Genomic DNA, 72,089 nt, shown 5'->3' on the forward strand with positions numbered 1-72,089 from the left:
CCCCAGCAGCAAAACGGCCTGCTTTGATAGACACCCCAATTCAGCCAGGCCAGGGCCGTCTGACTCACTCCACATCTCCGCTGGGGGGTTGATTCCAACACGGGGTCAGCATTTCTGGGGCTGCCAAAAAATTTTACAAGTCCCAACCCCAAACAAGCCTTCGGGAGAGTTGCCAGCCCAAGGCAGATTTCACCCGGGTTCCCCAATTTTCCCCCGGGCACAGTGATCCTGGCCTCAGCTATTTTACCTGACCTCCTCCCCCATTTTTTCCATGTCCGCTTTGATTCTACATGACCCTCTGCCCATTTTTTACATGACCCCATGTCCGCATTGATTCTACATGACCCTCTGCCTATTTTTTACAAGACCCAGCTTTGTTTCTATTTGACCCTCTGCCCGTTTTTTACACGACCACTTGTCTGCTTTGGTTTTACACGACCCTCATCCCAATTTGGTATTACATGACTCCCATGCTGGTTTTTTACTTGACCCTCACCCCAGTTTGGTCTTACATGACCAGATGCTCATTTTTACATGATCCTCACCCTGGTTTTTGTCTTCCATGACCCCATGCTCATTTTTTACATGACCTTCACCTGGGTTTAGTCTTACATGACCCCATACTCATATTTTAGATGACCCTCACCCCGGTTTGGTTTTACATGACCCTATGCTTCAGAGAGATTCATTGGAGTTGGGCATTTCCCGTAGATCTTTGAGTCATCTAATGAGACGTTTATGTTTGAAAATGTATCGGCCAAGATTTATTCATGGGTTATTACAGGTTGATCTGGATCACCGTTTACAATTCTGCAAAGTGGTTATAAATTAAGAAAGACAAGGCAATGGCATCATTGATAAAATTACATGGTCTGATGAAGTTCAATTTAAACTTTCAGGTGCTGTAAATCACCACAACTGTATCTACTATTGCACAAATCCCCATGTAACGATAGAAGAACAGTTGAATCAGTCGGTGGTTACAGTTTGGGCAGGTCTTTTGTGTAAAGGGATACTTGGACCTGTTTTTTTCCATACAACTATTACACATGACCTGCATCTTAACATGCTGAGGGACACTTTTTTACTACAATTACAGAGACAGCATGATAATGAAGACTTCTTCTTTCAACAAGATGGAGATCGTCCACACTATGCCGTGAAAGTGTATGAGTTTCTTGATGAACAATTACCCAACAGGTGGATAGGTCAACGAGGGCCAGTGAATGGGCAGCACGATCACCAGACTTCACTCCAATGGACTTCTTTTTTTGCTGTGTTGTCAAAGATAACATCTTTTCACAACAACCACGTACTGTGGATGAAATGATTGGCTACATAAGAGAAGCATGTCAAGAAACTGATGACAATAAAGAACTCTGTTCCAAAGTGTGCTTGAGTGTAGCAAATAGATTACAAGAATGTGTAAATAATGAAGGCCAACAACTTGAGTACTTACAAGATTGAACCTAATCGTGACATTCTTTTGAGTTAACAAAGTTGATAAATCTATGGCGTTAATAAAGCTAGTGGAATAATCATCACCTGCATGTCTTTTTCCATATGAACAACTGTAAACCTACTTTTGCCCATCCCTGTATATCAGATAAGATAAAGCCCACATCTGAGGAATAAATGGGACGAGGCGCACAGGAGAACTTTATCAAATACTTTTTCCTCCACTAAATTCACATGGCTTGCAGAAAGCAATGTACAGAGGGTAGCAGGTTTTACATGGCGTATGTACACTGTGCTCAGCTGTGTTGTAGGCTACTTTAACCTTATCTCAGAATGAGGCAGTTCGTTAGTATCTTGAACATTGATGATCCTTGAGCTATCCTAAAAATTTGTGTTCCTATACTCTGATTGCGCCCTGCACCCAAGAGGTGTACTTGTTCAGTTTCCAAGTGACTGTAGGTTATTTCTGCCCAAGTCAGGAGGTTAGGGTTTGGAGTGCCATTCAGTCCATTTTTGCCTTCGCATTGTCCTCACGTCTCGATAGGCAGACTCAGAAAATGAGTAAATGCTTAAGAACACAAAGCTTGAAAGATTTGCATCTTCACTCTTTGCAGGAAATGTTGCCGATTTAACTCTCTTACAGTGATCTAAACACTTGTGTTTTTATAATTAATGTGCTTCTAGAGATTTTGCATTCTCCTAAGATGATATCGTAATTCCAAAAATCTATATATGTGGGGCATTTGTTCAGTTATATTTTAGATATGTTTTTATCATTATTAAGCAGCATCATATAAGTAACTAGACCACGATTAATGTAGATCTTTGTTATGAACAGCTAATGTTTCAGATAGATTCTCCTACATAATTAAAAATATTATTGGTGGTGTGGAGGTTGACCCGGACACAGACAGGCAGACACATTCATGTCACCCAACACACGTTTATTTTCTATTACGTACAGTGCTTACAAACCCCACAGTCCCCAAAGTCCTGGCCACACAACACAATGCCTTTCTCTTCAGGCCACCTTCTTGTCCTCCTCCGATGTCATCCTACTTCCACCCGACTCTTGTCTTTGTCTGAAGGGAGGCGGCCCCTTTTATACACACCCGGATGTGCTCCAGGTGCTCCCCGGCAATCTTCCACCGGCACTCCCCAGTGTGGCGAAAGTGCCGGCTGCGTACCCCGGAAGCACTCCGGGTGTCCCCTCTTTTCTTCCCCCCAGCACTTCCGGGTGTGGCGGAAGCGCTGGGGTCCAGGGTCCCCAAGGCATTGGGGCGCCCCTTGGCGGTGACCACAGGCCCCTACAGGGTAGAGCTTCCAAACTCTGTACCCATGGCCCCCAAAACAATCAGGGTGGTAGCCCCCTCATGGTCTGGAGGAGGTACAAGCCCTCCTCCGGTCCTCCTGGGCATCCCGGCTGGGTACCACCCCCATCCGGGCATCACAGTGGATATGCAGTTTTCAACTGTCTGAAGTCATTGGTGATTTTTTTTCCCTTAAAATATTGATTCACGGTAATTGTTAAGTGTGAACAATTATTCTTTCTATTTTCCTTAATTCTTGCTTGCTGTAAGCAATACCTTAAACGAAGATAGTCCATTTGTGGTGGAATGTAAAAAAAGAAAAGAAAAAGAAACTTTAAACTCCATTTTTTCTGAATGTTAATTTGTAAGTCACCATGTATTGTGTTTGCTGAGATTTAACACTAGAATTTTAGAATAAAAACATACATTTGATTTCAGTCTGTAACAGCCGTGTAAACGTATGATACTTGTAAAGGTTAGCTTTGTTTTTTTTTTTTATTCAGTTTTATTCTCTCAGTTGCATTCATGATCCCACCCTACCCCCCCTCCCCATGGAAGTCTTGTCTGACATTCTTCTTCACAAATCTCAATATCCTTTATGCTGCAAGGACAGATGTTGTCTTCAGTACCATACACATGTGGAACATTATACACGATAAAAGGTTTACCATGGGGGGAATTGCTCTTTCACTGATGTCTAATGCAATGCATGTTCCATAAGGTAGATGCCCGATTTAGTCCCTCCTAAGATTAATGCTAAAAAAAAATTTCTATTTTAACTTTTACACCTGATCATTACTTAAACACTTCTTAAATAATTTTCATGTCAATATTTTAAGGTAAGTGCTTCATTCACACCTATAAGCAATTTAGTCATTTAGTTTTGTCATTCAAGTCAGCAACTATCTTCAGATTATATATAAATGACTATGATAAAAAGTACTATTTTTAATATTTACATAAGATAGATAAATAAATCAACCTGTAGCAGATTCATGAAGCAAAACTGAAGATGTGACTTGTCTAGAAAATCACTTGTACATTAGTCTTCTTTGAGTTTCTGGAAAAGATAAATCCAGAATTGGATACTCTCCTTTTTCACAAAAGCATTCTTTTCTTTAGCTGTGGTTACATGAAGAAAACAGGAAACTTTATTTGTCTCCAAAAGGATCACCATTTCTTCTATGAAACTGTCAGATAAATGTTATCCGTACCTTGATCTGCTCATACTCTTTTTGGACATTCAAGTTGTGTTTTTTCAACTTCAACAAAATATCCATCAATGACACCTGGATTACTGTTGGTGGAGATTACCTGAAGCCAGATAACATAAAAAGAGAAGCCATACACACACCCATTAATGCAAAGGCTATAAGGCTTAAGTTTATCATAAGAGTCAAGGTGCCAAATAAAATTAGGCCCTAGATTATAGTACCTTCATTGCATAAATTGTTACAAAGACTGCGTCGAAAATTATTAACAGTAGTCTAACAATTTCATGTTTAACTACAAACTCTTGAATACATTTTAAATGCATTAGCCTATACCCAAGAAGCTATCCAGAACAGACAATTTTATCTAATATACTACATCAATATAATCTGAATAATGTTTTCTTCTGTATAAATTATTAGTCTCCAAACATTTAAAAAATGATACTTAAAATTATGTCATGATGTGTTCCAAGAACTGCCAAAATTTCCTTTTGTTATCCTAAATGGAAATACAAGCTGGACTAATGCTTGTAAGGTGTACCATTTTCTTCTACTGTCAAACAGAAAATCCTATAATGAAATTAACAATAAAAATGTGAAGAAACTGCATGCATAATAATGCATTTATAATTATGCTATATATTTAATAGAAATCAGCTATCAAAACGTGAAACAAATCCAAATACTTACATGCAATATTTCAATTCTACATTGTTCTGATAGAATTTAAGAAAAATACATTGTCCCAATTTTAAATGAAGCAGTTGGTTAACTTTGATAAGACTTTTGATTTTTGTGCAGAATAACGCACCTGCAGAAATGTTTCAAATGAGATGCAATAGGTGTAATCATTTTAATAACAAACCAGTTTTTCTTGACCCATCTAATCTTCTAAACACACTTATCCAGAGTAAAGTAATAGGGAAGCTGGAGTCTATCCCAGCAAAAATCGGGTACACATTTTTACACTCCACCATAAATGGACTCTGTTCCTTTAAGGTATTGTTTTCAGCAGGCAGGAATTAGGGAAGAGAGACAGAATAATTATTCACATTTAACATTTGCCAAAAATCTATATTTTAAAAACAGCAACAACAGGGGATGCACAAACCAATTCGTTTCTTTGTGCCGGTCCCAAGCCCGGATAAATGGGGAGGGTTATGTCAGGAAGGGCTTTCGGTGTAAAATTTTGTCAAATCAACATGCGGACAACAATACAAATTTCCATACCGGATCGGTTGAGCCCCGGGTTAACAACGACCGCCACCAGTACTGTTGCCCAACAGGGTGCTGGCAGAAATTGGGCTACTGTTGGCCGAAGAAGAAGGAGAAGAAGAGGGGGGATGAATGAGGAGAGGAGGAAGGTAAAGAGAGTGGAACTGAAGGTAGTAACTTTGAATGTTGGCAGTATGACTGGTAAGGGGAGAGAGTTAGCAGATATGATGGAGAGAAGGAAGGTTGATATATTGTGTTTGCTGATGACATTATGACCTGTAGTTATAGTAGGAAGCAGGTTGAGGATACCCTGGAGAGGTGGAGATTTGTTCTAGAGAGGAGAGGAATGAAGGTCAGTAGGAACAAGACAGAATACATGTGTGTAAATGAGAGGGAGGTCAGTGGAATGGTGAGGATGCAGGGAGTAGAGTTGGCGAAGGTGGATGAGTTTAAATACTTGGGATCAACAGTACAGAGTAATGGGGATAGTGGAAGAGAGGTGAAAAAGAGAGAGCAGGCAGGGTGGAATGGGTGGAGAAGAGTGTCAGGAGTGATTTGTGACAGACGGATATCAGGGAGAGTGAAAGGGAAGATCTACAGGATGGTAGTGAGACCAGCTATGTTATATGGGTTGAAGACAGTGGCACTGACCAGTAAGCAGGAGACAAAGCTGGAGGTAGCAGAGTTAAAGATGCTAAGATTTACATTGGGTGTGCCGAGGATGGACAGGATGAGAAATGAGTACATTAGAGGGTCAGCTCAAGTTGGACGGTTGGGAGACAAAGTCAGAGAGGTGAGATTGCGTTGGTTTGGACATGTGCAGAGGAGAATTGTGGAGTATATTGGGAGAAGGATGCTAAGGATAGAGCTGCCAGGCAAGAGATAAAGAGGAAGGCATAAGATGCAGAGGACAGAAAGATATGGAAGAATATCCGGATGATCCGCTGTGGCAACCCCTAATGGGAGCAGCCGAAAGAAGAAGAACAACATTTATTTATATAGCACGTTTTCTTACAAATGATATAGCTCAAAGTGCTTTACAAGATGAAGAAAGAAAAGTTTATAAAAAAATAAAAATATAAAAATAAGATTAGACAATACTAAGTCACAAAGAATAAAGTAAGGTGAGAAAAAAACAAAAAAAAAAACTCCAGATGACTGGAGAAAAAAAAAAACAAAATCTGTAGGGGTTCAGAGGCTATATAAAGTAAAGTACACCATTTGCTGTTTGTCTGTCTTATTGCTATGTACTGTATATTTGTTTATATTTTCTAAATTTGTGGACATTTACTAATTGATACTAATTGATTTTTCTCTAAAGTAACTAAATTGTACTTAATTTTTCCAAGCCACCTTTTTCCATTTACTTAAGCAGTTTCCATGTCAGATACTTTTAGTTGAGAAAATTTTTGTCTGTGTAGTCATATTTCTGCTTGAATAATTTTTTTATTACTTTTCTACCTTTTAGTACTTTTGATACATAAGTTAACTTAATATCATATACCTTAAAACTGAGTAATTTTTTATTAGGCATATTTTACTTTACATTACTTTTACTTTACATCTTTACATTTCTTTACTTTTACTCAAGTATAGCTGTTGATTACTTTACACAGCACTATACCCAGGACACCTGACTAGGGAGGTATTTTTTGTACGTGGATTACTCGTTTAGCCGGATGTAATTGTTGACGATTTGGCATGATCCTGGATCTGTCGGTTTTTCGAAATTCTTGCTGGATGTGTTGTCATAGCAGCACACCCAAATCCTCAGACCTGCGTGGAGCAGGTTTGTTCTACGTAAACAAGGATTAGCTCACACACTTAATCAGTGTCCGTACATGGAATTCATTTAGTCATGGCTTCACCGTTCATGAATGAGCGACCAATTGATATCGGTGCGCAAATTATAAGCAAAGAATTTCATATAGAGAGGGTTTTGTGCGATCGGCAATATCCTTTTTTGCTCCCGGAGGAAATTCTTCTCGAAAGATACCAAGGGGGAATATTGTACCTCAAAGATTTATACCACCTTATATTCGAAGTCAAACTAGGTGAAGTCGGGCTCTCACAACCACACAGACAGTATGCATTGCTTTGAGATTTTTTGCAAGCGGCACTTTTTTATATACTGTAGGCGATGCGGAAAATTTATCTAAAAGTGCAGTTTGCCAGGCAATTCGTAAAGTCTGTTTGGCTCTGAAATATGTCCTTCGGATTTTCATAGTGTTTCCTGGACACCTGCAAGTGCAGACAATAAAAGAGGCGTTTCATGCCATTGCAGGTAGGTAATACACAGGCAAAAACACCCACAGTTCCATGAAGAATGTCACAATCAGCCTAACATTCTCATTACCCAGGATTTCCAAATGTGGATTGTACACAGATCCAAATAATCAGACACAGTGTCTTCATCAAATATTTGACCTTCATCAATATCTCATTGGTCAGACACAGGTTCTAGAGATATGACATTCCCTGTAACTGACCCAACAAAAAAAGAGGGCTATATGGAACATACCTATGGCACACAGAGGACAAATATATGCAATGACCATCCTTTACCTGAAATGAAGTGACCACTACATCCTGCCACTGGTTCTGAGGAGGAGCTTCCCCCTGGAATGCCCTCAGAAACAGAGCGATGGGCATTTTGCTGGAGAGCCAACTCTTCTGCAGGGGTTAGGTCTGGACCGCATGGACCTCCACCTGTTTTTTGCTTGTCTGCCTTCTTATTAGCTTGAGAATTAATGTTTTTTTTGTATATTATATATGATTCTTTATGTCAACAATTCTTTAAATAGTTATATACCAATATTTACCAGTTTGAAGTATACCCCACTTTAACCTGTTCCCATGTTCTCCTTGTGCTCATGTTTGATCTGGAATTATGACATATTAAATAATAATTAATCTGACACATTGGAAATGAAACGCTGCAATCAGTAAGTACAATGCACACTACTTAGCGTTTAATTTGTCAGCCACTTTTTGCCAGCCATCTTTTTTGGTTTGGGCTGCTTTTGCAGTGTTACCCCTTGTGCATATTAAATCTTGAAATTCTTCATGTCCTTCGAATAAAAGGTCTTGCTCCGCTTGTGTGAAAAAAAAATGTGCCCGTTCTTTTGTCATTTTGTTACAGCCTATCAAAAACTTGCTGATCATGTTTTCTAGACTCAATATATATGGGCGCAGGCGTGCGCATTCATCTCGGATGATTAGATCCAGCTAAACTAATCTACTACACGGCTGCGTTTGAAAAACGGACTTATCCCGGATGAGTTTCACTGGCATTAACTCATCCAAGATGATGCATCTGATCTCGGATGATTTAAGCGATGTACGGAAAATACCCCCCTGTTCTACCCAGGGCTATATTGTGAGTCTCCCACTATTTTCTCACAAGCACTGAAAACAAATTTTCAAAATTTTACTTCCCAGTGAGGGCAGCACGGTGGTGCAGTGGGTAGCGCTGCTGCCTCGTAGTAAGGAGACCCGGGTTTGCTTCCTGGGTCCTCCCTGCATGAATTTTGCATGTTCTCCCTGTGTCTGCGTGGATTTCCTCCGGGTGCTCCGGTTTCCTCCCACAGTCCAAAGACATGCAAGTTAGGTGTATTGGCGATCCTAAATTGTCCCTAGTGTGTGTGTGTGTGTGTGCCCTGCAGTGGGCTGGTGCCCTGCCCGGGGTTTGTTCCTGCCTTGTGCCCTGTGTTGGCTGGGATTGGCTCCAGCAGACCCCCGTGACCCTGTGTTAGGATATACCTGGTTGAATAATGACTGACTGACTTACTTCCCAGTGAGTCATTGCCATTCAGTACCAGAGGAAATCTGTTTTTGCCCTTTATTGGAATGGTTTAATGGACCTTTCAAAGATCTGCTCACAAACAATACTGTAGTAAAATGTCAAGGACCACATTCCTGAGTCCATGCTTCCTGTTTTGATCTGGCACCGTGCATGGGTACTGTAATAAGACTGAAATGTCTGACACTTGTTTTCTTCAATAGCTGTGCTCTTTGCCAACAATGGAATTCTCTGCCAAACTGTACATGCTTTTGCAAAGGGTCTCAACCCAAGCTTTTGACACCTGACATTTTCTCCTGCTTTTATAACTTAACTGCTATTGACTTTTAAAATTATTTTATCTCTTCCATCAAATGTCTCGAACCAAATGATACTCAGGCCTGTGACAGCAGATCAGGGCCCCCATGCATAACGCTGTGCGAAAAATTCACACTAAAGCATGGCATAAGGACAAAAGCGGAAATGTGTGTACTCTCAAAAAAATCCAGATGCATAAATATGTGCGAAAGCCAACTTCCACGTTCTTCCGCTCCATAAATCCTAATCAGTGTGAAAAGTAACGCACGTGCACACACCTGCTGCCCCACCCCAACTCCTCCCAGAATTACACCTCTTTGAATATGCAAATCAATATAAATAGACCTTAATCTCAGCATTCTGTGAAAAGGCAATGGCAAAAGCATGGGCGAAAACAGAAGAATTTCAGCGAATACTAAGTGGAGGCAAGGAAAACATACCATTTGTTGGTTTAAACAGTGATATAAACAACAAAAGGAAGTTGATTGAGTGACATAGAGTGTTGGAGAAACTCGAAAGCTCAAGTTCACAAAGTTGCACAGTGCCCCGAAATAAAAAAGAAGTTTTCAGATATCAGTCGCCATGAAAAGGCAAGTCATAGCCCACCGTCTGAGTGACATATGAAAGCTTATTAGGGTACAGAGAAAAGAAACAAAATAGGGCCACAGTGAGAAAAAAGCTCAAAATGTCAACTTTAATCTCAGAATTTACACTTTAATCACAAAGTTTATTTTCTCATTAAAGTAGAACATCATAAACTTCATCTTTAAATTGTTTAATTTACTAGTTTCTCAAATACCATCGTAACTAAAGTAGCACGTTAAATGCTTTGTTTTGTATGTGTTCTTCTATGTGCTCTATGTGTGTGAATCACTACGTGCTTCTTAAACGGGCTTTCTCTTCCTCCAACAGGACACAGAATCTATTATATTCATGATATTACAGCTCTCTGAATAATTAAAATACTGAGATGTATACTTGATAGAATTTTCATGATGATAGGAATTAAAGCATGTATTTAACATGGGAACACGGTGGTGCAGTGATAGTGACGAGCTGGTGCCCTGTCCAGAGATTGTTCCTGCCTCACGCAAGATGCTTGCTGTGCCATGCGCGACCTTCAATGAAATAATTTATTGCAGCAGTACTGCCTCTTTCAAACGTACTAACCTCCAATTCCTATCCTTCCTTTTCTTTTCTCCAAGTAACCAATCGCCCACAATCAGCTCTGTAATAGATGTTAAGCCATCTGTAAGCTTAGAACGCAGATTCTTTAAAACGTTTAAGGAACATTGAAATATCTTCGTAGTACATGTTTAATTATTCTATCCATCTATCCTTCCAGCCCCAGCAAGAATACAGCACGAGGCAGGAACAATCCCTGAACTAGCTAGCGCTGCAACACCGTGTCCTCACATGTTTAATTATTAACAATATAGATTATTTAAATGATGGTAGCATTTTATCTGTATAATGTAATAAACATATTTTGCTGCATTTCATCTTAAAAATGATATCGTCATCATATGTAAATATGCGCTTTATAAACTGGCTCAGGTTCTGCAATATTACACTGCACAACAAAGTTTTTGCTTTTTGAACACTGTTGGGTGCTTCTTATAGATTTTTGGGTGCTGATCGCGAATATCACATTAACTGTTTCAGAGAAATCTTCAGTTTTATTATGATTTTTTCTTATATTTGTATCCAAACATTTTTTGCTCCCGTAAGTGACTGATCAACAATGGTTTGTGCAGCCTGGGCATGTCCAGGCATGGAATCAGGCCAGGTTGGAAGATGTTCTGTGGAAGTTGACATCCTAGGCATGCCTGGGCAGGTCTGAATGAGCTTGACGCTGTCTCAGCATGCTATAAAGGTGGTTTGCATACACCGATCCTACTCATTTGGTTAATATAGATAGTCAGTGTCTATGTATAGTATCAGTATAGTGAAGTATAGTATTTGTAGCAATATAACAGTAAGTAAGCTTGATGCTATAGACCAGGGGTGCCCAATACGTCGACGATCGACCAGTAGATCGGATAGGTAGGGCAGGTAGATCGCGTTGCATTCAAAAAAAAAATTTTTAAACTTTAGTCTATCATATATCCTCCCTATGGCATTTGCCACTTGATTGACATACAGGGCGTCCAATCTGAGATCTCTTTTCTTCTAACACACTGGTCATCCCGCACACACAATCAAATGCGCGAGCTACTGCAAAACTCTGGCTGTGATCTAGTTAGCCTTCCAATTTATATCGACTAAATGGTATGGACTGGATGTGGAATTGGAAGAGGATTTTTTTCTCACAATGTCACAATCGAAGTACGTTTGTCTGATCTGTCAATCTATCATTGCTATTCCAAAGAAGAAAAATGTGGAAAGGCACTTTCGAACTGTTCATAAAAACTACGAAACTGACTTCCTTCCAAAAACCGATCTGAGAAAGAGAAAGGAGTGGGAACTAAAATTGCAGTCAATTGGACTGCTGTCATTTTTCACTCGGCTGAATTCAAAAGCAAAGGCAGACACACCGAAGGATCGTTCCGGGTGAGTCACTCGACCATTAAGCATAAGAAGTCCTCCCAAGATGGAGAGATGATAAAAGAGGCCTTTGTTGAGGCAGATGGCTAGGGAGAAATTCCTGCTGAGATTTCAAGTCCCCTGGCCAGAGAAAAAGGAGTTTCTCCTTGTCATTAAACATGCAGAATACAAGCAACTTAATAACGATCAATGGCCGCAAGACTTGGCATTTTTTTTCCGATCTGACCAACATGTTGAATGAGCTTAATTTACAGATGCAAGGAAAAAAGAACTCCATGGTCAATATGATTAACTCAGTTAATGCTTTCAAACGAAAAATGTAACATCTGTCCTCAAACCTGCAGGTCTTGATTTGGGGAACATCCAAAACCTCGCGTCAGAGCTGGAGACGCAATAGAAGGCATGTGCGCAACTTGACAGCATATGCTACACAGAGCATATTGAAAATTGCTTGTCAGACTTTGACAGACAGTTTCAAGACTCAACTTTACTTGAGCCAATCGCTACATTTAAGTCCTATCCATTTAGGGAAGATGTTGAGGGTGATTCACCCGCATCAAAAATTGCAACACTGTTTCACCTAAAACTCCTATACAGTGGAGGATGAGATTTTGACACTACAGGATGACATTCAGCTGAAGTCTGGGGCCCTTGGACAATTTTGGAACTTACTCACAGAGGAAAAGTACCCAAACATGAGGAAATGTGCTACCTCCTTGACTGCATTATTCGGCTCTACTTATTTATGCGAGTCAGCCTTTTCCCACATGAAGATTATTAAATCCAAATACTGTAGTGACCATAAATGTATTGAATTGTTATTGTGCCATAAAGGTTATTCAGTTATGCAAGGTACGACAACATATATTTTATCAATAATGTATACTTAGTATATATATATATCTCATTTTTAATGTAGGTAGATCATTTCGACCTGGTCATTTTAAAAGTAGCTCGCAAGCCGAAAAAGGGTGGGCACCCCTGCTATAGATGTTTTGGTGTTGGGCGATGTGTCTCATCAATGTCGTAACAGCCGCGATACATTCTGCTATAGCTGAGGCAAATATACACTTGTGACTCAGAGACGTTGGATGACTGCTGTTGTGAAGAAAGCTTATCATCTGTATTTCAGCTGCAAAATTGGTGATCAAGACAAGGAATGGGCACCTCACATTTGCTTTTCGACATGTGCTGTCAGTCTTAGAGCCTGGCTCAGAGGCACTTTCAAGACTATGCCATTTGCTGTTCCAATGATATGGCAAGAACAGAAAGACCATGTGATGGACTGTTACTTCTGTTTGACTAATGTGTCTGGTTTCTCTGCCAAAAACAAGAAGTCAATTGAATATCTGAATCTGCCTTCAGCAATGAGACCCATGCCACATGACGACAGTCTTCTAATTTCGAAACCACCAGAGGATTGGACCTTAGATGAACCAGATGAAGAAACTGCAATGCAGGGTACTGACAGTGACATTGACCCAGATTTTGAACTGTGCTCAACAGGCTATCCACATCTGATAACACAGTCCGAATTGAATGATTTGGTCAGAGATTTGGGTCTGTGAAAAGCAAAATCCAAGGTGTTGGGTTCGAGACTGCAGGAATAGTGTTTGTTATCACCAGGTACCAAAATTTCTGTGTTTCAAGGCCAACATCATGATATAACCAAATTTTTTGCAAAAGTCGAAAGTCTCTGTTTCTGTTGTGACATTGAAGGATTGTTCTTGGCCTTGGGTTGTGATCACAACCCGGAAGAGTGGCGTCTCTTCATTGATTCATCAATGTTAAGCCTGAAAGCTGTTCTGCTTACTCAATGACAACGTTTATCCTTCACTACCAGTTGGCTATGCAGCACACATGAAAGAAACGTATGAGAATATGGAACTGTTGCTGAAACACGTCCAGTACAGCAGGTACAACTGGAATATCTGTGGAGATCTTAAAGTCATTGCTCTGTTACTAGGACTGCAGCTCGGCTATAAAAAGTACTGTTGTTTCATCTGTGAATGGGACAGCCGTGCCAAAGAGTCACACTATTCTCGACAGAACTGGCCACTCTGTAAAAAGTTAATTCCAGGACAGAAAAATGTGGCACATGAATCGCTTGTCGACCCAGCAAAGATATTTTTGCCTCCTCTTCACATAAAACTGGGACTCATGAAGAATTTTGTGAAAGCACTGAACAAGGAAGGCGAAGGTTTTCGTTATTTAAGACAGATCTTCCCAAGAATAACTGACCAAGATCAAAGAGGGCATTTTTGTTGGCCCCCAGATCAGACATGTTATGAGTGACAAGCGGTTTGAAGATCTGTTAGTTGGGCAGAAACAAATTGCCTGGAAAGCTTTTAAAGAAGTTTTTGACAATTTTCTGGGCAATTACAGAGCCCCAAACTACATTCAGCTGGTAGACAAACTTCTCAAAGCATACAAGACAGTAAAGTGTAACATGTCACTCAAGATTCATTTCCTCCACTCACACTTGGACTTCTACCCCGCAAATCTCGGTGCTGTCAGTGAAGAACACGGTGAAAGGTTTCACCTGGACATTGCTACAATGGAAAAACCAATACCAGGGCAACTGGAATCCGTCAATGCTTTCTGACTACTATTAGACACTGCAACGTGATGCACCAGACATTAAATACAAAAGAAAATCAGGAGAAAAACACTTTTAATTCTTTTCAATTTAATAGCTGTGAATGGCGCTATATAGCGCCCGACCCGGCACAGACTCAGACAGAGGCACGTACTTAAACAGAGCACACTTTTTTATTTCTCTTCATCCGTGGGGCACGCCTTCCCCGTGTCCCACAGGCCCAACACAGTCCCAGAACACTCACAAACCACAACACTCTTCTCTTCCTTTCTTCCTTTACCACCACTCCTCCTCAGGCTTAGTCCTCCTCCTCCCGACTCTGTCTCTTTCGAGTGGTGGTGGCTGGCCTTTTTTATACCCCACCCGGAAGCATTCCAGGTGCTTGATTACCTGGTCCTAATTGAACTTCCGGGTGGGGCTGACAAGTCGACCAGCTGGGCTGCAGACATCATGCAGCTCCCCCTAGCGGCCATCCGAGCCCCCAACCAGGATGTGGAGGACTCCATCTCCCATGGAGCCCTGCGCAAGGTTGGGGAATCATCGTCCACCAGGGAGGCTGCCACCAAGCGTCCCGGGGGAGGTATTGAGCTGCCCATGGTGGCTCCCCCGGAACAGATGAAGCAGGGGCGTCCCTGCCGGGCATGGGACCCGGCTGTCCTTCACATAGCTTATGCGAAACATAAACGTGACTAAATAAGTTATTGTTAATAAACATATAAATGTCTATTTCTCAGAGTTCCTACATGATGTAGTAAAACCAAAACTATATTTGTGCATACCCAGTAGTACCTGTCACAATCAGCAAAAATTTTTCAGGAAGCGAGTCTTTTCAAAAAAATTGCTGTGCAGTGTTATGACTGTATCACAAGTTTACAGTGAGGTAATTGTACTAATAAGTACAAACAGTTCTACAAGGAGCACTTGATGGACTGATTGAGTGTGTTTATAGTTCTTGGGATGAAACTTTTTCTGAGCCGCGAGGTCCGTACAGGAAAGGCTCTGAAGCGTTTGCTGCATGATAGAAGTTCAAACAGGCAGCATGGCTGAGGCAGCGTGTGTTTGATGTTGTATACCGATAATTCACTTTCCGATCAGCTACTGTAGAGCTGTGATTCCACACTCAGATACAGTGATATAAATACTCCGATTGGTGCAGTGAGAGTAATATGGAAAAAGATGATCCGCTGTGGCAACCCCTAACAGGAGCAGCTGAAAGAAGAAGAAGAAGAAGAAGGTGCAGTGAGAGTAACAACGCTAAAGCCGCTATGGTATTTGGAATAGTTTGGCCATTCCGTTGACCATTATATTTTTACAGGTTAATTACAATCAGATGCCTTAAACTAATAAACAATATGTGGTTAACTTCAGTGTATTTGATAAAGCCATGTCAGGCATGTGGATCTAAAAAAGAAAGGGAAACCACACTGGAACAAAAGCACTGCTTTGATGCTGGGTGCCCCCAGTTTGTATAACCGAACGGACAATTTGCATATGCCAGAGTTTGAGGTAGCGTGAAAATGTGCGTGGCTTTACACCAAGTTTAGGTTTTATACATCGCAATTTGAGCGTGGAAACGGGAGTACGCAACATTTTTGTGCATACACACCATTTAAACATGACGCCCCTGGTCACCCTCATCTCATCGTTTCAAAGAATAGAAGACTTTGCTGCCTACCCTACAGGTATAGAAACACCAAAAGTAATTATAGGGGACAATTTATCTGTAACTTTAAGTTCCCATATTTGTTAGAGATCAGAATTATTCTAAGAAACCCAACAAAGAATTTATTGCCAGCTATATACTAGAGAAATGTTCTCAAGGAAATTACTATACCTCTTACAAGGCACTTTTCATTGCTACCCTAACAAATGTCTAAACTTTCTCATACTGAATTGTGGATTGATGTTGTTTTTTCCCATGCCTTATCCATATGGAATTCCCATGAAAGTAAGAATTTTGGAAATTTCACTACCTCTGGTCTTAAGGTTGTCTCTTCTAAAACGGTTTCCTTGTGAAGTATTAGTCTTCAAAATCGTATGGCTTTAGAGATGCTTCTGACTGTTCTTGGCACACAATACTATACTTAAGAACCTTTGAGGTTAAAGTACCCTTCAAGAACACTTTTACATGGTAAAACAGCTGACAAATATAAGCAGATTCGTATCCATCATGCAATATCGACAGGGAGGTATTGGATCGCTCAAAACTTCTTTCTGTAGCAGGACAATGACTGCAACCACACAGCCAAGAACTATCATAAAGGGCTATCTCCAGGAAAAGAACAAAAATGGTTTCTGCAGCAGATGGTATACTCTCCACAGGGCCCTGATCTCAACAATAATCGAGGTTGCCTGGGATTATTTGGAGAGGCTGAAGCAGTCAGTCTGCAGAAGAGTAGAAAATATAATGACAGTGAACCTAAGAACACAGATAGAGTATAGTTTTAAAGGCAAAGGTTAATCACACAAGTATTTTTTGATATTAAAAAGTTAGTTTATCTTTGTTCCTTTTATTAATGACCAATAACATTTAACACAATCAGGGTACAAACAGTACAGAAATACAATCCAGCTCCTTTTATCTTTGACTCAGGAGTACTTCCTGGGCTAGGAAATGATTAGACGGAAGTCCCACAAAATAGGGACAATATCTCCCTGCAGAGTTCCTGGTAGCACACACGAAACCCAACAGGGCTGTATTCTGGAATTCCAACTTCCATGATGCCCTGTAAAGTAGGTATCTAAAGAGGACTCAGTTCAAAGGGATGCTGCCCTCTAGTGTATCAGGGGATACAGTAACCAGATTCTGTTGTCTCCCCTGGTCCTTCCAACATAGTGACCTCCCTGCCAGGTAAATATCCTTGTTCCCATCCGGTCAGAGAGTCTGTCCTTCCAGTTTCTTTTATGGTAGTGTCTTTTCCAGGCAATGAATCGCCCTCTGGGACATCCATCCACCTCCTGCGGCACTCACACTACATACAAGGTATGAAATAAAATACAAATTAGTAACATATTGATATACATTTTTAACGCAAGTATAACCTCCCAGAAGACAAAAATCATTATATTTTTGCAACTTCACTTTACAGAGTTATGTACCTAAGACCTTTGCATAGCACTGTGTAAGAGAATGTTCTTAAACCAATAACGGACTGCATTACAACTTTCCGCTGAAGAGTATAAATGGTGATTCTTGCTGATAGCATTGTCAACTCTTTGCTTGCTGTGGAAAGAAGAACTAATATTTTGTCCATGCACAAATATATGAGTAAAAAAGTGTAGTTTCCCTTCTTGCACATGGTTAACTTTGTAAAACTTGAAATGGTTTAAGATTGCACAACCTGGAGTATGTTTTCAGAGGTATGCATGAATATGCATGAATGTGCTACACCATTTTGCTTCGTGTTTGCATAGCTAACATTGCTTTTGCATACTTGGTATTAATTTATACCTCATTTCTGTGGTCTTTAGACTCTGCCATGAGAATTGCTCCTGTTAATAATTTTCATGGCAAGTATATCAAGACACAGCTGAGGCTTGGTAAACATACAAATTATGACCTAAGCATTGTATTTCTGTAATTGTTTCTCTTGGCTTATTTTGATATTTGGACATTTCTGGAACATGTAGTGGTTGGAATAAGTATACAGTCACTTTGAGGTAAATGACATCCCTAAAAATAAGAGAAATCCTCTTAGAGATGAGTAAGGAGAACCCCTCAAATGGAAGAGTTTAAGAACTTTAGGGTCTTTTTTCAATAGATTGTGGAGGTGAATGCAAGTTTCTCTTTATCTCCATTGAAGTTGAAATAGACATTAAGTCTTAGATTTAATGATCAACGTTCAAATGTGCAAAATGAGGTTCTTTATTAGGTCACAAGTTCAGCCTCAATGACTGTATAAAGTGCTTCATAATGCTAAAAGCTTTTCAGCGGGACCGCTTCTGCTCTGTATCAAGAGGGTTTGTACATTTAGTGAAGATTGCTCCAGGTACTTTTAGTGGAAGGTAGTGTTGCTGGCATAGACCACTTAGAGTTTTAACATGCTGAAGGGATTATGTCTCATTTATAGTCCGAGTACAAGTAGGCAAAAACATCACAGAATTATTGTTCAGAGAACAGAGCTCAAGTCCAATAAATTTACAGTAGCTAACTAATAACTTTTTTGATACATTAAATCTCTTGTTTTCTAGTGGCCAATCCTACAACTGGATAAGGGCATGACAAAAAAATTATCACAAGAAAAGAATGCTTCTGTCGGGTCTACAAAGAGGATAATAAAAGTGAATGCACAGTTGTATTAATGTGGACACCCTTTGGAAAGCACCAACGGAACTGGAAAATGTAAAATGTTCTGTGAGAGAGAATTTGGTGTGTGAGAATTTGAAAGAACTGATGGTTCAAAATAATTAAAGCAGTGATATATTATTAACAAGTATTTTATTCTGAATTCAAAACTTTCCTTATTATATTTAATTAAACATATTTAAATATTTTTTTAAGGAGTTTGTACTTTATGAGACCCAAAAAGTAAAATATCAATCGTATATACAGTAGATCCATTTATAAATGGCAGCATACATAACATTTTCTGAAGTCCAGTGACTGTAATGTTGGTCTGTTTGGATAAATGTGGCAAAGCTTTTCCTCTCACTTTTTTCCAACAGAAGGGACATCAGTGTTTAACTCTTCAGGGTATGTATTAAAAATTGCATTCAGATGATCAACGCTATCTTTGACCCATTTCTGTTTAGGATCAGCACAGACCAGATGACCTTTTCTTGTGATGAATCTGCAGAACAAAGTATGAAAAAAGATGATGAACAAGTTTATTAATTTACACGCAGTAATAATATTAGGGTTTGATCATTACATCTTTGAAGCTTATTGGTAAGTTAGTGGTAAAGCAATCTTTTAATTCTGGTAAATATTTCATTTCCTTTGATATTAGCATGCTTTATTTGGAATTTCATTTATATACAGTAAACATGATTTAAATGGAAATCACATTGCTTCTGTTTTAATTCCTATTCATCTCAAAGAGCTTGTAATGTTGACTAGACATAGAGGAATATTTTCTTCAGCCTGCCATGATGGTTTCTTATTATGATTTGCTTTCAGTGGGAAGGCTGGAGAAATGTAGGAGATTGCAGAGCTGCATCAGTGTGTGTGTGTGTGTGGCAGCCACAACCACAACCAACAGTAACAAGCTCTAGCCCAGAGCTTGACTGCGTATTGAAAAGTCACTTAGAACAACATGCACTATACATATCCACCAGCATATACACTATATAGGCACCTACTGTACTCTATGTATAGCATGTTGAGTTATGTAAAATTTCCTGTTGTACTGCTCTAGCTGAATCTGTAATAAAAGGTCTCACCCTGTCACATATATTCATAAATGCTACACCCACTAATTTAAAGTTCTTTTTTAGCTTACGTAAAGTTATACTTACACAATGCCAGGTCTAGTGCAGTCTGATCGTGTTCTTTCAAAATTGGACAACATTTTTAAAGGGATCCTTTTTTCCAAATAACTGAAGCAGCATTTTGATGGTTTATTTGTATCTATAAAATAAATAATTAAAAATATTACAGAGTTGTAAGTACTGTACACAGATCATGTGTAGTGATTCAGACTATTTACTATTGCTTCAGAATTACAATCTACTGTACCTAACCTATTTTTACAGTTTTTGCTTTCATTTAAAAAGCACAGACTAAAATAAAAATGGTAAAAGTACTGATTTCGCCTACACAAAGTTATCAAATCCTGTTTGTCTTGAATGGCTTATATCATTTAAATGTCTCACATACTAATATTATTTACAATGCTTAATAATTAAAAAGACAAAAAAACTGAAATATCAGACTGATTACTTCATAAGATATCAAGATACACAATATATGTATTAAAAAACATTACTATGGGATTTGGTTTTTTTTATTTCTCAATACCTTTTTAAATATCACAATCTATTTATGTCATGTAACAGAAATAATTTCATATAATTAGTGCAATGATGTTTTTAGTTAGCAGTGATTCTCCAATGCCCAACTTACTTTGTCCAGAGATCTGTGAGCACAAGCCTGCGAAGAGGACAACTGCAATGAACACGGCTGATGATTTCATTTCTTCTCTTTGTTGGATGTTCTCCTTTAAGCTTGTGTTCAGTCAGATTTGCGTCTCTGTGTTCTTTTGGTGTCTTCTTGTCCATTTATATAGGCAAAAGAATTTGAGTGGGCACTTCCAAACATTGATAAATTCCGCTACGTTTTCAGAAACTGTGTGGTTGCACTTCTCTTGAAGAGCAAACCCTCAGATTTCAAAAAAACACGCAGCCTTCTAAGTGCACTGAAAAAAAATCTCCTTCAACTCTACGTACTAAAGGAAGTCAAATTTCTTGTATTTCTTACAGCCACAGTATTTAACAATAGAGGAAATACCTGCCATAAAAGAGGTATTTGCTTAGAAATCTGTACTGTGGTAAGCAGAAATTTCCCATCTTTTGAATTTTTTAACTAATATAAATTAAATGTACAGCAGTGCTATATACAGCAATACTGCAGTATGTTACTCTTTTTTAATTGTGTTTACTGTGTATTTGTTAAATTTAAATCCCAATATTGTTCCACCAATTTGCAACACATACATAACACTTGTTTAAAGTGCAATATTTCAAGAGTCACAGCTTTGCTTAGTGCAACTATTTCCTGACACCTACAGTGGATATAGAAAAGAATCCCCCCCTTTGAAAATATTCACATTTTGTTGCTTTACAGCCTAAAATAAACACTCACACACAAAATATTTTTTTAGCTTTGTTTTCTTGAAGCAACCTTTAACATCCTGGTCAAGCATATAATAGCACAGTTCAGAAAAATTATAATAAATAAAAGACAAGCATCACTGAGATTGATTAAAGAACACCCACCTCCCAAATAATACTCAATACCACATAAACTCAATCAGGTGTAAGTAATCACTTTCTCCATTGCACACTGAGGTCATTGGCTTCCACCTGCGATCAGTTGTTATCAATGGAATTAGTTTAGCTATTCCTGGAGCATTCCAGTGTTTGGTAATGCAACTAAAAGCAAACAACTGACTATGGGTGGTAAGGCACTTTCAAAAGATCTCAGAGATAAAGTTGTGGACAGGCACAAGTCAGGAGATGAACACAAAAAGATCTCAAAAGCTTTATCAATCCTTAGGAGCACAGTAAAATCCATAATTAAGAATGGACAATGTTTGGTACTACTATTACCCTCCCTGGATAAGGCCGTCCCTCCAAACTGGATGGAAGAGGGATGAGGAAACTGGTCAGAGTCAATGTTGAAGGAGTAACAGCACCTTATGCCAATGAGTCAAAAATTAATTGTTTGCATGTGACAACAATATCACAAATGCTCCACAAATGTGGCTTGTATGGGAGGGTTGTAAGTAATAAGCCACTTCTCAAAAAAGGCCACATTAAGTCTCAATTGAGCTTTTCCAAAAGATACCTTGAAGATTCTGAGGCCAAATGGAAAATTGTGTCATGGTCAGATGAGACCAAAATAGATCTATTTGGCCTCAACACCCAACCGTACACCTGGCAGAAAGCCAATACAGCTTACCATCCAAAACACACCATACCTACCGTAAAACATGGAGGTGGTAGGAGGTGTTTATCTGCAGCAGGGACTGGGGCACTTGTCAGGGTAGAAGAAAAAACAGGGTGCAAAATATCAATAAATTTTGGAAGAAAACCTGCATCCAGAAAGTTGAGGATAGATAGAAGGATCACCTTTCAACATAACAATGACCAGAAGCACACAACAAAATTGACTACACAGTGGATGAAGGAGAAAAATGTGAATGTCCTTGTGTACTCCAGTCAGCGTCTAGACTTAAACCCTATTGAAAATCTATTGAATGATTTGAAATTTTCAGACCATCTGCACCCACCATCCAGTCTGACTGGAAGTGATTAGATCTGTAAATGCAAGTAGGCAAATACTGCTCAGTCTAGATGTGCAAAATTGGTGCAGAAGAATCCCAACAAAATCAAGGCTGTACTTAAAGCAAAAGGTGGTTCCACAAAGTACTGACACAGGGAGGGTGACCCTCTACTAATTCAAACTTTATCAGTTTTTCATTTATTATTATTTTTCCAAACTGTTGCTATCACATCTTTGACTTGGCTGTTGTATGTTTTTTTGAGTAAAAAGATAAAAAAGATTTCCGTGTGTATGTTTATTTTAGGCCATAAAGGAAGAAAATTGAATATTTTTAAAGGGGGTGATCCTCTTCTATACCAACTGTATATTCAAAATACAAACTCTTCTAAAAATAGCATATTTTTAAAATCAATAATTGTAACATTTTTATTGAAGATAAGCATCTTTATTGTAAATATATATTGTCAAAATTAACCAATTGTTAGTGGTACCAGAAGAGCACAAGAGGTGAAAACACCAGGCATTCCCAGGTTTGGAGAACTTGTTACTACCTTACTCTTTTAAGTCTGGAAAGACTAGTTTGGAAATTATCATTACCTTAAACCTGTATGGTGGCATCAGACTGAAATTAGAGGGATTATCATTTGTAGGAAACAGGAACAAACTACAGAGCCGTGTAGTTGAAGCAAAAACTTTGATATCCTTTAAGAAGTGACTGGATGAAAAATCGGGACAGCTTAGCTATTAGCTGAACAAACAAGATTTATAGACTGAATGGTCACCTCTCATTTGTCAGACTTTTTATATTCTTATTTTTATGCTGTTCATTTAGAACAGTGGCTCACAAATTCAGACCTGGAGACGCTCATTGGCTGCAGATATTTGTTCCAACCAGATTCACAATAAGTGATAATAATTGATCTCATTTTGTTACCTGGTCTTTTTTTCTCATATCTTATTGGGGTTTTGGTGTTTCCCACAATTCTACCTGTTACATCATCAGAGAAACGGTTTAAAAGATTGCTCCAAACATTTCCAAACTTTCAGAGTTTCCCAAATAGACCTTGTGCTTTTTGGGCACCTGTTTTTTTGATCTTTTGCTCTCAGTTTGGATTACTGATTTTTTCATTACATTTTGAATTTGTCAGGAAGATAAGATCTACTTTCAGTTTTGACCTTAGCTCGCCTTATGGCTAAATGCATCTCCTGGCACTCTTCACTAAAAACAATAATGTCTCACTTTGAGTCAGTATATCAACATAAGTACAGCACATCTGATTCTTCCATGTATAATTTGACATCTCCAACTGTAGACTGTACCTTGTTATAATTGGGGGTTCTTTTTATTTTTCTTTTAACTAGTTTTGTTGCATGTGGAATGAATTTCACTAAATATTTTGTGGAATTAAGCTTGTTTTAAAAATCCTTAAACTATTTAGTGTCAGTACATGCTGCTATTTTCTTTTACCATGGGTTCCTCCACATTAAATGCTTTGTTTTGTATGTGTTCTTCTATGTGCTCTATATGTGTGAATCACTATGTGCTTCTTAAATGGGTTTTCTCTTCCTCCGACAGGACACAGAATTCATTATATTCATGATATTACAGCTCTCTGAATAATTAAAATACTGAGATGTATACTTGATATCATTTTCATGATGATAGGAATTAAAGCATGTACTAAACATGGGAACACAGTGGTGCAGTGATAGTGACGAGCTGGTGCCCTGTCCAGAGATTGTTCCTGCCTCATGAAAGATGCTTGCTGCACCGTGTGCGACCTTCAATGAAATAATTTATTGCAGCAGTACTGTCTCTTTTAAATGTACTAACCTCCAATTCTTGTCCTTCCTTTTCTTTCTCCAAGTAACCAATTGCCACACAATCAACTCTGTAATAGACGTTAAACCATCTGTAAGCTTAGAACACCGATTCTTCAAAACTTTTAAGGAACATTGAAATATCTTCGTAGTACATGTTGAATTATTCTATCCATCTATCCTTCCAATGTTGCGCCAGCCCCAGCAAGAATGCAGAGCTAGGCAGGAACAATCCCTGAACTAGCTAGCGCTGCGACACCGTGTCGTCACATGTTTAATTATTAACAATATAGATTATTTAAATGATGGTAGCATTTTATCTGTATAATGTAATGAACATATTTTGCTGCATTTCATCTTAAAAATGATATCGACATCATATGTACATATGTGCTTTATAAAGTGGCTCAAGTTGTGCAATATTATAACTGATAAGTTTATAGTGAGGTAATTGTACTAATACGTACAAACAGTTCTACAAGGAGCACTTGATGGACTGATTGAGTGCATTTATAGTTCTTTAAATGAAACATTTTCTGAACCGCGAGGTCTGTACAGGAAAGGCTCTGAAGCATTTGCCGCATGAGAGCAGCTCAAATAGGCAGCATGGCTGAGGCAGCGTGTGCTTGATATTGTATACCGATAATTCACTTTCCAATCAGCTGCTGTAGAGCTGTGATTCCACACTCAGATACAGTGATATAAATACTCCGAGTGGTGCAGTTAGAGTAATATGGAAAAAGATGATCCGCTGTGACAACCCCTAACGGGAGCAGCTGAAAGAAGAAGAAGAAGAAGAAGAAGGTGCAGTGAGAGTAACAACGCTAAAGCTGCTAAGGTATTTGGACTAGTTTGGCCATTCCGTGAACCATTATTTTGTTACAGGTTAATTACAATCAGATGCCTTAAACTAATAAACAATATGCGGTTAATTTCAGTGTATTTATAAAGCCATGTCAGGGATGTGGATCTAAAAAAGAAAGGGAAACCACACTAGAACAAAAGCACTGCTTTGACACTGGGTGTCCCCAGTTTCCAAACCAAGTGGAAAACTTGTATACGCCACGATTTATACATGAGGCCCCTAGTCACCCCCGTCTCATTGTTTCAAAGACTAGAAGACTTTGCTGCCTACCCTACAGGTATAGAAGCACCAAAAGTAATTATAGGGGACAATTTATCTGTAATTTTAAGTTCCCATATTTGTTAGAGATCAGAATAATTCTAAGAAACCCAACAAAAAACTTGTTGCCAGCTATATACTAGAGAAATGTTCTCAATTAAATTGCTATACCTCTTACAAGGCACTTGATGGTGTACCTAATTCAGCAATTCATCCTCTCCTTTGGGCTCAGCAACCTATTGCTCTTAGTAAAACAAACTTTGTGTGTGGACAGAACATGCATTCCTGTTGCTCAGAGGGTGCTGTGGGTGCTATTTAATTGCTTATGTGTTTTCTCATGTGACTGTTCACTCTTCATTGCTACCCCAAAAAATGTCTAAACTTTCTCATACTGAATTGTGTATTGATGTTGTTTTTCCCATGCCTTATCCATATGGAATTCCCATGAAAGTAAGAATTTTGGAAATTTCACTAGCTCTGGTCTTAAAGATGTCTCTTCTAAAATGGTTTCCTTGTGCAGTATTACTCTTTAAAATTGTATGGCTTTAGAGATGCTTCTGACTGTTCTTGGCACACAATACTATACTTATGAACCTTTGAGGTTAAAGTACCCTTCAAGAACACTTTTACATGGTAAAACAGCTGACAAATATAAGCAGATTCGTATCCATCATGCAGTATCAACAGGGAAGTATTGGATCGCTCAAAACTTCTTTCTGTAGCAGGACAATGACTGCAACCACACAGCCAAGAACTATCATAAAGGGCTATCTCCAGATAAAAAGAAGAAAAATGTTTTCTTCAGCAGATGGTATACTCTGCACAGGGCCCTAATCTAAAAAATAATCGAGGTTGCCTGGGATTACTTGCAGAAGCTGATGCAGTCAGTCTGCAGAAGAGTAGAAAATATAATGACAGTGAACCTAAGAACACAGATAGAGTATAGTTTTAAAGGCAAAGGTTAATCACACAAGTATTTTTTTGATATTAAGAAGTTAGTTTATCTTTGTCCCTTTTATTAATGAACAATAACATTTAACACAATCAGGGTATAAAAAGTACAGAAATACAATACAGCTCCTTTTATCTTTGACTCAGGAGCATTTCCTGGGCTAGGAAATGATTAGACGGAAGTCCCACAAAATAGGGACAATATCTCCCTGCGGAGTTCCTGGTAGCACACACGGAACCCAACAGGGCTGTATGCTGGAATTCCAATTTCCATGATGCCCTGTACAGTAGATATCTAAAGAGGACTCAATTCCAAAGGATGCTGCCCTCTAGTGTATGATGGGATACAGTAACTAGATTCTGTTGTCTCCCCTGGTCCTTCCAACATAGTGGCCTCCCTGCCAAGTAAGTATCCTTGTTTCCATCTGGTCAGAGAGCCTGTCCTTCCAGTTTCTTTTATGTTAGTGCCTTTTCCAGGCAAAGAATCACCCTCTGGGACATCCATCCACCTCCTGCGGCACTCACACTACATACAAGGCATGAAATAAAATACAAATTAGTAACATATTGATATATATTTTTAACACAAGTATAACCTCCCAGAAGACAAAAATCATTATTTTTTGCAACTTCACTTTACAGAATTATGTACCTAAGACCTTTACATAGCACCATGTAAGAGAATGTTCTTTAACCAATATCAGACTGCATTACAACTTCACGGAGTACAGTATAAATAGTGACTGTTGCTGATAGCATTGTGAACTCTTTGTTTGCTGTGGAAAGAAGAACTAATGTTTTGTCCTTGCACAAATATATCAGTGAAAAGTTGTAGTTTCCCTTCTTGCACATGGTTAACTTTGTAAATCTTGACATGATTTAGGTTTGCACAACCTGGAGTATGTTTTCAGAGGTATGCATGAATATGGACTTCAGGATTACTGTGCTACACCATTTTGCTTTGTGTTTGCATTGTTTTTGCATACTTGGTATTAATTGATACCTCATTTCTGCGGTCTTTAGACTCTGCCATGAGAATTGCTCCTGTTAATAATTTTCATGGCAAGTATATCAAGACACAGCTGAGGCTTGGTAAACATACAAATTATGACCTAAGCATTGTATTTCTGTAATTGTTTCTCTTGGCTTATTTTGATATTTGGACATTTCTGGAACATGTAGTGGTTGGAATAAGTATACAGTCACTTTGAGGTAAATGACATCCCTAAAAATAAGAGAAATCCTCTTAGAGATGAGTAAGGAGAACCCCTCAAATGGAAGAGTTTAAGAACTTTAGGGTCTTTTTTCAATAGATTGTGGAGGTGAATGCAAGTTTCTCTTTATCCCCATTGAAGTTGAAATAGACATTAAGTCCTAGATTTAATGATCAACGTTCAAATGTGCAAAATGAGGTTCTTTATTAGGTCACAAGTTCAGCCTCAATGACTGTATAAAGTGCTTCATAATGCTAAAAGCTTTTGAGCGGGACCGCTTCTGCTCTGTATCAAGAGGGTTTGTACATTTACTGAAGATTGCCCCAGGTACTTTTAGTGGAAGGTAGTGTTGCTGGCATAGACCACTTAGAGTTTTAACATGCTGAAGGGATTATGTCTCATTTATAGTCCGAGTACAAGTAGGCAAAAACATCACAGAATTATTGTTCAGAGAACAGAGCTCAAGTCCAATAAATGTACAGTAGCTAACTAAAAACGTTTTTGACACATTTAATTTCGTGTTGCCTAGTGGCCAATCCTACAACTGGATAAGGGCATGATAAAGAAATTATCACAAGAAAAGAATGCTTCCGTTGGGTCTACAAAGAGGATAATAAAAGTGAATGCACAGTTGTATTAATGTGGACACCCTTTGGAAAGCACCAACGGAACTGGAAAATGTAAAATGTTCTGTGAAAGAGAATTTGGTGTGGTGAGAATTTGAAAGAACTGATTGTCAGTTCTGCAAATCTGATACTTTCATTGGGGTTTTATATGCTTTACTTCTAGTGAGAAAGAAGCACAGGAACTGATGTAATGAGTATATCTTAAAAGAATAAATAAATTAAATAGAAGCAATGCTGTATTGGAATACAAAATATTAAAACAGTGATGTATTATTAACAAGTATTTTATTCTGAATTCAAAACTTTCCTTATTATATTTCATTAAACATATTTAGATATTTTTTAAGGAGTTTGTACTTAAAGAGAGCCAAAAAGTAAAATATCAATCATATATACAGTAGATCCATTTATAAATGGCAGCATATATAACATTTCCTGAAGTCCAGTGACTGTAATGTTGGTCTGATCGGATAAATGTGGAAAAGCTTTTCCTCTCACTTTTTTCCAACAGAAGGGGCATCAGTCTTTAAATCTTCAGGGTATGCTTTAAAAATTGCATTCAGATGATCAACACTATCTTTGACCCATTTCTGTTCAGGATCAGCACAGAGCAGATGACCTTTTCTTGTGGTGAATCTGCAGAACAAAGTATGAAAAAAGATGATGAACAAGTTTATTAATTTACATGCAGTAATAATATTAGGGTTTGATCATTACATCTTTGAAGCTTATTGGTAAGTTAGTGGCAAAGCAACCTTTTAATTCTGGTAAATATTTCATTTCCTTTGATACTAGCATGCTTTATTTGGAATTTCATTTATATACAGTAAACATGATTTAAATGGAAATCACATTGCTTCTATTTTAATTCCTACTCATCTGAGAGAGCTTGTAATGTTGAATTGGTTTGAAAATACCTAGAGGAATATTTTCTTCAGCCTGCCATGATGGTTTCTTATTATGATTTGCTTTCAGTGGGAAGGCTGGAGAAATGTAGGAGATTGCAGAGCTGCATCAGTGTGTGTGGCAGCCACAACCGCAACCAACAGTAACAAGCTATAGCCCAGAGCTTGACTGCGTATTGAAAAGTCACTTAGTCTTCAGATCAAGAACAACATGCACTATACATATCCACCAGTATATACACTATATAGGCACCTACTGTACTCTATGTATAGCATGTTGAGTTATGTAAAATTTCCTGTTGTACTGCTCTAGCTGAATCTGTAATAAAAGGTCTCACCCTGTCACATATATTCAGAAATGCTACACCCAGTAATTTAAAGTTCTTTCTCAGCTTATGTAAAGTTATACTTACACAATGCCAGGTTTAGTGCAGTCTGATCGTGTTCTTTCATAGTTGGATACCATTCTTAAAGGGATCCTTGTTTCCAAATAACTGAAGCAGCATTTTGAAGGTTGATTGGTATCTATAAAATAAATAATTAAAAATATTACAGAGTTGCAAGTACTGTACACAGATCATGTGTAGTGATTCAGACTATTTACTATTGCTTCAGAATTACAATCTACTGTACCTAACCTATTTTTACAGTTTTTGCTTTCATTTAAAAAGCACAAACTAAAATAAAAATTGTAAAAGTACTGATTTCGCCTACACAAAGTTATCAAATCCTATTTGTCTTGAATGGCTTATATCATTTAAATGTCTCACATACTAATATTATTTACAATGCTTAATAATTAAAAAGACAAAAAAACTGAAATATCAGACTGATTACTTCATAAGATATCAAGATACACAATATATGTATTAAAAAACATTTCTATGGGATTTGTTTTTTTTTATTTCTCAATACCTTTTTAAATATCACAATCTATTTATGTCATGTAACAGAAATAATTTCATATAATTAGTGCAATGATGTTTTTAGTTAGCAATGATTCTCCAATGCCCAACTTACTTTGTCCAGAGATCTGTGAGCACAAGCCTGCGAAGAGGACAACAGCAATGAACACGGCTGATGATTTCATTTCTTCTCTTTGTTGGATGTTCTCCTTTAAGCTTGTGTTCAGTCAGATTTGCGTCTCTGTGTTCTTTTGGTGTCTTCTTGTCCATTTATATAGGCAAAAGGATTTGAGTGGGCACTTCCAAACATTGATAAATTCCGCTACGTTTTCAGAAACTGTGTGGTTGCACTTCTCTTGAAGAGCAAACCCTCAGATTTCAAAAAAACACGCAGCATTCTATGTGCACTGAAAAAAAAATCTCCTTCAACTCTACGTACTAAAGGAAGTCACATTTCTTGTATTTCTTACAGCCACATTATTTAACAATAGAGGAAATACCTGCCATAAAAGAGGTATTTGCTTAGAAATCTTTACTGTGGTAAGCAGAAATTTCCCATCTTTTGAATTTTTTAACTAATATAAATTAAATGTACAGCATTGCTGTATACAGCAATACTGCAGTATGTTACTCTTTTTTAATTGTGTTTACTGTGTATTTGTTAAATTTAAATTCAAGTATTGATCCACCAATTTGCAACTCATACATAACACTTGTTTAAAGTGCAATATTTCAAGAGTCACAGCTTTGCTTAGTGCAACTATTTCCTGACACCTACAGTGGATATAGAAAAGAATCCCCCCCTTTGAAAATATTCACATTTTGTTGCTTTACAGCCTAAAATAAACACAGACACAAAAAATATTTTTTTAGCTTTGTTTACTTGAAGCAACCTTTAACATCCTGGTCAAATATATAATAGCACAGTTCGGAAAAATTATAATAAATAAAAGACAAGCATCACTGAGATTGATTAAAGAACACCCACCTCCCAAATAATACTCAATACCACATAAACTCAATCAGATGTAATTAATCACTTTCTCCATTGCACACTGAGGTCATTGGCTTCCACCTGAGATCAGTTGTTATCAATGGAATTAGTTTAGCTATTCCTGGAGCATTCCAGTGTTTGGTAATGCAACTAAAAGCAAACAACTGACTATGGGTGGTAAGGCACTTTCAAAAGATCTCAGAGATAAAGTTGTGGACAGGCACAAGTCAGGAGATGAACACAAAAAGATTTCAAAAGCTTTATCAATCCTTAGGAGCACAGTAAAATCCATAATTAAGAATGGACAATGTTTGGTACTACTAGGACCCTCCCTGGATAAGGCCGTCCCTCCAAACTGGATGGAAGAGGGATGAGGAAACTGGTCAGAGTCAATGTTGAAGGAGTAACAGCACCTTATGCCAATGAGTCAAAAATTCATTGTTTGCATGTGACAACAATATCACAAGTGCTCCACAAATGTGTCTTGTATGGGAGGGTTGTAAGTAATAAGCCACTTCTCAAAAAAGGCCACATTAAGTCTCAATCGAACTTTTCCAAAAGATACCTTGAAGATTCTGAGGCCAAATGGAAAATTGTGTCATGGTCAGATGAGACCAAAATAGATCTCTTTGGCCTCAACACCCAACCGTACACCTGGCAGAAAGCCAATACAGCTTACCATCCAAAACACACCATACCTACCGTAAAACATGGAGGTGGTAGGAGGTGTTTATCTGCAGCAGGGACTGGGACACTTGTCAGGGTAGAAGAAAAAACAGGGTGCAAAATATCATTAAATTTTGGAAGAAAACCTGCATCCAGAAAGTTGAGGATAGATAGAAGGATCACCTTTCAACATAACAATGACCAGAAGCACACAACAAAATTGACTACACAGTGGATGAAGGAGAAAAATGTGAATGTCCTTGCATACTCCAGTCAGCGTCTAGACTTAAACCCTATTGAAAATCTATTGAATGATTTGAAATTTTCAGACCATCTGCACTCACCATCCAGTCTGACTGGAAGTGATTAGATCTTTAAATGCAAGTAGGCAAATACTGCTCAGTCTAGATGTGCAAAATTGGTGCAGAAGAATCCCAACAAAATCAAGGCTGTACTTAAAGCAAAAGGTGGTTCCACAAAGTACTGACACAGGGAGGGTGACCCTCTACTAATTCAAACTTTATCAGTTTTTCATTTATTATTATTTTTCCAAACTGTTGCTATCACATCTTTGACTTGGCTGTTGTATGTTTCTTTGAGTAAAAAGATAAAAAAGATTTCCGTGTGTATGTTTATTTTAGGCCATAAAGGAAGAAAATTGAATATTTTTAAAGGGGGTGATCCTCTTCTATACCAACTGTATATTCAAAATACAAACTCTTCTAAAAATAGCATATTTTTAAAATCAATAATTGTAACATTTTTATTGAAGATAAGCATCTTTATTGTAAATATATATTGTCAAAATTAACCAATTGTTAGTGGTACCAGAAGAGCACAAGAGGTGAAAACACCAGGCATTCCCAGGTTTGGAGAACTTGTTACTACCTTACTCTTTTAAGTCTGGAAAGACTAGTTTGGAAATTATCATTACCGTAAACCTGTATGGTGGCATCAGACTGAAATTAGAGGGATTATCATTTGTAGGAAACAGGAACAAACTACAGAGCCGTGTAGTTGAAGCAAAAACTTTGATATCCTTTAAGAAGTGACTGGATGAAAAATTGGGACATCTTAGCTATTAGCTGAACAAACAAGATTTATAGACTGAATGGTCACCTCTCATTTGTCAGACTTTTTATATTCTTATTTTTATGCTGTTCATTTAGAACAGTGGCTCACAAATTCAGTCCTGGAGACGCTCATTGGCTGCAGATATTTGTTCCAACCAGATTCACAATAAGTGATAATAATTGATCTCATTTTGTTACCTGGTCTTTTTTCTCATATCTTATTGGGGCTTTTTGGTGTTTCCCATAATTCTGCCTGTTACATCATCAGAGAAACGGTTTAAAAGATTGCTCCAAACATTTCTAAACTTTCAGAGTTTCTCAAATAGACCTTGTGCTTTTTGGGCACCTGTTTTTTTGATCTCTTGCTCTCAATTTGGATTACTGATTTTTTCATTACATTTTGAATTTGTCAGGAAGAAAAGATTTACTTTCAGTTCTGACCTTAGCTTGCCTTATGGCTAAACAGATCTCCTGGCCCTCTTCACTAAAACCAATAATGTCTCACTTGGAGTCAGTATATCAACATAAGTACAGCACACCTGTTCTGTGTCACACTCAGAGTGAAGCATCTGTTTCTTCCACAATTTCTTGGTATAAGAGGTATAATGAGACATCTCCAGCTGTAGACTGTACCTTGTTATAATTGGGGGTTCTTTTTATTTTTCTTTGAACTAGTTTTGGAGCACGTGGAATTAATTTCACTAAATATTTTGTGGAATTAAGCTTGTTTTAAAAATCCTTAAACTATTTAGTGTCAGTACATGCTGCTTTTTCTTTTACCATGGGTTCCTCCACTTTTGGGTCAGCTTTGTTTTCAGGTACTAGTGCCATTGCTATTGTGCGACAGCCAGAAGTTGCGGTGCATGATGTCACTGTTGTAATGGTATAAAGGTTAGTGCTGTGCACTTTCTGGTTGTCCAAGATTCTGGATTGCAACAAAACATTTTGAACTGTTTAGTGGTGGTATCATAACACAAAGCTTTTAGAACACTGCATTTCTTTTTACTTTGATTTCAGATTGCATTTCTGATTTGTTTACTGTGGTTTTTGACTTTCAGTTTTGAGCTTAGCCTTTCCTTTGACAAATTTTTATTTTGGTTATTTCAGTACCTGGTCCCTTTACCATTCATTCTGGGTAATGTTTAAGAATCAGGGAAAACACTTAGCCCACATAACAAAAGGTAATAATGTCTTTTTCAACAAGCTCTCCTTTTGGTGTTTTCACCATCCTGGATATTATCTGCTGGTAATGGGCAACTCTGCCTTTTCTTTTTTAAATTGTTATGTGAGAGAACAGTTGTGATCTGCCTGTTTCAGCATTTCAAAGTAGTTATTGCTTAAAGAATTGGGCATGTAATTTACACAGCATGAATGGAGCAGTTTTATTTTATTATTATTTATTATTAAATTTTTATTATATTAATATTAATTAAATAATATTATTTATTATCCATCCATCCATTTTCCAACCTGCTGAATCCGAACACAGGGTCACAGGGGTCTGCTGGAGCCAAACCCAGCCAACACAGGGCACAAGGCAGGGAACCAATCCTGGGCAGGGTGCCAACCCACCGCAGGACTTATTTATTATTATTTATAATATTTTATTTCTATTTTACTAAGCATCAGATTGCTCATGGTCAAAGACCAACAGCTCTTTTCATTAAACTGGGTTTAAAAAATAGGCAACTTCTGCAGTTATTTGGAGCAATGCTCTTTTATGCTAATTTAGTGCATAAAAAATAATGAAAAATTCCACCTCTAGATATCTACCCAGTCCTCACTTGCCAGTTCACTAGCATAACTACATAGTCTGATACAATGAGTATATTCAAAATAGCCTAAGTTGATTGCTGATGACCATTCAAAGTGTCATTAATTGTATATAAACAGCTCCTGGAGCTGGAATGGGTGGATGTAGTTTGTTAACTCTGTTAAATAAAAAATAGTTAAGAATAATTGAGATGAAGAATGGTTTTTCCAGAAATGGAAAGACAATTTGACTAAGGATTTTGAGCAGATGGTTAAAGCAAGTAGGGAGGAGAAAGAGAGGTACTAGAAGTGCTGGAGAAAGTTGGGACAGACTCCTGGAATTCACCCTTATATCCTTCTTTACCAAAATATAAAGAGTCCATTAAACCAAAGCAAGATCAGATGATGATTTTTTTCCTTTTACCTACACCAGTCCAACTTTATAATTCAAGCTTTTGATTCAAAAAGTGAATTGTCACCCTCAGTTCTCATTTTATCAACTCAACAGTGGGACGATTCCCTAATGGGAGGGGCTTCTCTGTCCCTATTCTCTACCGAATGTGTAGTTATGTACTTAACAGTCCCCTTCATGTTTTCCTTAGCTCACCATGTTATCAACTGTGGATGCTCTCTGACTTTCATGATTTACTTAGGTCTGTTCGAGATTTTAAAAGGGCCCCTGTCAATTTCTGGGACAGTAAGGAAGGTATACAGTAATTGTAACCCAAGCTCCTACAGGGGGAAATATGGAATAACCATTTAAAGCTCTGTTTTGATGGACTACTTGGGAAAATGTTAAAGTAAACATAGTTAACAATGTTCTGTGACCAAGGTTCAAAGCTTGGAATGACCAATATGAAGTTGATGATTTTCAGCAATATAAATATGAAGCTAATTGAATGACTGTACATGTGAGGCTAGAGTTGTTAAATGACACCAGAATTGGGGCATGCAGTCTAAACTACTTAGCAGACAGCACTTTGAAGGGAAGGTGCAGATAGATTGAAAAAAAGACACAGCACAAATTAGTAGTAGATGGTGGTATATGAGTGGCTATAGTGGACCAATCTGGAAGACTCTCTTCTTTGCTGAGTTGTGTGGTTCCTTATTGAAGAGAACCTTGTTGGTTGAAAGGAACCTTGTTCCTTGGCAAAGCACCATTTCATTTTGGGAAGGGTTCTTTACATATGAAGTTGGTTCTTTCTGCTTTGAAAACATTTTACGTAAAAAAAAAGAAATCTTTACTGTTAGGTAGGCTACCTGACTTAGCCTGTGCTGTTGTATGCATTGAGAGGCCTTTTAAAATCATAAACCTATTAGTATTTCACAAATCAGTTACCATCTATCTGTTGTTATTTACTGTATGAAACCTGTAACAAATCTAAATAAATAAATGGTTCTTTCTCGAGCCGTCATGTGAATGGGTCTCTTAGGATCTAAAAATGTCTCCACTATGGCATCACACTGAAGAACCACTCTGGAAACTTTATTTTTAAGAGTTGTGATGGCCGGTCAAATATTCCGGTCCACACCTCCAGGCCGCTAGATGAAGCCCTCCCAGCAGCATGGAAGTTCCCCAAATTCCAGCAGGGCATTATGGACATTGTAGTTTTTATAAACAACCCTGCTGGATACCATGGGGACCACCAGGAGCCGCTGTAGGGAGGCTTACAGAGTGCTACGTGCCCTATAACCCAGAAGTGCATCATGATCACATGACCGGAAGGAACAACGTGCTTCCGGGTTGAAGAAAAGGACTTTTAATCTGACCCGGAAGTGATGAGGAGTTATGGATTGTTGGGCTGGAACCACTTCCGGGTCAGGGACTATAAAGGATTCTGGGAAACCCCAGATGAGTGAGCTGAGCTGGGAGGAAGGGTGGCTAAGTGTCTGGGAGAGGAGGATTGGGAGTAAGAATTGTGAATTAATAGTATTGAGTATTGTATGTGTAGTGTGGAGTGGAGGGTGCTTAGTGCACTGTATTGTAATAAAAATAAGAGGAATTATACTTTTACCTTGTGTTTGGTGTTGGAACCTGAGGGTTCAAGGGAGCAATAGCGCCCCCTACTGCTAAAAGTGCATATACATTAACAGAGAACTGGTCTCAAGCAGACTGCTGTACCTCTTACAAGGCTCCTGAGGGTGTCCCCAATTCCCCACTTCTCCCTCTCCTTTGGCTTTACATCCTGGTGCTTTAAGTGAGAAAAAACTTTGTGTGTTGACTAAGGCTGAGCCAAAGGTAAACGGTATCATCTGTCATTGATTGGCTGGGCATATTGTCAATGTAATAAATAAACTTTGTTGATTGGCTCCAAACATTTACAGAAATTTCCTCAAAGCACCAAACTGCAACACTATTTGTTTTTTCTTGCACGCCTCACAAGGAAGCTGTCAGAAACTCATTCACAGCAGGAGGCACAGGATATTTCTGACTTTAGCTTGTTTATCTGTAGCATGCTATAGATGAGGGATGGCTTAGTTAAGATTTCAGCGCTCCGTGGAATTCAGTGTCCCTTCTGATTTGGCGCAGGCACACCAAAGTGTGATTGTCAAAAATCTCATCGTGTTTGCGCATCTTTGTGAGCCATTTCTCTTTTAATTTAATGCATGCTCCATGCAAAATGCTGGCCTATCTGTCAGTAAACATGCACATGCAGTCGCCTGCCCCCAGTTTCCTCACACACAAAGATATAATGAAGTCTACGTTCTAAGGTTTAAAGAGTACTATAAGTCATTATATTCTACTGAGTTTAAAGAAGACAAGACACAATATGCGTTTTTCGGTGCATTACAGATACCACAGCTAGATGCTCTCAGTGGAGAGGAATTGGATAAACCTCTGACACTCTCAGAATTACTAGACACTATAAACTCACTTCAGAGGGGGCAATCAACAGGCCCTGATGGCTACTCTGCTGAATTTTAACTCATTGACAGCAACATGTAAATCAAATGCTTTTTTTTCCTTTGGTTATATTCTTGAATAAAAGCGAACATGTTTATTTGATATTTGGACTAAAGTCTTCACACATTATACACTTCATGCCATTATTAGTATAACATGGAAAAAGTTTCTGTATTATCTATGTGTTTAGCAGTTCCTGTCATTCTACGCTTACACAGATCGTTGTGGACACGGAACACACATGAAATGTATGTATTCCAAATAACTATATATTATTTACCCTATACATCCCCAGGCACCCCACTGCCAGATAAAGAGACTTGAGCTCTGAGAATTTTGCAATGGACTCAGCTCTGTCAGTTTGGGTTGTGGGGTTGGGGGTTTGGTTTGTGGGATAGCAGGCTGCTTGCTGCTTGTGGTGATCAACACATCTGCAAAACAAAAGACACTGATGGAGAGGTGCAAAGGAATTTAAGGTGGCCCGGGATTACGAGTTTTTTTGTAGGCTTCAGGGATTCTAGTGTTAAAGGCAGACACTTAGTTTCCATTCTTTGACACCTGTTTAATGTAATATATTCATCCACAAAGTCTAACACCCTGGAGATCTTATTATCGTTGGATACAGAAAAAGCTTTTGATATGGTTGAGTGGAACTAATTATTCAATACATTGCACAAATTTCGGTTTGGCCCAAACATTATGTGCATGGATCAAACTACTGTAAACCAGTCCACAAGCTTCAGTTTGTATTAACAATATTATTTCAGACTACTTCAAACTAGAATGTGGTACTAGACAAGGATGCCCCCTGTCATCACTGCTATTTGCAATTGCCAGTGAGCCACTGGCAGTTCACTGTTGAAATGTTTCTGAGATAGATCAGAGAAGGACTTGAACAGAACATATCACTATATGTACATATTTGTATATATGTACATTATATGGTACTATATATATTGTAAAATGATGAGACCAAACACTGCAAAAACGTTTGGCATAGCCACCCCGCATGTTTGAAGTTCGGGTTCAAGTAAGGCAAGTAAATACCTTTGCAACACTGAGTCCAAAACAGAAATATTGATGTTCTAAATGGCATTTTTAAATCTGAATGGGAGGAACCGGTATCATCTGGGCCATTACAGGAAATAATGTCACCGGGCCTGGAATTGGAAATGTCATAATCAGAGCCAGAGCCAGAAGTGATGTTGCCGGGGCTCCTGAAATTGGAAGTGATGTCATTGGGCCCTGAAACATAAGTCACATCATTGGGTTCAGGTAGGATTTTGCGTGGTCAGTCTGCAGAGGAAAGAAAGGATTATTGCACTCCTCCACTCCCTGGTACAGCATGGAATTACCTTCTTTCAAGCCCTTTAGCTGCCTCCCATGCACACATGTGACAGTATCAGATCCACAAAATACTGTGCCTGCAGTCCTAACCAGCACTAGTAGAATTTCAAAAGATATCTGGACTCAAAATTAATTTAAATAAAAGTGTGCTCTTTCCAGTAAACTCTCTAGCACACAATATTAGATTGGACACCTTCCCTTTTATCATCACAGATCAGTTTAAATACTTAGGGGTAAACAGCACAAGTAAAAATAAACCTCTTTTTCAACAAAATTTTGCTGCCTTCATGGAAAACCTCCATCTTTCTTTAGCGGGGAGAATTAACACTGTCAAGATGAATATCTATTTCTATTTCAAAGCATCCCCATATACATTAACAAATAATTTTCTAAGAAATAAGATTCACTCATAACCTCATTTATTTGGAATTCAAAACATCCACACATCCAAAGGGTGGCCCTACAAAGACCTAAGGCGGAAGGAGGCATGGTGTCTATCTAACTTTCATCTTTATTACTGGGTGGCAAATATACAAGCCATATAAACCTGGACATTGACACAAATAGATGAACACACACAGGCTTGGTCCACAATAGAAATAAAATCATGCAGTACTTCTTTATATTCATTGCTTTGTGCCTCAGTAAATACAAGTTATTGTCAATATACTAACAAATCGATTGTGCTTCATTCACACAGAATATGGATCCAATGTAGGAAACACTTCAAGATTGAGAAGCTTTTATCTGTGGCACCTCTGCACAATAACCACCTTTATCCACCTTCTCAAACTTACACAGTTTTTAATGTGTAGAAAACGTACAGGATTAAATCAGTTAAAGATTTGTACATAGACAACATCTTTGCATGCTATGAACAATTACACTCCAAATTCAGCTTCCCATTAACACAATTTTTTCCACTATATCCAAATAAGAAACAAAATCTGCCCAATTTTCCTCACCTCTCACCTACTTCTATTCCAGAAGAAATGTTGATCAGTCTTGAGGACTCATAGAATTTCTATAATATATAAAAATATTTTAAAGTCCCTTGCTTTCAAAGATCCCAGAGTGCAATGGGAAAAGGATCTCTTACTCAACATCACTATTAGCACGTAGACTTATCTTGCTCAATTTTTAAGTCAGGGGGTAATGGATGTTATATACAGAGGTGGGTAGAGTAGCCAAAAATCGTACTCAAGTAAGAGTAGCGTTACTTCAAAATAATATTACTCAAGTAGAAGTAAAAAGTAGTCATCCAAAAAATTACTCAAGTAAGAGTAAAAAAGTATTTGGTGAAAAGACTACCGAAGTACCGAGTAACTGTTTGATCATAATAAATGTTATATTATGATAACATATACTATTAGAAATTGGGAAAAATCAAATTCATACTGAGAGGATCTGTTCATTAAAATAACATTTTTCAATATGCAATAATCCCCAGAAGGGATTTAAGTTGCTCTGCATCAGGAAACATACTGTGTCTACATACAGGAAGCGATTTTGGGCAAAAGCTCAATTGCAGGGAGAAGAGGTCAGTTTCATGACAGAGTGAGACTGAGAGAAGAGATGATAAGGGAGTACATTGGTGTCAATAGAAAGGTGAGAAAATGTTTCACCTACTCTTTATTTACACAGACCACCTTACTTCTCTGCAGTTTGCCTACCAGGCTTTAATAGGGGAGATGACATTCTGAACTACATGCTCCACAATCTCTTCCAATTTTCACAAACCTAGCAGTAATGTTAGGATTACATTCTGTGATTTCTCCAGTGACATTAATAACAACAATTTATTTTTTGTATGGTGCAAAATCACTAAAATCCAGCATTAACAGTATCCAGTTCATCTGGTTGGAAAATAGGGTCAATGTAATGCAGGTAGATGTCCCTATAATGTCTTGAATCACAGAATGTGCAACTGATGAGCAATAATATGCAAGGATTCAGGGCTGTGTGTTGGACAGGGGCAGGTCAGGTACCTGAAGTGGTGGCTGATGCAAAGAATTTGGGCAAGGGGAACAAACTGAAGCAACACTTATCTATTATATAGGGCCTTTCACATCTATCTGTATATTATAAAGTGCACGTCACATCTTACTATCTATCTGTTAAAGATTGCCTTTCACATCTATCTATTGTGGTGGACGGCCGGCAGCTCATCCCGACTTGGGACGCCCCTGAGATGGAATGATGGGGGAAGGGAGCTTTTCCAGGACACTGCCTCCCCCAGAATGTTAGATGGCAGCTCCCCTGGAGTGTAACAGCGCCCCGGATTCCCGCAGGGCATCTTGGGACTTGGAGTGCGGTGTCTCAGCCCTTTTGGCTACCGTGGGTGCCGTCAGGAGGAGCAGTGAGAGGACCGGAGGAGCCATGCCTCATCCATAGCCCAGAAGTACTCCCAAGTCACAAGGACAGGAGCCCCGAAGTACTTCTGGGCTGAAGAAAATACAAGTTCTCCATCTGACCCGGAAGTGCTGATGAGTCACGTGGACGGAAGAACAGAAGCACTTCCGGGTCAAGGACTATTTAAAGGACTGCTGGAGATCCAGCAAGCGAGCCGGAGTTGGGAGGTAGAGGTGTGTTTGTGTTTTGGTGTTTAATTACCTGTTTATTGTCTTTGGGGTGCATTAAAGCATTAAAACAACTTCTGGGTGGTTTTAAAACATGTTGTCAGTGTCTGTGTGGCGGGTTAAGCGCTGGTATAGCACCATCTAGTGTTACACTATCTATCTATCTATCTATCTATCTATCTATCTATCTATCTATCTATCTATCTATCTATCTATCTATCTATCTATCTATCTATCTATCTATCTATCTATCTATCTATCTATCTATCTATCTATCTATCTATCTATCTATCTATACTACTAACCACAAACACATACTGTATATATCTCATCTATTATTCTGGACAGGATGTGTTGATTTTTGGTCACTTTGTTGTGCCTTCTAATACTAATCCTGTAGCCTTCATCTAGCTGTTCAGCAATACTAAGCCTGTCAAAAACATTTAGCGTCCTGCTATTGTCTAGATGACTGGAAATATTTTCATGCTGCTTGCATTTTTCAGAACAGCAATCAGGGAAAGTAAATAAGGCATTACTTACACCTTAGCCAAACCTATTTGTCATAACAAAAGCTGGAAAAAGTCCATGTGTAAGCTCATCCTCAAATTCTTAAGTCAGGTCATTCAGTTCAAGTTCCTTTATATTGTTTTTTATTTCACAAAAACAATTTATGAAGGGGTGTTTTGTTAAAGAAATAACTGAATTTTGTTTAATTTCTGAAGTTATGGGTGTTGCCATTAAAGTTGTGCTCGCCCATCTTTAGTTATGTAATATTAAAGGCGGGAGTGAAATGTGAACCACTGATGTCAATATAATATAATACGTCTAATCACATTAAATTAAAAGAACTTAAAACAATACTAATTTGCTGCCAATAAACGTGGGAGTATCCATGGCACAGAGAGCTGCGTCCCTGGAAAAATCTGAAAGCAACCAATTAAAGGGTAGGCCTGCTTGCCAAAACATTAAGAAATTCCATAGGCTCTCATTTGGCCAGCGTCCTTCATTGCAGAAATATAGCTATTCACACAGAATTGTTTTTTATTCACACAGAAATTAAACAAATACAAGTTGGAACCAATTTTTAATGGATATTGACATGCACTGACACCAGGCACATTGTGCAAATAAACAAATTTATTTAATGATTATTTCACATTACCGTTAAATTTAAGTATAGTTTGTAAAATATTGGGGGGTGGGCAACACCCCATATTACACACCACCACTGGGTACCTGTCCTATTTCTGTCTCAAATTCTCTCCGTTCTTTACACCATTAATTTAAAGTACAACTCCACATTGTAATATAAAGCAGCTCTCACATGACTTCTTCGTTGCCTACATCAACAATGGAGAGGTGAAGAAATGTATAAAGGTTGTGGGTAGCATTATAGTTCAGGTATAACCATCAGCAACTGATCATTACCAAGATGAAAGAGCTGATGGTTTATTTATGACATGCCAGAGAGCCTTTGTTTTTATCTTGAGGGAAGGTGGAAAAGGTGGTGACTTATAAATACCAGTGTCTCCATCTTTAAAATAGACTACATTCAGTTAACAACATAAACCTGCTATTCAAAAGATGAACCCTTTAATGTATGTGTAAAACTGTAAAACTACAGTATATAGCAGGTAGATGCTTCTGTGGGTGTAACATTTGGTCAGGGGATGTCAGATGCCTGAATAAACTAATCAGGAGAAATGGGCATCACAGAACCTACCCTATGCTCACTACAGACAATTGCTGAAATATGGATGAAGGCAAAACTAAAGGCATGCTAAGAGATGCTACTGGGACTCTTTTTTGCCTAGAACCATTGTGCCCCTCTCTACACTAGTCAGTTTTACACATCTATGCAAAACTGATATTTCTTTGTTCAGTCACCCCTGTTTCAGGTTAATTGTACCTGTTTGTAATTAGTAGCTAATTTGATGTGTAATTGATGCTACATTTGGTAATTAAGTGATTTTCAACTATCTGTAGTTAGACTCAAGCCATATTATTGATAGCAACAGACCCAGATTGCACCACTGGATTGTAAGCAGGTGTGTGTAGCATTATCATTTTATTTAAGAATGTGACTATCTATTGTGAGTCCTGCCAGAAATGGATGTAGGCAACCAAAGAAAATCCTACAAAGGCAAGACCTGCCCTATTTTCAGGTCTGTACCCACTTGAACCCACCCCAGACAGCCAAGCCCCAACTCAACAGGCAGACGTTTAGTCTGCCTAGGCCCAAAAAATGAAACTGGTTTTATTTAGGGTGAAGGGAGCTAATGTCTATAACTGCAGCTTCAGTTCAAGGCAGGAACCCATTCTGGATGAAGTGCCAATCCATCACAGAGAAAAGTCATTAACATACCTAGAAATAGTAATTTGACAAACACATCTTCGGAATGTTGGAGGAAAATCTGGTTACCTTGGGAAACAAATGGGACAACATGCATTCACCACATAGAGAGAGACCAGCCTTGGATCCAGTGCTAGTACAGGCCATTTGTACATTACATTAAGTCTAAATAGTACTCCTAAAGCATGAGAGCACCATCAATATTAATTAGCTTGAGAAGTAATTACAAGCAAATTTCATTTGTTTATTTGTTGCTTTAATTCATTATTCATTAATTTAATGTTAACAGCCTGACACTACAATATCTCATAAAGTAAACATGTAATGCTGAAATATGCAGGACAAAAATATTATACATTTAAAGGAGGGAGGAAATTATATTTTTACATTCCACATTGTGCAATCCTCTGGTGAGATTTAGAAGGAAACTAAGAAAATGTCTTAATGAGAAAATGTTATGAAGAGAAACATAACTTTACAGTTCATAATAACATAGGGTCTGTAAATCAGTTCCTAAGGTGTATCTCAATGCCATTCACTGTAGAAAGTATGTTAGAATACATAATTGACAAATGGAAAGAGCTTTTCATGCTTTCATCAGGTTGCTACTCCAAAGTTAGTATAAGAAAGTTATGGAAACTTCCAGGAGGAACAGCTAAGAAATCTACAGAGGTGTCGGAAAGAGAACGGAGAAAATGTTCACTACTCAATGACACTTATTCAACAAACCTGGTCTGTGGGTCTGGTCGGCAAAAGGAAACCACCTCTGTAGAAAAACCATATGGTACTGTTTGGAAAAATGTGCTTGTAAATGTATACTGTGCACTGAGTGCTAATGGGACAAGGTTTAATGTCATGAAGTGAAAATGAAATATGTGTTGCATAAACTAAAACAACACACACCCTGATAACACAATCCCTACAATAAAAAAAAATGGTGGAAGCATTATGTTTGCTGCTATGGGTGCAGAAGGGCTTGTGAAAATCAAGGGAGACTCTAATTGTGCAATGTGAGAAAAAAAATGTTATTCAGAAAAAAAGACGTGAACATTAATGACTTCCGGCTTTTCATTAACAAAATTTAACACCAGACAAACAAAGACTTTGTATTTATTCTAGATACTTTATGTAGTAAACACTACTGTTAGCTGCTTTACAGGTACTGTAAACAAGTGTTTTATTCATACAGTAAATCTATAATATAAGCACAAACATGATAAGTAACTCATTCAGGCTCATAGTGAGTCAGTGGTGGATTTACCCACTAGACCACCAGCAGCCTATGATTTTGTTCGTCCCAGTAAAAAGCTCAGTACAACCACATCCTGTGTATGTAGAAATAATTTAACATGAAACAAGGGTACTGAACATTGTTGTTTGTAAAATAAGAAAGCTATGTTGAGGTCTTATTCTTGTCCTAAGAATTATCAAAAGCATCAGTAAAGTTGATGAGAAGAATTACTTTAATGACATGTGAAAACTGTGGTAGAAATTTAGTAAGACTGTATTCGTGATAGATTCAAACAAACTATCAATTAATCTTGTTAGAGCTGATGCTCTGATAACTTTTATAAAGTTTTCAGGACATGATATTGGGACAGTTCTGTTAGGAATTACAAGTATACAGTTGTGTTCTTTTTTTTGAGAATCTTATGTATATTTTTTCCTCTTATTTTGGCTCATGGTAAAGATTTCATATGGTGCCATCATTTGGTCACAACAACATTTGTAACCAAAAATATGTGTGTGTGTGCATCAATCAGGGCACCCATTTTATTTAAAGACAAGCTGCAGCTGCACTTTGTTGATACAAATATAGGAAAGGCTAATATATTGATATTGAAAATCTTGTTTTCCAGATTTCTTTTTGATGGTTTTACCTTTTGTTTTTGACACTTGTTTTTGTCCTGTATTATAAGCCTGTATTGCCTTTGTCTTTTGGTAGCTTCTCTGACTTTTTGTAATGACCCTTCTTTGCACACTCTGGCTAATTTCAGGGATTGTTCATGAAAAATCTCCACCTCTGTCTCTTCCATTCTTTTACTATGTAGTCATTTACTATTTAGTCACATTACAAGCCGTTGGTTAACCAAATCATCTTAAAGGACTAAATGCTACTTTCTCATTTTAACATTTTGCAAGCTCTAACCATGATATGGTCATTGGGATCTGATGGCTTTGGGTCTTCAATTCCAGCATTTTGGCATTGAGTCTCCCGGTGTTATCGTAACAAACAAGTCTAACAGAAATCAAGATGTGTTCACTAGGAAACCTAACTAGCCCTGGTACAAGAATTACTGGGCAGTGCTCTTAAGCATATGTGATGCCATGGGACCGGAGTGACAATGTGTTTTACTGCGTAAGGGAAAAAGGTGTTACACATGTGCGAATAGGAGGCAGCTGAAGGGCTTAAAGAATAATGGTAACACATCTTCCCAGGGGGCAGTGGGGTACACTAACTCTCTTTCTAAGTCCCCTGCAGACCTTTCCCGGGAAATCCCACCAGGAACCACTGCATCAACTCGGAACACGCCACTTCCGGTCCCAGCCCCGAGGATGACATCACCGCCGTTTCCAACCCCGAGGATAATATCACTTCCGGTCCCGGCCCCGAGGACAACATCACTTCCCCCAGACCTCCTATAAAGCCTGACTGCCTTCCTCTGGAATTCAGGTCTGTTTTGGACTCAGTCTTGTAAACTACTCTGGTCTTATAATTCTTTACTTCTGCAGCCAGGAAAATATCATACAGGTGGCTGTCCCAAACCTTTCCCATGTCTGAAGCCTCGTCTTGTTACAAGGGAAACATAAAGCATTGGGAGTACCAGAATAAGTAGTGGAATTTAAAGTGGGTGATAATGTGTAGAGCATTCGTTTATTGGTGGATTAGTAGCTGCAGAGGGTCCATTCTGGTTCCTTTTTGCCAGCAGAGATTTATAGGCATGTGTGTCTTGCAAGCAAATGTATTGTAAATGCTGCACTTGTTTTGGAGTGGACGCACAAGCTCATCAGGTATGGGGTAGTTTCGTTTTCATTGGTTGGAAGTTTGCATTCATTTCTGTGATACTAGGGGGCTCCGCCCCCTGCTCGCTTCGCTCGCCAACCCCTGGTGTTGGGAATGACAAAGAGCGTGATGTATGAATGAGATATAGAATAGTGTGACGGTGTAGATGATGCAAATAGAAAGCAAACAATAAAGTGTGTGGCACAGTGTAAAGGTTTATTTGAAAATTTCTTTGTACACGCCGTTTAAGTGTAAAAGGTAATTCCAGCTCAGAACTTGTAAGGTCATTTAAGATGGTTATTGTTGTGATCAGAGTCAAGTTTGTCAGAGCTTAGAAAGAGTTGTGTCTTTCCAGGAAGTAATGGAATGACTTGGGTATTTATGTTTTCCACATTAATATTTTTTGGACATAATATAGTGCGTTGTGTTAAAAGGGGCATTTGGTCTAATGAGATTGCTGTTCCAAATCTCTCTGTAACTAAGTCGTCGCAGATAAAGGCTTGAGGAATTGTAATAATATGTGGCTGAAGTCCATCTGTATTGGTGAGTGTACCATCTCTCAGTTGTAATAAGCAATTGTTATGATCTGGTTCTGGACATCGTATCTTTTTTACTAACTGTATCTTTTGAAAGCAATGCCAATTGTCTGCGTATTTTAAGGTGCACTGAACAATAGCTGAGTGCATGGTATCTGGAAGAATAGCTAATCACTGTCTAAAATCTCCTCCTCATAAAAGTACCTTTCCTCCAAATCGAATATTATTATTCATAAACGTTTGTTCATGCCATTGAACATTCATCAATAAACATTTTTTCAAGACGGATGTCACGTGCAGTGCCACTGTTAATGTTCATAGTGGATACCGATTTGTAAGATCTAATGTAGTTGATAAAGATTTCACTTTCAGGTACATCGTCAGTTATAAGCTTCTGTAGATATTCAGTATATGAATGTAAAGAAGGCAGTCTAATTTGACCCTTTTGACAACAACGTGTAAATGTATTACTTGTATTGCCAGTTGTTTCTTCAGGGAAGTGAACTGAATGACAATGATTGCAAATGACATTCATTAATCCGAATGAATTTTCCTGGTGTATGTTTTGCTTGTGCCGTTTGAGAGGCGCGTTGTTGCATGTGTAGTATTTGGGACGTGTTGTTTTGGAGCTGTAATCGATTTGCCTGTGCTGTGTGAGAAGCCTGTTGTAGCCTTCGCTGCCATCAACGTATGTCTGAGACGGGAGGTGTTTTGTTTTGAATCCGTGCCTGTTGCGATGCAGCACTTTGATTGATAGTTTGCGTCATGTGGATCTAGGATGTAGATTTGTGCATATTAAATGAAGTATTGTAGGATCTAATGAAGTTCATAAAGTTTTTACTTTTAGGTACATCGTTAGTTAGAAGCTTTAGTTGAGCTTTGCGTTTTTGGAGTCGAGTCATTTTTTCTTTTAGAAATATGGATAAGTAATAAGGAGTATTGCACTCACTGTTAATATGTAGCCTTTTCTGCGGTTGAACGGTTAATAGTGCCTTATTGTAATGAGATCCACCTATGCTGCATAGCCGTCTATTTTGTTGTTTCTTTCGTGTTCGTGTGTTTGTTCCTGTTATCCTTTCCTTTTCGTTTTGTACCCGTGACCATGTATTCATGACTTGTTTCTTTCTCAGCATGCGAAATATGGATAAGTAATAAGGAGGATCGCAGTCACTGTTAATATGTTTCCTTTTCTGCAGTTGAAAGGTTAATAGTGCTTTATTGTAAGGAGATACACCAATGCTGACACCTATGCTGTCTAGTGTGAAGGTGTTGATGTTCACTTTAGAATATGTGGCTTTGGGTGTCACTTCTTATGGATGTGTGTGTGTGTGTGTGTGTGGGGGGGGGGGGGGGGGGGGGATTGAGGATTGTTGTTGCGCGAGCGTCTTCTTTCTTTTTGTGTTCCTGTGTCTTGTTGAATCCCCCTGTTTGTGTGTGTCCCGTCCCTTGCTTGTAGGGTCTGTGGGGTGGTTTTGTGTTCTTTTTTTTGTGTTCCATGGGCTTGTTGAATCCCCCTCTTGGTGTGTGTCCCGTCCGGTGCCTGTAGGGGGGGGGGGGGGGGGGTGCCTTGCTGTTGTGCGCGAGCCTCTTTTTTTTTTTTTTTTTTTTTTTTGGGTCTAGTTTCGTGTGCAATGTGTTTCGTGCTTTGCCTGCGTTTCCTCATTTCTCCATTTTTCCTGTGCTCACTCCTTTTTTCTGTGGTCTTGTCCGCCTCTCGCGGCCCCTCATCCGCCTCTCTCGCCCTCTTTTGTCCGCCTTTCTCGGCTCCTCAGCCGACTCTCGCGGACTCTTTTTGCGCCTGCGCAGTACGTCTTTTTGCAGCTACGGCCCATTGCCGGATGTGCCTGCATCCATCATCCGGTTTAGCATTCTCGGTTAGTAATATGGATTAGTAACAGTTAGAGTTTTAGTTGATATACTGTATATCCATCTCTGGTCTATTTGTATAGAAGCTGGGTAATACTGCCGGTATAAGCACAGCAGTGGATATCAAGTCTAAGTGGCATAGTAGATGGAGTAGCGATGTGCTCAACAGTGACTATAAGGAGGTTGGGTATCACAGCAATTGGTTGCATGATGGGAGTTTTAAAGGTTCCTATAATCCAGGAAAGTCTCAGATTTTTCAATCTGAGTGGAGTCATTGTTTTTGTGTATTATTTCCTGCATAGTTTTTAGTTTTGTTCTAGGGACTGCTCTACTTCCCTGTGGCTATTAATAATAGTAGGGAAATGAGCCTTTATTGTTTTTTAGGATTTTTTTTTTTTTTGCATTTATGCTTTGGATTTTTCACTTTTGTGTTTTTTTTTTTGGATGATTGCATCCAACTGAACTGTATTATTTTACTGTAAACATCTGCCATTTTTATTTTTCTTTTGTCTGGAATTAGTTCCCTTGTAACATTTGGCAGCCAGTGTACCTGGCAAAGTCATAGAGTTGTCACCAAGGAAGCAATTAAATCAAACTCTAGTACAATGAAATGTGAAGCATCCGAGCCTCCCAGAGGTCAGGGGAAAGTAGTGGGAACACAGATTGCTACAAAAGTAGATGCGACACAGATGTGAGGAGTTGTTTACAGAGGCTTGAGGTGCATGTCATTTTGTACTCTATTAAAGCCAGCATCCTAAAGGCACAGTATAATTTCCAAAAGCCAAAACTGTTTCATGTTAGACAACACTACACAAAAATGAAAAATAGCTTTTTGTTGGTGTAATACTCTGTAGGAGGTTAGAGTGATAAAGGATAAAGATGAAAACGTATTCACAAGAGAGGAGAGTGTGTTAAGTAGATGAAATGAGTACTTCAACAGGCTGATGAATGAAGAGAATGAGACCGAGAGAAGGCTGGATGATGTGGATATAGTTAATCAGAAAGTGCAACAGAATAGCGAGGAGGAAGTTAGGACAGCTATAAAGAACATGAAGAATGGGAAGGCTGTTGGTCCAGATGACATACCTGTGGAAGCATGGAGGTGTTTAGGAGAGGTGGCAGTGGAGTTTTAAACCAGATTGTTTAATGGAATCTTGGAAAGTGCAAGGATGCCTGAGGAGTGAAGAAGAATTGTACTGGTACCAATATGTAAGAATAAGGGGGATGTGCAGAACTGTAGTAACTACAGGGGGATAAAACTGATGAGCCACAGCATGAAGTTATGGAAAAGTAGTGGAAGCTAAGTTAAGAAGGGAGGTGATAATTAGTGAACACCAGTATGGTTTCATGCCAGGAAAGAGCACCACAGATGCAATATTTGCTCTGAGGGTGCTGATGGAGAAGTAAAGAGAAGGCCAGAAGGAGTTGCATTTTGTCTTTGTGGACTTAGAGAAAGCATATGTCAGAGTGCCTAGAGAGGAGTTGTGATATTGTATGAGGAAGTCGGGAGTGGCAGAGAAGTATGTAAGAGTGGTACAGGATATGAACGAGGGATGTGTGACAGTGGTGAGGTCTGTAGTAGGAGTGACAGATGCATTCAAGGTAGAGGTGGGATTACATCAGTGATTAGCTTTGAGCTGTTTCTTGTTTGCAATGGTGATGGACAGATTGACAGACAAGATTAGGCAGGAGTCCCCGTGGACTATAATGTTTGCGGGTGACATTGTGATCTGTAGCGACAGTAGGGAACAGGTTGAGGAAACACTGGAGAGGTGGAGCTATGCACTGTAGAGGAGAGGAATGAAGGTCAGTAGGAACAAGACAGAATACATGTGTGTAAATGAGAGGGAGGTCAGTGGAATAGTGAGGATGCAGGGAGTATAGCTGGCAAAAGTGGATGAGATTAAATACCTGGAATTGACAGTACAGAGTAATGGGGGAGTATGGAAAAGAGGTGAAGAAGAGAGTGAAGGCAGGGTGGAGTGGGTGGAGAAGAGTGTCAGGATGATTTGTGACAGACAGGTACCAGCAAGAGTGACAGGGCAGGTCTACAAGATGGTAGTGAGACCAGCTATGTTATATGATTTGGAGACAGTGGCACTGACCATAAAGCAGGAGACACAGCTGGAGGTGGAAGAGTTAAAGATGCAAAGATTTGCATTGGGTGTGACAAGGATGGACAGGATTAGAAATGAATACATTAGAGAGTTAGCTCAGTTTTTCGGAGACAAAGTCAGAGAGGTGCGATTGCATTGGTTTGGACATATGCAGAAGAGAGATGCTGGATATATTGGAAGAAAGATGTTAAGGATGGAGCTGCCAGGTAAGAAGAAAAGAGGAAGGCCTAAGATAAAGTTTTTTGGATGTGATGAGAGAGGATATGCAGGTGGTGGGTGTAATGGAGCAAGATGCAGAAGACAGAAAGGTATGGAAAAAGATGATCCATTGTGGCAACCCTTATCGGGAGCAGCCCAAAGAAGAAGAACACTCTCTAGGAGGTGAGAAAAATAAAGAACCAGAAGATCAATTGCTAAAAAGAGCAAACTCTAAGAAAAGTCTAAGCCAGGCTATGATTTGGTAACTAAAGTAACATTTTTGCTGGTTAGTGGTTATAGAAAAAATTCTAAGACAAAGTCAAAAGCAGGAGTCTGTTGCCAAAGCTTACTCGAATTTTCCCTAACCAAGAAAGTTCAAGCTCTAAGTCTCTTGCTTGGTTTTTCTTTTAATTTTGATTGCTGCATTTTATAACATGGCAACCATGAAGTTGTGTGTCACACGGCATGTGCATCACACAAAATGCCTGCGGTTGTGAAAACTAGAAACATAAAAAAGCTGTGTCCATATAAACAAGAAACAAAAATTTTATTATAATTTTACTGAAGCGATCATAAAATGCATACACTGCACTCTTTGGAGTTTTATATTTATTTGTGTGGTGGTTTATATTTTGTATCATTTTCTGGCATTGCAATTTTGTGTTTTGTTTTAAATCGTCACCACAATTTTCAAACTGTCTTTGCATGCCTGCAGCCATATTATTTACAGTAACCTTGCCTACCGCTAACCATGTTTCACGGATGTCATACAACAACTTGTGTGATCATATCCAACCTATATAAGATGGTTGTACAAAGTTTCTGGTATCCAAGCTTTCAGTTCAATAAATAAAAATAAACGGTTTAGATAAAGTTAGTTGGGAGCAATTAAAATTAGATAGTACGTGGAACTTTGTAACATTTATCTGACTTTAATTCTGGTTTAGTGTTTCTGGCTTTGCCAATTGGTTCTGTTTGTCTCTTTTGGGATTATGGCCCAAGGCCTCTGAAAGGAATTTCATGAGGTCATGCAAAAATGATTTCAGGGAAACTTTCCTGCTCCATTACTAATACTTTTTATTAATTATGATTTAGTGGTGGTTGAAGATAAAGATAACTGTGGCTGCATTCTGTAATGTTACTGGACATTTCTAATTTTTTTACTAGCTTCTGTTGCAAACCCTTGATTGGGAAATGGTCAACCTGGAAGTGCTAATGCACACATACTGATGAGTTCTCCTCAGGAGATCTATGTGCAGTTTTGGTCTGCAAGCTAAAGAAAAGACATGGCAGTGCTAGAAAAAGCTTTTAGGAAGGCAAGACATGCGTTATGAGGAAAGGTTGAAGCACCATTCAAGCACACAGAGACAAAGAATTGACATCATTTAGGTTTGAAAATTATGAAAGAAATCAGTGCTGTTCTTTAAAATGAGTGAGACACATATGAAAATTCATTAACATTAGATTTTTGTTCTTCAAATGGAGAACTATAGGCACATGAAATAAACTACCAAGAGGTGTGGTATAAAGTAGGAATTTAAGTACTTTCATAAACAAATTTGATGTGAATTTAGAGTTGGTTCAAAAAATTTGATAAGCTTTGTTAGGCAGAATAGCCTAATCTCATCAAAATTTTCAAATTTTATAATAAATCTGAGGTCTGCAGCACTGTGATAACAGCTGACAAAGAGAACCAGACCACAGATAACAAGAAATGAGAATGCCAGATTGGTAACAGGGAAACTAAAGCAAAGAGGGGTTTGATTTAGATATGCTGTTGGCCATCAAGCTGAGGTATGAGTAGCATCTCAAGGAGATATGTAAGAATATTATTAAATATAAAACACATATTAAATATAATAACCATAACCCAAAGTTGATGAGGAATCTTTTAATGTGATCTGCGATCAGGTTATAAATGTTTGTATCTAATTGCCCTAAATGTAGAACTCTCTTAACAGTATGTGTCATCTATAAAGTTTTTGGAAATCATTGTCACCGAATTTTGAAGCCATGGTGTTTTGCTATAAAACTGTTAAGCTATTGGATTGAATCATAGATTCTATGTAAAAGACTAATGCTGAATTTCTAGTTCTGACAGTTACACTGTTAAAAATTATAAAATGAAGGTAAAAGGATTTAAGATATGTTTTCTGGAACTGGTTAGTGAAGACTATTCTGTGTTTCCTTTGGCCAAAAAATCTTTCTGACAAATACAAATGATAAAATCCAATGGCTGTTTTCTTTGTATCTGATCATTTTGACACCAAAATGTGCATCAAGACCACATGTCATGCCCAGGCCTTCCTTCAATTTCGTTGTTCCTTTGTAAAAGTGACAATGACAATAAAGATCTACAGTTAGGTCCATAAATATTTGGACAGAGACAACTTTTTTATCTATCTATCTATCTATCTATCTATCTATCTATCTATCTATCTATCTATCTATCTATCTATCTATCTATCTATCTATCTATCTATCTATCTATCTATCTATCTATCTATCATCGTGAACTTCTTACACAAAGGAGCTGGAAGTGCAGAACAGAACTGCTGAAGCCTCTTTAAACATGTGGATTGTCTCTCCTTTTTCTGTCTTTCTCTCTCTCTCACACACAGACAACCTGCAAGCAAGACAGTAATAGACAAAGAATTATACTAAAGGCTAAATGAAATGACTAAATATCCAAAATGCACAAATAAGCAAGAAAACATTGAAACACGTTAAAAAAAACAAGTGCGGGGGAATGCAACACAACTTCCACCATATAATAGGATCAAAAATGATAAGAAATAACACATACAATAAGTCCTTATCTAAGAAACTTAACACATTTTGTAGACAGGGAGGCACAGTGTGAAAGTAGAAGATCAGAGATATGGCATAAAGTTCATAAAGTGGGATGTGGTGGCAACACTTGCGCTAGCCAAGTAGTAACCAAAATTAAAAGACAGAAAAAGAATAGCAATAAACCCAAGGTAAGCCAAGTGTTAACCTAAGTGTGTAAACCAAGAGATAGATAAGAAGCAATGATGTTCATACTTGTGGAGCGTCAAGATCACATACCTTACATTGGGTGAAGTCTGTTTATTATGCAGTTGCATGAAAAAATCAGTCAACACTTTCTTGTGGTAAAACCAAAAATTGATATTTACATGAGATATTTCTGTTATGAGTGATCTGATGGGTTGTGCTGTTTACTTACAATGCTCAGGTTGCAGGTTAATTTCACTTCCATATTAACTTTTCATCTTGCCCTCCAAACTTGCTTGTGCTTTCTTTGGGAAGTCCCTCATACATTCGAAAGATGTAACGTAATGTAATGTTGATTGACAGCTCTAGAAATGTCCCCTGTCAGATTATACATGAAAGAGGTTGGTAGTGGGCTTTTATTTAACCAATGTGCACTTTTGCCAGGATAGACTCTGGCTATCTGTGGCTGTTACCTTAAAAAAGCATCTAAAGAAAATGGACAAAGAGAATGAATTTAATGACACAAATAGATTGTTCAAAGATTCAGCTTCACATCAGTTTTTCAATAATCTGTTGTTTAGCTGTTAGTGTTCCATAAATGTACTGTACCATTGTGCTCTGTTTTTGAATCTGGTTAATGTTTGTAGCTTCTACTTTGTGATTAGCATTGTGCTGTGATGTGCAACTGTGACAAAGAAGGCCCCAACACTAAGCTCTGTTGTTTGTTAACATTTATTAATACAGTGATGCTGACATGGTAACAAGAAAAAGCACAAGGAAATGAGCCACCATATTCTGTTAAACTCAATGAATACTGGTTTCTGATCACTATAAATACTCACGTACCACTCAGTACAATGACAAAAGATAAAATGTAACCAGAGAAAGAGATAGTGTAATTGAACAAAAATTAATCTTACTTTTAATGTTAAGAAAAAAGACAACAAGGAAATAAACTACTGTGTTCTGTTCAGACATTGCCTATTAACAAAGTAACACATGGAATGGCCATTAAATGCTCATTTAACATATAACCACGATTCACATTTAAGAAATTAACATTTTAAAACATCAAAAGCATATTCTTTAAAGGATCATATTATCAATTGCTGTCAAATAAAACTTAAACTGAAACAAATTAAAATATTTTAATTATTTGCAATATATAGCAAGTACAGCATGCTTATCCCCTCTCAGATATACTTAATGGGATACACACTGATAGCAGCACATAACCAGAGAAATATACTGGGGACAGTGTCATGGCTATAAAGCAGGATAACGATAATACGGGAAAGTCTGAAATGTCCCATTATTTTAAACAGCTGTTACAACAGGGTCAACTTTCTTGATTTATCTGGGTTATATAACACGAACATGTCTACTTTTCACAGGGCACATACTTCCTGAAAAACACATATTTTGTAACTCACAGCCTTCACTAACTGCTAGATCTTCACACATACCTCCAAATCAAGCAATAGAAGCAACAGAAAAAAATGAATTTCAAACATTTGGGAGAACCAGAGCCTGATCTGTGACAACATATTGAAGCAGCAAATCATCAGAATGAGAGTCTCAGTGGAAACAGGAGTGTAGGTGAGTTTCAAATCTGTTGCAGAGTTTTTAGCCCCTCAGCATTGTATTCAGGTGACTTGGTTCAGAGAAAAGGCATAGAGGCTGGACAGTTGGATGAATTTCCACAAGACAGCTCTCTGCCGCTACCCACAGGGGCCGACAGATAGCCTGGGAACCACAGAGTGTAGTGATTGTTCTTTATGTCATTTTATTACATACCTTTATAAACAGCAGTTCAATAAATGATGCCATATCCTATATGCCCTTTTAAACCTCTGATCAGTACCCAGAATATTAAGTCATATTCTTTATATAAAAGAATTCTGTACCTTACTTTCAGCTGTGACTTTTTTGTAATTTATCTCTGAGTATTTATACTTGAAGTGGCCTTATCTTGCAGTTGTTCAGAAATAAGTTTCACATAAAGACTGCATTAACATTTATGCTACCTTTTCAAATGTCAGTGTAAAAGCAGTCTGTATTGCTGTAAATACTTAAATAAGGCAAAATCATAGCATATACCCTTAGTTTCTACTTTATTGGGTACACCTATCTAGTACCTGGTAGGAATCGCTTTGTGAGTTCTCTAATGATTAAGCACCCCAGTTTTTATGATGAGCTAGCACACTGTGTAAAGTCAGTTCTAAGCAATGTGTGACTAGGGTTGCCATATACCTGAGTAAGCCTAGGAGGACCCAAAAGACAAAGGAGAATGCATTGATAGTTTCACTCAGAAGCAGCACTGGCCTAAGTATTTGAATATTAATTTGAACTGTGGAAAATAGGGGGGGATGAATGTCGCCTTTGGATATCAGAAGGGTTCAAATCCAAAAAGCCAGAAAATTTTCCAGGTTTTTAGCTTTGCTTGCTGGACGGTGGACATGAGGCCAGAGGATATGTCCTCTTTTTGCAGAATATCTGTCAACGCAATGTGTGACACTAAACGCAGACATATTAATAATAATAATAATTCATTACATTTATATAGCGCTTTTCTCAGTACTCAAAGCACTATCCACACAGGGAGGAACCGAACCCACAATCTTCCACAGTCTCCTTACTGCAAAGTAGCAGCACTACCACTGTGCCACCTATGAGGACTAGCTAACATGAAAGATGGAAGTGACATCCATAGGAATGTATATTAGCAAAGCCTTATGTTATGAATTAGGATAAAGTAGGAAATCGATTTCAATGTTAGTTATGCCATTTATCCTGTGTAAAATATACCTTTAACAAAATGTTTAAATGAACTACATTATGATCTCTGGGAGGCTCAGCCCATGACCTTCCAGCTTATTTCTCTAATGCTGCATTACCAAGAGCAGGAGCTCAGCCAACAGCTTTTTGGGGAACATTTTCAGCACATTTATTTAAGACATTGACACCTCTCTACAAACTTGAATAAATTATTACTGGGATTAGTTACACAATAATCTTAAATTTTAAGGAACCTATATGATAAATAAACTTTAAATTCACAAAAGTAATTCAATTGGTAAATAAAATCCATAAGTAATTTTGAAATGGTGCTTTTGTGATAGAAGCAAATAAATTAATTAATTGGGAATAAGCTGAATTAACATAGGTGGCACGGTGGCACAGTGGTAGCGCTGCTGCTTCGCAGTTAGGAGACCTGGGTTCACTTCCCAGGTCCTTCCTGCGTGAAGTTTGCATGCTCTCCCTGTGTCTGCGTAGGTTTCCTCCCACAGTCCAAAGACATACAGGTTAGGTGTATTGGCGATCCTAAATTGTCCCTGGTGTGTGGGTGTGTGTGCCCTGGGGTGGGCTGGCACCCTGCCCGGGATTTGTTCCTGCCTTGCGTCCTGTGCTGGCTGGGACTGGCTCCAGTGGACCCCCGTGACCCTGTGTTAGGATGTAGCGGGTTGGATAATGACTAACTGACTGAATTAACATTTTTTATTTCTTAAAAAGCAGTAAATGCTCACTCATCATGTCTAATTAAATACTTTGAATTATTTCTAAATAAATATTTTCCATTGTAAAACTAAAATCAATATTAAAAGCTCAACCTACAGCACTTGCCTACAGAGGCAAAGGTTTTCCTGTTTCCGTGCTTGTGTTCTTGCATTTTCAAAAAGTGCTTAGTAAAAAGGTTTCAGAACCCAGAAGGTGCTGCCGGCTATTAATTAAATCTACAAGAAAACCACCTGACGTCACCTGTCAATCGTTTCATTTGGTTTTTGGTCAGCTTCCTCCCATATCTTTTCAACAGCGTATCTTGTAAATCTAAAACCGTTTAAAGAAGATTTCAAACCACGAGTCCTACTGCAAAACTCGCTCCCTTCCTGTTAGTGTTGCTGCATTTGTGCTGCTAAGAACAACTCTTAACTCTTCCCCCTGCTGAGTTGAAAGTACTGATATGAACAATCAAGAAAGAAATTATCAAGTCATCCTTTAACTGAATCTTCCGGATCTTCATAATCATCCGGATTCAAGTACATTTTGGAAAATGCACATAACAGTTTTCCTAATTTCTTTTGATGTTGGTTTAAATGTAGCCATTTGACATTTATACTGTGTGTCTTTAACCTTTTTAATTGACTACTAACACCTACAAGTACCTACACAAAATGCCCACTTCTCAATGTGTCATTATGGAAATGCCCATGATGTTCACATTAAACCTAAAGATATATTAATATTGACACATGGCAATAGAAAACGCAAGGACATTAGTATTGTTAGTTCAAGAACTACATCTCTTTTTTTAAGAACTACATCTCTTTTATTAACAATATTAATAATTCTGTATTTGAAATCTTCATCATTTAATGTTCTATTTAAATACAATATATTCTGTCATACTACCTATTCTACTATTAAATGTTATACTTATAAGAGATGCAATATTTATATTTGTGGCACACTTCTACTTGCCAGATGTAGTTAAACTGTCTTTGGAAACTCTGTGATAGTCAAATGAGGAGTAAATCAAAATGAACAGTAGCTTTTCATGCTTGTATTGCATAGCTAATTATTTACTGTAATTATAGAAATTAAAAACTGCGGTTGCTGTGCCAGATACAGCACTTCATTCAAGTAGCATTCTTTAATTAGGAATCCTGAGCAGTTTAGAGATGCATAGTCAAGCATTAAGTTCTTTTTTGATTTTATTTTTTTTATTCTAGACCTACTACTTTTATTTTAATATTTTCTGTGTTGTATAAGAAACATGTAATTTCTGGTTTACCACTTTACACCCAAAATTGTGAGTAGTATAGAATATTGTACTCTTAAAATTGGTAATCTCTATGTATTAGAGAAGTATTATAAGCACATAAGAAAAGTAGACACTATATAATATTAAGTATTAAGCTGTAAGAGTTAGGAGTTAAAAAGCTCATGCTTAAATATTTCTATTACCCTATATAAGCCACAGACCACCATTATCTCTCATGTTAAAGTCTGGACATGCAGGAGAGTTGAGAAGAGATGGGCCCCTTGATAATGAGGAGAATGTAAACTCTTGGGTTGTAAATAATGGGTGAACGCTGGGAAAGAGGGGGGGGGGGGGGGGGGGGTGAAGGTAAGGTCTGTCAGACAGATATGATGGACAGCGAAGAGTTTGACACCCACCCAGCGAAGAAATCATGGTAGATTAATTAGGGGAAAGACTAGAGCAATGGAATGCTAGACGTCAGATGAGGAAGAATAATGGCTTAAATGATAAGAATTATAATAAAAGAAAAAGGTGCATATTGCTGGATGCTCATTGTTCCATCTTAAGTGAGCCTGTATGTGCGCCATACAATAAAGCTTAATTTTGCTGTCTTTTCTGAAGTCTCCATGTTGCCTTCACTGGGGCTGAGGACACCCATGCTGCTAATCTGCTTCAGCAGTAACCACAAAGAAAAAACTACAAAACAGAGCAATAATGGAGCCAAAGCAGAGTAGAGAAGCATAATACCAGTGAGCAAGAAATTGTCTACAACAAAGACAAGGAATCTAGTGAAATCAGTTATTAATAAAGGAACGCGTTTCTTGAAAGTGAAAAGGAAAATAGAAGTTGCATTTTATTCTAAATGTGTTTAGATTCACATTTATTGTAGCTTCCTCCAGTATCATCAGACTAAGGAGGACTGAACCAGCTTTCAAGCGAAACCAGTTTATCGCAAGGCACATCCACACTGATTCATGGAAAACCCATCACACTAAACCACAGATGTTGGAGAGGTAGGAGGAAACTGAAATATTTAGGGAAAAAACACAGGCTGTGGGCGGACAAGGAAACTCCAAAAAGACGTTAACCTGGCCAGAAATACACCCTGGGATTCTCCAGCAGTAATCACTGTTCATAGGTTGATGTTATTTAATGTAGCATTGCCCTGCCTCTGCAGTTCATACTATACTTTACTTTATCTCCTATGGATTATGTTTTATTTATTTTGGTTGCTTCTTTTTATGTTAAGTATGTTATGTATACAGGAAAAGCATATAAATATTATTAGAAACATTTTAGGGGCAAAAGAACTCTTAATAAAACATGTCCAGGACTATATAAGAAAAAGAGAGTGCATTAGTCTACAGATTTACCTGCCTTTTTATGCTATTCCATTTTTCTTTAAGATGCATTGAATTCATCATGACAGCAATCAACTGTTCAACGAGTATTCTCAGTTGAGAAATAATCAAAGTAATCTAAAATGAGTTAAAAATTGTGTCACAGATGATCAATCACAAAACACACACATTATTACTTACTTCTATATGAGGTACAAAGTGGTTTTAGGACTGCAGGTAATCAATTGGAAATCATTTGAAGATGTCTATGTCTTCCTTCACAAAGTATCAACTGACTACAATTACTTCAAAGAACAGCCGAGGCTCTTAATCTATGGGACCATCTAATAAGATCTAAGTCTCGTTAAATATGAAGGCCACCAAAGCATTCCTTTACACTTTTTTCCAGAAAATGTATAATTTACATAGAGTTGTGAAAGACATTCCCCCTTCTGTTTTTGAAAGCATGTAATCATGGCTACACGTAGACATCAGGATTACTTTATCTTTATCAATTGTGATCACAAAGATAAGCACGTGTCAGGATACCGGAGAAGCCAAACCAAGAATGTGTGACCAGAATCAAAGGGCAAAAAAACAATGAAATTCAGATTTAGAATTAAAAAATTGTTAACAATATGACCTACTTGGAAATAAAGGTAACCAGCCCCAGGAAGATTAAAAGAGTTTTTGATCCAGAAAACATACAGATAAAAATACATGTATAAATCATTATTAATACTTCAGTATGAGGTGCAAAGCTGAAGCCAGTTTAAATTTTTAACAAATTAGACTCACGCCATGGAGACCTATACTCTTGAACTCCAGAGAATTTCTTTTCTTTGGTTATAGTTAGAGTTGGATGAAACAGGGTTGTATATACATTGTCTTCAAATGTGTTTTTAGACAAATATGCAGTGACTTTCAAAGGCTTATAAAATGTTTTACACAATACAAATGCATCTCCTTTTTCCAAGCACAGCCAGCCATCTTTCGACAGTAGAGCTACAGCAGAAATGCTTTCTGTACCTCCAATTGTTCCCTGCGGTTAAAATGATCACATAGTCAAGACTAAAGTGGCCTTAATTGTTAAACTGCTAAAGAAAGAGATTAATCTCTTACAACTTGATTATAAAGTGCTATTGACTTTATCTCTGACAAACATGAATGGCGCAAGCAATCACGCACCCCAACTACACAGTCCACGGACACCTTCCATGAATCCACTGAAGTGACATGACATAAAGTGGTGTGAGTCTGTGAATGGATCCAACATACTTTTAAGAGGAAAGTTATGTCACCATTTTATAGAATTCTACTTACAGATTTAAAAGTTAAAACGTTTCTTTGCTATAGCGTGCCGATTTCTATTTCCACTGTTATCTTTAAGATAATGTCCTTCCTAAGGTTCTGTTGTGTGTGTTAGTTCTGAAGTCTACCTCTTTGTACTTCTTTCTTAATGAGAAAGGTGCTACATAAAGAATAAATAAATCAATAATAAATAAATAAACAACAACAATAATAATAATAATTATTATTATTATGCTAATGAGTTTTTCATTCTTATACTGTCAAACAGGGGTTCTCAGGTTTTAGAACTGAACTACCCCTGTGTCTGTGGTTGCCAAAAAAACGGTTCAGATTTACTAATAAATGATCTAATTGTTCAATTACTCATTTTCATTCACAAATATCATATCAAGTCTTCAGTATCTGGATATATTTAAGGGAGTAAACTCCACAGAAATAAGTTGAATTGAAAAGAATACGGTAAAAGAAAGTTCACTTTTAAAGAGGAACAGAAAACACCAGTCAAGTAGCATGTGGCAAAAATTCAAATTTCTGAATCTTATTTACCTGTAAATATCATATAGCACATATTTTTCATACAAAATAAGAGGCAAAAAAGACTAATTAATCAATTCAATCATTTAGAAGTAATGCTGAACACTTTATTTGTTAAACTTCTTGGAATGAAAAGTCACAGCCACAGTGGTACACCAGGATGGAATTTGGGATTCCTTGCTGTACAGGAATTTTCTTTGTACTATAAAGCACCTGAAATGTTGTGAAAAGAATTACAGATATATAAAATAAATGTTTTTCTGATGAATGGGAATAAACCCAAAATATTGTGGAATAAAGATAGTGGGCAGCTGTTTATTTGAGAACTCTGGCACATCTATAAGGCACAATCTTTCTTTGTTCTTTACCACAGATCTGAAATTTGTCACAGAGGTGCTTCTCTCCATAAGTCCGGAATAACTTTTGGTTCAACCTCAGGAAGAAGGCCAGGGTGGCTCAGAGCAAGTGGTAAGAGATACTACAATGTGATCTAATGGAGTGATAATTAGCATGCCTGCATTTTAACCAAATATTCCGGGTTCAATTTAATTCAATTTTCACACCGTACTTTTACCTTTTCCTTTAAGCATTTCCCTCACTATATTTATCAGGGTCCATATTGTTGTCACATTTGCTGTATATCTCATGTATTGCAATTTGGTGTCACTGTGTAATTTCTCACAATTACACCGCCATCACAGCCAACCCAACACTGCTTCTCTGTCATATTTGAAGCTGCATAGGTCAGGTTTTTGACATATAATCTTTAGCCGTACTTCTCAGGGATGGCGGAGATGTCTTGGGGTTGGAAATGATTGGTTCTAACTTCACAGCAGACTAAAATCTCAGCAAATTGTAATTACGGATCATTTTTAGTCTAAACATAATCATTTTTGTTGTTTCACATTTACAACAGTTTGTAAATAATACCCGTGCAAAGCAAGAAAATAGTTTCAGTTTCAAAACAGCAAGTAGCAATAAATAATTTGTACTTACTTTTTACTTATTTTTTCACACATGCAAAGTCAAGTAACTTGGCTAGTATGGTAAAGGCTCAGGGATGCAAGGACATCACAAGCCACTAGCCTGAGATGAAGCCTATGGTACCATGGTATCTGCAATCAGAAGGACTTTGGGGAGTGAAGGCTCAGTAATAGGAGAAAGAGGCAAGAACCAAAGAAAAAATAAAAATGTGAATGAATTTCCTTGATGGTACTTTAGATGTAGGCAAAGGGGAAAGCCACCACACCAATCAGAAGGGGGTTCAGATTTGTAGCTACAGTGGGTCTGTAAGGGCATCTAGAGTCTGATTTGTTTATCTTTAGATGTGTGATTTTCTGTTATCATCCTTGTGTGTCTATAAAAATTAAACATACTACTTATATCATTTTGACCGATCTGATATAACTCAAGTGGCAGGCTGGCGCCCTGCCCAGGATTTGTTCCTGCCTTGCACCCTGTGTTGGCTGGGAATAGCTCCAGCAGACCCTGTGACCCTGTGTTAGGATATACCAGGTTGGATCATGACTGACTGACTGACTGATATAACTTTGAGTGTAGGAGGAGACCAAAATGATACCATCTTAAAAATATAATATAATATAATGATATCATCTTAAAAATAACACTGAAAAGTTTTGTACGGTATTATTGAAGGAAGGATTGTTGATTAATACATATAGTATAGTAACTTTGGTTTACATGATTTGATGAATTATGGTAGAATGGAGAGTGTGGTGTCTGATCCATATTACTAACCGAGAATGCTAAACCGGATGATGGACGCAGGCACATCCGGCCATGGGCCGTAGCTGCAAAAAGACGTACTGCGCAGGCGCAAGAAAGGGCCGCGAGAGGCGGACAAGACCACAGAAAAAACCAGTGAGCAAAGAAAAAAGAGGACAAAGAAATGAGACGCCGAAAGGAAAAGGCAAAGAAAAAAGTAGTCAAAGGCAGGCACCGCACGAAACCCATTGCACACGAAACTAGCACACAAAAAAAAAGAAGACGCTCGCGCACAACAGCAAGGCTCCCCCCCCTACAGGCACCGGACGGGATACACACCAAGAGGGGGATTTAACAAGCCCCTGGAACACAAAAAAAAAGAACACAAAACCACCCCACACACCCTACAAGCAACGGACGGGACACACACAAAGAGGGGGATTCAACAAGCCCCTGGAACACAAAACGAAAGAAGACGCTCGCGCAACAACAATCCTCACCCACACCCCCAAATCAATAAGAAGTGACACCCAAAGCCACATATCTAAAGGAAACGTCCATATTAAACATACGTCATCTCAAAACCTTCACACTAGGCAGCATAGGTGGATCTCATTAAAATAAAGCACTATTAACCGTTCAACTGGAGAAAAGGCTCCATATTAACAGTGAGTACGATCCTCCTTATTACTTATACATATTTCGCACGCTGAGGAACAAACAAGTCATGCATACACGGTCACGGGTACAAAACGATTCGGATCGGATAACGGGACCAAACACACGAACACGAATGAAACCAAACAAATACACGGCGGCGCATACAACGCGCTTCGGAAAACACGTGAGAAAAAATGTCTCGGATCAAAAAACGCAAAGCTCAAGTAACCCCGTTACAGAGACGTGCCCAAATGAACAGACACATTGAACGTAGATGCATACAGCGCGCGTCTCAAAGTGCTGCATCGAAACAAGCACGATTTCAAAAGAAAGAGCTCGCGTCTCAGACATACAAAAAAGGGAGCAAAGCAACGCGCATATGACCGGCCAGAAAACAAGCAAGCAGGACTCAAAAAGCAGAAAGCTCAACTGACCGACATACAAAAACAGACAAGGCTCAATACAAACAATGCACGACGTAGAGTGAAACGGACTTTGCGCAAAGCGGAGGCGAATCAATTAAAAATCAAAAATAGCGCGTCACAAATAATGGACATGCAACAACGCGGCACTCAAACACCACAAGCAAAACATGCCCGTCACAGACATCAACGCCAGACGTCTGCTAAACGCTTACGCCAGTTGGCTGACAACGCTTTCAATAATGAGTCCACTATTGAGGAAAATTCATTGGGATTAATGAATGTCATTTGCAATCATTGTCATTCACTTAACTTCACAGAAGAAACAACTGGCAATACAAATAATGAATTTACACGTTGTTGTCAAAAGGGGCAGATTAGACTGCCTCCTTTACATTCATATCCTGAATATCTACAGAAGCTTCTAATTAACGATGTGCCTGAAAGTAAAAACTTTATGAACTGCATTAGATCCTACAATAGTTCATTTGCTTTTGCATCTACCGGAGTACATATCAGGCCACCAAAAGGCAATGGCCCATACTGCTTTCGCATATGTGGTTAACACAACGCACTATATTATGTCCAAAAAATATTAATGTTAATCACATTATTAACCAGGTCATTTCATTACTTCCTGGAGAGACAAGGCTCTTTCTAAGCTCTGACAAAGTTGACTCTGATGACGACAATGAACATCTGAATTTCCCCTTAGAATATTTGAACACTATTAACCCGGACGGATGACCACAACACAACCTTACCCTTAAAAACGGAACAATAATCATGCTATTAAGAAACCTTAACACTAAACAGGGTTTATGCAATGGCACACGGTTAGTCGTCAACACCATAACACACAACTGTTCTCATTCTTGGAATTGACCTTACGAGTTCTGACCTGGAATTACCTTTTACATTGAAACACCGACAGTTCCCCATTAAACCTGCATTTGTCATGACCATCAACAAATCACAAGGACAAACCATGGACAAAGTTGGCATCTACCTCTCTGAACCCGTTTTTGGACATGGACAACTTTATGTTGCCTTCTCATGTGTTCGACGTTCATCTCACATTAAAGTTAAAGTTAAAAATGATCCATGACAAGGAAGACTCATTCAAAGACAACACACCATCTTTACTACTAATGTTGTATACAGAGAAATATTCCAATAAAACATTACTCTATGCCAAACACTCTATTTTGTATTTATATAGGCATCATCCAAACCTGCACACTATTCTATATCTAATTCATACATCTCACTCTTTGTCATGCCCCAACGCCAGGGGTTGGCGAGCGAAGCGAGCAGGGGGCAGAGCCCCCTAGTATTTTATAAGAAGGCGATAAAGGATTTCCAGTAGATATAATATTTTACTGCAGTGCTGCATTCTCACACCTCCAGAATCTTAAGTTTGAATATGGGCCTGGGCTGCCTTAGTAAAGTATGAATGTTGTTGTCATAACTGAGTGAATTTTCTTCCCATAAACTAGTTTTTTTTCCCATTTCAAAAAGATTAGTTTAACTGGTGACTTGAAATTATCCCAGTATGAGTTAACCCTGAGCTCTATCAGGGTTGTGTCTGGCATTGTGCTCAATGTAGTAGAATAGGCCCAGGCTTTTTGTTGGTCTCAAATGGATAAGCGAGTCATAAAATAGATGGACTAATTAACAGTAAACAGATACTGGAAAAAAATGAGTTGATGCTAGGACATACTGTAAGGGGACAGTTGGGAATTCCTAATAAGACTGGCATGGGAGACAATAAAAAAACTGCATGAATATGCCATCAACAGACAATTAAATTTTTAGTTTCTAAAATAAAGTTAATAAAAAAGTGAAGGGAAAAGTTTAATTAACTTACTGTAAATCAGGTGTGTCAAATTTGGATTCTGGAGGGAAACAGTGGTTGCAGGTTTTTGTTCCAGCTATTTTCCACAATCTTCAATCCAACCAATCTCCTATTACCAGTCTTCCATAATTTATTCATCTGTCTTCCCACTAATGTGCCAACCTCCCACGCAGATGGGTCTCTCTTCTTTCTAACCTAATCTTTCTTCCCTGAAGGTCTTTGATTTCTCGAAGACTGTGGAAATGTCACTCAGTTTGCAACAAGGCTGATTTTATCACTGCCTATGCCTATCATCTTTCTCTTGAATTCCTAGCTCTGACAGAAACGTGGATCACCTTATGTAGTTTTGTAACTTCTGCTGCATTTTCCTCCTCATACAGGTTTTCTAACACTCCACATGCCTTTGGAGGAGGTGGTGGCTCTTGTCTCCTACCTGGATATTTACTGCTCCTGATCATCTTAGCACCTTCTCATTTTCTTGTTTTGAATTTCATGCTGTTCAAGTAACCTTTCCCTATACTGTAATCTGCTTCTCATCGTGATCTATTGTCATCCAAATCCAAATATGAATTTTTTGGATGAACTTGATTTCTTTCTTTATTCTGTTACCCCTATGCTCAAATCCTGTTATCCTTCTGGGAGACTTCAACATCATCCTTGACTCTAGATCATGTGGTTTCCTTACCCTCTTCTCTTACTTTTCCTTATCCCAGTATCTGTCCTCTCCTACACATTCAGCAGGTCATCAACTTGATCTCATTTTCACATGCAACTTCTTCTCTCCTCCCTCTCCATCAATCGCTTCCTTGCATATCCCAGACCACTTTTTCATTTCTTTTTCAATTGTTCTACCTTTTCCCCTGCCCCACCTTCACCTTCACCTCCAGCTGTCAAAATGCAACAAAATATTTCTTCTCTATACACTACTATCTTTTCCATTTCTGTTCTGTCTGCACTTTCTTCTCCCAATTACTTTGCCCAGCTCCTTGTAAACTCTGCAACAAGCACTCTTTTATCTTCTCTATTTTCTTCTCTTGATGTCCACTGTCCTGTCTGTTGTTCTGGTCTTACCACTACTCCCAAGTCCTGGCAGTTTTCCACTATCCATGCTGCTCACAGGAGTTGTGTAGGCTGAAAGTGCTTGGCGTAAAAAAAAAATTGCCATCCATTTTGGATAAGTACAAGTCCTTCCTTTCTTCCTTATGTGCATCTCTGCTATCTGTAAATAATTCCTTTGTTCAAAACTTAATCACATCCTCTGAAAGAAATGTCTGCCACCTCTTCTCTACCTTCATGTCTCTCATAAGCCTTCCTGCACCTCCAAAACCATTGGCTTTGTCTCCTAATGATGTTACTTCCTTCTTCTCTTTCAAAGTCATTGAACATCCCAAAAATATCCACTGATTTCAATAAGTCTCATACAATTCCTATTCACAAGAAACCTGCTCTAAACCTGTCTGCCTTTGAGAATTTCCATCTTGTTTCTCTTCTGCTGTTCCTGTCAAAGACTATAGAACTTATAGAACTCTTCATTTCTCTTTGAAAACAATCTACTAGATCTGCTTCAATTTGGATTCTGCAAGAGTCACTCTACTGAGACTACACTGTTTTCTGTCACTATTTCTCTTAGACATGCTCAAGCCGGTTCTCTTCCTTATCCTCCTTGACCTTTCATCAGCTTTTGATACTTTTAACCACTCTTTGTTTATCTTTTTCCTTAAGAAACCTGGACTTAACAGTTCTGATTTAGACTGTTTTTCAAGTTCTACCTGTCAGACCGATCCTTTTGTGTCTCCAGATTTAACGCCTTGTCTTCTCCACATAAACTTTTACAAGCGTGCCTCAAGAAACATTGTTGGGTCTACTTCTCTTTTTTCTCTCTATTCTTTCTTTAGTCAAGGTCATTTCTTCTCACAGTTGTTTTACCACCTGTGTGCTGATAATGCACTGATATTCCTCTCATTTCCCTCTCAGAGGTTTCGGCCCAAATCTCCAGCTGTCTCTTTGCCATTTCATCATGGGTGAATGATCATCACCCTAAACTTAACTATTCTAAATCAGATATCATATACTTTCCCTCTGATTCTCCTTCCACAGATTTGCAGCTAAACATCATTTTAAAGATGTCACCCTTTCGCCGTCAGTTACTGTCAGAAATCTTGGTGTGACTCAGGGCTTTTATTCATTGAACATATTTCTTCAATGATCCAGTCCTGTCATTTCTTTCTTTATAATATCCAGAGGATTCAGTTCTTCCTCATTTAATTATACCATGCAACTTCTTGTTCAGACCCTGCCTCTCTCTTAGCTGGACTGTGTCCTGGTGGGACATCTTTCAGTTGCTTGCAGACCTCTCTGGCACCTCCAGAATGCAGCTACTTGACTAGTGTTTTCTGTTCCTTGTTTCTCTCCTACTACTCCCCTGCTTTAGTCTCCCCACAGGCTTTCTGTTGCTGCAAGGATCCTGTTCAAAACTTTTGACTTGATCCATAGTTCACTGATTGGTTCTGTGTCTAAATATCTTTAATCAATGGTCTTTCCTTATGTCCTTTCAATAAGTCTCTGTTTTACCTCTGCCTGTCTGCTAACTGTCCCTCCTCTTGCCAGACATGCCAAGGTTGGACAATGTTTCTCCATTATTGCTCCAAAGCTGTGGAATTACCTCCCTTTATCCATTCAAACTGCATCCAACTGACATTTGTTTAGGTGTCTTTTGAAAAACACCTCTTTTCATTAAGTATTTTTGATCTACTTAGCTTCTGTCTTACATGATAGCTGCTGATGTACTGACAAAGTGTTTAGGATACTAATTTTTGTCTTTTTGTCTTGTTCTAGTTGTAGGTATAATTATTTTGTAGTTCTACTCCCTTGTGCGCACTTTGTATCTTGTGTTGCTTTGATGCTTGCACCTTCATTCTTGCATGTATTATAGCTTACTTTGTAAGTCTCCATGGATAAAGGTGTCTGCTAAATAAATAATAGTAATATAATTCTGTGCCTTGTTAAGTGAGTATTCTAATTTTTTCACACCAGTCATTTCCAGAACTAATTTTCATTTTTTATAATAACACCATTCAGGCAGATGGTTTGCAAACGACAATGAATTACGACTTTTTTTTCTTTTCTTATATTTTCTTGATAAATATATTGCATGAGAGATACAGAAGAAACTGGGAATTACAGTAAGTTATTGGGGTCATATGTTGTCTCAATTTACTCTCATTTGTTTTGGCTGCTGTTTCTTAATTGGAAAAAAGGAAATAAAATGCAAATCTATTAAAATCAAGGCAACATACTATACTCCATTAGCATTAGTAATGGTCTACTAGTGGAGAATATGGCCAGAACGAATACCTGAGGTCCTTGAGGAACTGAGATTGACACCTTTGCTGTAAATGGATTGCTAGCATATAATTACATAAGTGATCTCTAAATTAAATGCTATTTATGTGTAGGACTAATACAATTTATTAGCATCAGATTTACAGATGAGTGCTATGAGCACTATGATGCCATGATTGGTGCATGCTCATGAATCTAGGTTAATGCATTGAAATCGTATGTCTAGTTGTTGTCTGTGTGGAGTGTGCACCCTCTCCCTGTTTCTAGAAGTGTTTTCCCAAGTGTATACTAAAGGTTTCTCCAACATCAACAAAGGTACTTGTCTTATTTTGATTGATGATTCCAAATTGGCCCTCTTTATGTGTGAGGGCTTGGGCTATGTGTTAGACTGGTGCCCCATCCAGGGCTGTTTCCTGCCTGGGGCCTGATACTGCTTATCCCCTAATCACCCTGAAATTGAAGTTGGTTTATGTGATAGCATGCTGTAGAGAACAACCAAGAAACAGCATTCCCCATTTAATATACAATAGCATTGAGCCCCACTTGAGAGCTAAACAGAACAAAAATACAGGGTCAATTGAACTATTGTTGGAATTATCTTGTTTCTTGTAGGTTGTATTCTCTTTGAAAGTCACGGGTTTATGGTCACATAATCTCATAAATTGGTCCCTGGGTGGAAGGGGTGGGGCAAGGATTGTGGGACTGGAAATGTTGTCATTGTTTTTTGCTGTACTGGTCTTCCCCAAAAGGGAAACACAGGGGAATCAGTTACAGACCAGTGCAAACCTGTCTTCCATTTCTGTGCCTGTCCTTATAGAGCCTGGCAGTCGCTACTGCAACTTGTGTATGTGACAATCTGTATTTACGTATCATGAGTTTCAAGTGTGGTGATGACTAGAGAATAAAAATCAAAGATACAGGAAAAAAAGTAATAAATATTATAACAATAAGGTAATACAGTATGTTACCTTGCTGTACAATATGAGACAACAGTTTTATGATTCATACAGGTTGGTACTATAGTTTCATAGCATTTGAAATAATTTGTTGAACAGTTTGCAGACATCATGGTCAAGTGGTTTAGTCCTGTTTTTTTCTGGTTGAATAAAGTACATCTATATATTAAATCATTCTTGTATATTTGGGATGAATGTAAAATGTATTGGCAGCCGAGTGTGAGAAGAAAGCATTAAGCCTTAGAAGTTTTTGAGTATGTCCTGAATTTATACAGGCAAACACAGGATTGGCAGTTTACAGTTTTGGAAGCTAATAGACACCAACCTTAGTTTATTAACATTCTCACAGTTGTGCTTGTGGACAAGGTGAATTTGTCCAAGATCTGGATGCAATGGAAGGAAGAATTCACCATTTGTCATTTATGTAGACTTTGTATGAACAGTGTTTGCTGAAGAAACATCAAAGGGAAACCATTTTACTTTATATAGGAAGCAGTAGAACAGAGTTCTATGTGTGAGAGTATGCAGCATTCTACTGAGATAGATACATTTTAAGAGTGTTGAGGGGAGCATTTAACAAGCATTGTAACCCAAAAGTAAGAATAAGATTAGATATTATTGCATTTTTACAGGTATAATTTAGCCTAACATTCTGAGTTTTAGAGGCTGCATAGACTAGAGACAGATTAGTAAGAAGCACTATCAATTCAACTTAAAAAAAGAAACCTTTGTGGTAAGAAAAAATGTTTGCAGATTAGCAAAGCAGCCAAATTCTTGTTTGGAAAGCACAGAAGTGGCTGTGGTTACAGAAATACATGCAGTGAAGAACAGGAAAATGTAGTCAAAGCAGAATGAGATCCTTTCACATAGACATGATGGAA

The 72,089-nt window shown here is 38.1% G+C and overlaps 1 protein-coding gene across 3 annotated transcripts; it reads right to left on the reverse strand.

Annotated features, from left to right (window-relative positions):
• Positions 1-18,863: 18,863 nt before the first annotated feature.
• Positions 18,864-30,416, reverse strand: LOC114648328 (C-C motif chemokine 3-like). Of its 3 annotated transcripts, none has more exons than XM_051924285.1 (3): positions 30,048-30,312; positions 19,900-20,011; positions 18,864-19,232 (listed from the first exon to the last, which is right to left on the reverse strand). In XM_051924285.1, exons 1-3 carry the CDS (start codon positions 30,115-30,117, stop codon positions 19,091-19,093), a joined length of 324 nt encoding a protein of 107 aa, XP_051780245.1. In that variant the 5' UTR covers positions 30,118-30,312; the 3' UTR covers positions 18,864-19,090. The 3 variants fall into 3 exon arrangements, with proteins under 3 accessions (XP_051780245.1, XP_028653139.1, XP_028653140.1); XM_028797306.2 differs by lacking the exon at positions 30,048-30,312 and adding an exon at positions 20,507-20,732; XM_028797307.2 differs by lacking the exons at positions 18,864-19,232; positions 19,900-20,011 and adding exons at positions 28,391-28,758; positions 29,441-29,552 and having other exon boundaries at positions 30,048-30,416.
• Between the last annotated feature and the right edge of the window lie 41,673 nt (positions 30,417-72,089).

Source organism: Erpetoichthys calabaricus, chromosome 3, assembly GCF_900747795.2.
Source record: "Erpetoichthys calabaricus chromosome 3, fErpCal1.3, whole genome shotgun sequence".
Classification (NCBI taxonomy): domain Eukaryota; kingdom Metazoa; phylum Chordata; class Cladistia; order Polypteriformes; family Polypteridae; genus Erpetoichthys; species Erpetoichthys calabaricus.

Coding starts and splice junctions, on each gene's coding strand:
- LOC114648328 (XM_051924285.1), bottom strand. CDS start 30,117: ATGAAATCATCAGCCGTGTTCATTGCTGTTGTCCTCTTCGCAGGCTTG. Junction 20,012..30,047: donor CTCACAGATCTCTGGACAAA/GTAAGTTGGGCA, acceptor TTTATTTTATAG/ATACAAATAAACCATCAAAA. Junction 19,233..19,899: donor TGCACTAGACCTGGCATTGT/GTAAGTATAACT, acceptor TTTGTTCTGCAG/ATTCATCACAAGAAAAGGTC.